This window comes from Castor canadensis, chromosome X, assembly GCF_047511655.1.
Source record: "Castor canadensis chromosome X, mCasCan1.hap1v2, whole genome shotgun sequence".
In the NCBI taxonomy this organism is placed as follows: Eukaryota; Metazoa; Chordata; class Mammalia; order Rodentia; family Castoridae; genus Castor; species Castor canadensis.
The window spans coordinates 70,666,890-70,738,978 of record NC_133405.1 but is presented as its reverse complement, the minus strand read 5'-3'; positions in this window follow the sequence as shown (position 1 = coordinate 70,738,978).

Genomic DNA, 72,089 nt, shown 5'->3' with positions numbered 1-72,089 from the left:
TTCATCTCTACCAGACATCTTCTCTACTTTCCAGCTACCTTCCCATAGTGGCCTCTCTCAGTTAAAAATTACTTTATTAGCTCCTCTACAGTAGGCACATCAAACACTTTCAAGTTGTAAGTTTCTTTCCCTTTCCCTATTCCTCCTGTATGCTTTCTGTCCTTAGCATGTGACCCATGTCCAATAATATTACTGTATTTGTTTTTGGTCTATAATCCACATATGAGGGAGAGCATATGATTTTTGGCCTTCTGAGCCTGGCTAATTTCACTTAAGATGATGTTCTTCAGTTCCATCTTTTTACTTGCAAATGACAAAATTTCGTTATTCTTTATGGCTGAGTAAAATTCCATTTTGTATAAATACCACATTTCCTTAAATCATTCATTGGTATTGGGGCATCTTGGCCTTTTTGGATAGCTTGGCTATTGTGAATAGTGTTGCAATGAACATGGGTTTGCAGGTGCCTTTGTAATAACCCGAGTCACATTCCTTCAGGTGTATCCCTAGGAGTGGTATTGTTGTATCATATGGCAGATCAATGTTTTGTTTTTTAAGAAGCCTCCATATTGTTTTCCAAATTGGTCATATGAGCTTACAAACAACTCTCAGTGCATACATTAATAAATCAGAGATATCTCAAATAAATAACCTAATGATGTACCTCAAGATCTTAGAAAAAAGAGAACAGTGGAACCTTAATGTTAGTACATGGAAAGAAACAATAAATATAAGGGAGAAATTAATGTGATGTAGACTAAATGAACAATACAATAATCAACTCAACAAAGAGCTGTTTCTTTGAAATTATTAGCAAGAATGAGGGGCCAGACATGGTGGAAAATGTGTATATTTCTAACTACCCTGGAAGTGGAAATCAGGAGGACATCAATTTGGCACCAGCCTAAGCAAAAAGTTAGCAAGCCCCAATATCAACATAAAATCAAGCTTTGGTGGTACACGCCTGTAATCCCAGCTGGAAGGTCTATATGTAGAAGGATCATACTACAAGACTTGCCCCAGGAATGAAGTATGAGATACTACCTGAAAAGCAGTGAAAGCAAAAAGAGTGGGGGAATGGCTCAGGTGGTAAAGCAAGGCTTTTACTTGGTCTATTGAGAGGATCATGCTATTTTTTTTCTTTGCTTCTGTTCGCATGCTGTATTACATTTAGTTTTATTTATGTTAAATGATACTTTCATCCCTAGAATGAAATCGACTTGGTCATGGTGTATGATATTTTTGATGTGTTACTGAAGTCTGTTTGTCAGTATTTTGTTAAGAGTCTTTTATATTCATTAAAGATATTGGTTCATTAAAGATACTGGTCTCTTTTTTGGTTGCATCTTTATTGTGTTTTTAAATGAGTGTAATGCCGGCTTCATAGAATGAGTCTGGTAATGTTCCTTCCCTTTCCATTTCCTGGAAAAGTTTAAGAAGTATTACTATTAGTTTCTCTTTAATGTTTTGGTAAAATTTGACCATGAATCCATCAGTTCCTGGGCTATTCTTTGTAGGGAGAATCTTTATTATTGCTTTACTTTCATTGCTTATAATAAGTCTACTTACGTGGTTTATATCTTCTTGTTTCAATTTTGGTTGGTTATACACATGTAGAAATTTACCCATTTCCTCTAGATTTTCCAGTTTATTGAAATATAAGTTTTCAAAGTATTCTCTAATAATCCTCTATATTTCATTAGTTTTTGTGGTTGTAGATTCAAAAGATAAACATATACACAAAATAAGCATGATCAAACTGATATTTAGAACATTTTTGCAATAGTGGAACTACACTATGGAATATGGGAAAGAAGGAAAGGAAAAAAGAATGATAGAACATCAGCAATATTGTAAAGCATAACATCTGTGAAGGTAGAGGATATGAGGATGCATATTGAAAGCTGTTGAAAACTAGGGTGTGTGAGGTTAGGGGTAAGGGAGAATAACAGAACGGGTTGAATGGACCAAAGTAAAGTATACCCATAGCAGAGATACACTGAGAAACGCCTTTGAACATTGACTCAAATACTAATCATGAAAAACAGGATAGAATATAGGTAAAGTATATGGGAGATACAAATGAGAGGGGAAAGGGTGAATGAAGGAGATTAAAGTGAAGGTATATGGTTGGTGGACTTTATATACCTTTATGAAATAAAGCAAAGGAACCTCTTGCAAAGTGGGGCAGGGAGAGGCTTGGGGGAACAGATGATGGGGGGCAATGTAAATATTGTACAATATAAGCCTATTTAAAATTGTCTTTATGAATCCACTCCTGTATAATGAATATGTCATAATAAAAAATATTTAAAAAGGAAACAAACTGCATTACCTCCGCTAACAATAAATAGTAACAAAATTGATAAACCCTTAACCAACTAACCAAAAGCCAGAGGGAGATGACCCAAATTAATAAAATTAGTCCTAAAAGTGTGACTTTACAACAGATAACAATGAAATCCAAAGGATCATTAGAGATTATTTAGAAACATTATATTCTAATAAATTAGAAAGTCTAGATGTTATTTCTGGAAACATATCAAAACTTTGATTCAAGAGGATCTAAATAACTTAAACAGATCTGTAAGGAACAATGAGACTGAAGCAATAATAGCCTCCCCCAAAAGAAAAGCTAAAAAAGGATAGATTCACTCCTGAATTATAGCAAACATTTAAGAAGAAGCAACACTAATGTGCTCAAGCTATTCCATAAAAGATAAATGAAAGGAACATTATGAGACTCATTCTATTTAACCAGTATTACCCTGACACTAAAGCCAGATAAGGACACACACATAGTCAAGAGAAAATTATAGACCAATTTCCTTGATGAACATAGATGCAAAAATTCTTAATAAGGTATTTGCAAACTGAATTCAAACACACATTAAAAAGTTCATTAAACTTGATCACCACAATCAAATTAGTTTCATTCCAGAGATTCAAGGAAGTTTCAACATACACAAGTCAATAAATACAGTACATAAGTAGTATAGGGACAGAAATCACAAGATCACCTAAACAAATTCAGGCAAAGCCTTTGCAAAGGCCAACATATCTACATAACCAAATTCCTGAAGAATCTAGGAATATAAGGAACATACATAAAAGTGGCTATATATAATAAACTATAGCCAACTTCTGTCTAAATGAGGAAAAACTGAAAGCATTTCCATTAAAAATCATGAATAAGATATTGTTATACACCCTTTCCATTTTTGTTTAATATAGAGCTTGATTACTTAACCAGAGCAATAAGGCAAGAAAAACAAATAAAGTAGATGTAGACAAAAATGGAAGAAGTCAAACTGTCTTTATTTTTAGATAATATTATCCTATACTTAAAGAAATCCAAAGATCGCACCAAAAAACTTTCAGACAGGATAAACTCTTTCAACAATGTAGCAGGATTCAAAATCCACACAAAAAATCAAAAAGTTTCCTATAAACTGACAGTGAATTTTCTAAGAAAAACATCAAAAAACAATCTGACTTACAAGAGCCTCAATATGTTAAATACTAGGAGTAAGCCTAACTATACATATATAATTAAAATTGTAAAACACTAAAAAAAGAAATTGAGGAATTCATTAGAAAATACAGAGACTTCCCATGTTCATGGAGACATTAGAACAATGCAATAGAAGAGCCATAAATAATCACATGTGACCACAGCCATCTTATTCTTATAAAACATGAAAAAAAAAACATAGATTGTGAAAAACACAGGCTCCTAAACAAGTAGTGCTGGAAAAACTGGACAGCTACATGTAGAATACAGAAAGTGGATCTCTATCTCACCCAGAACAAAAATTATTTTAAAAAGATCAAAGACCTCAATGTAAAAAATTAAACTTTGAAACTACAAGAGGAAAAAAATAAGGGAAATCACTTCATGATAGAGGCATAATTAAATATTTCCTGAATGGACTCTAATTGCTCAGTAAATAAAAGCAAAAATAGACAAATGGGATTGTATTAAATTTGAAAGCTTCTTCAAAGCATTGGAAACAAGAGACAACCGACATAATGAGAGAATATATTTGCCAGATATTCATCAGATAAAGGATTAATATACAGCATATTTAAGGAACTTCAAAAATGAAATGCCAAAATAACAGTCTCTTTGTCCTTTCTCCCTCACTTCTTCTTCCCTTTTGCTGCCTTCTTCTCAATATCCTCACATCATACTTAGATAGTGAAGAAAGAATGTGTTTTCTCTCAAATTAAAATAAAGTCAAGGGGCCTTACCACTTCTACACAACCTTGTACTTAAGGTACTAGTCAGAGATAACAGACAATACGATGAAATAAAAGATACTACGAGTAGAAATGAAGAAATTAATTTATACATATTTGCCATGATGTGACTTTGCATTTAAAATTTTAAGAAATCCAGAAAAATATTAAAATTAGCAAACAAATTATCAAGATTTCCCAATAAAGGTTTAAATCTCATATTATGTATTAGCAATGAACAATAGAAAAGGAAATTAAGAAGGCCTTTATATAGAATATTATAAAAACATCAACATTAGGAATAAATTTAGCAGAAATAGTTTTAAATGTGTACATTTTCAAATATAAAATAACTTTGAAATAAAATATATTTAAATTAATAAAAATATATCATGCTTATATATAAGAAAACCTAATAACAATGCTCTTCAAATTAATCTATAAATTCACTTCAATCACTATCAAAATCAGAACTAGAATCTTTCAAAATTAATAAGATGAGAGCTATGGCACGGTCCAAGTAGAATAGCACAGGCAAGTGTGAGGCCCTGAGTGTAACCTCAGTACCATATAAAAAATTAAGATAATTAAAAATTCTTTTTTTTATTATTTTATTATTCATATGTGCATACAAGGCTTGGGTCATTTCTCCCCCCTGCCCCCTCCCTCTCCCCCCCACCCCCTAAATACCCAGCAGAAACTATTTTGGCCTTATTTCTAATTTTGTTGTAGAGAGAGTATAAGCAAAAATAGGAAGGAACAAGGGTTTTTGCTGGCTGAGATAAGGATAGCTATACAGGGAGTTGACTCACATTAATTTCTTGTTCATGTGTGTTACCTTCTAGGTTAATTCTTTTTTTTTTCTTCATTTTTCTTTTATTATTCATATGTGCATACAAGGCTTGGTTCATTTCTCCCCCCTGCCCCCACCCCCTCCCTTACCACCCACTCCGCCCCCACCCTCTCCCCCCCCAATACCCAGCAGAAACTATTTTGCCCTTATTTCTAATTTTGTTGTAGAGAGAGTATAAGCAATAATAGGAAGGAACAAGGGTTTTTGCTGGTTGAGATAAGGATAGCCATACAGGGCATTGACTCACATTGATTTCCTGTGCGTGGGTGTTACCTTCTACGTTAATTCTTTTTGATCTAACCTTTTCTCTAGTACCTGTTCCCCTTTTCCTACTGGCCTCAGTTGCTTTAAGGTATCTGCTTTAGTTTCTCTGCGTTAAGGGCAACAAATGCTAGCTAGTTTTTTAGGTGTCTTACCTATCCTCATCCCTTCCTTGTGTGCTCTCGCTTTTATCATGTGCTCATAGTCCAATTCCCTTGTTGTGTTTGCCCTTGATCTAATGTCCACATATGAGGGAGAACATACGATTTTTGGTCTTTTGGGCCAGGCTAACCTCACTCAGAATGATGTTCTCCAATTCCATCCATTTACCAGCGAATGATAACATTTTGTTCTTCTTCATGGCTGCATAAAATTCCATTGTGTATAGATACCACAATTTCTTAATCCATTCGTCAGTGCTGGGACATCTTGGCTGTTTCCATAACTTGGCTATTGTGAATAGTGCTGCAATAAACATGGATGTGCAGGTGCCTCTGGAGTAACCTGTGTCACAGTCTTTTGGGTATATCCACAAGAGCCCAAGAGTGGTATTGCTGGATCAAATGGTAGATCAATGTCCAGCTTTTTAAGTAGCCTCCAAATTTTTTTCCAGAGTGGTTGTACTAGTTTACATTCCCACCAACAGTGTAAGAGGGTTCCTTTTTCCCCTCATCCTCGCCAACACTTGTTGTTAGTAGTGTTGCTAATGATGGCTATTCTAACAGGGGTGAGGTGGAATCTTAGTGTGGTTTTAATTTGCATTTCCTTTATTGCTAGAGATGGTGAGCATTTTTTCATGTGTTTTTTGGCCATTTGAATTTCTTCTTTTGAGAAAGTTCTGTTTAGTTCACTTGCCCATTTCTTTATTGGTTCATTAGTTTTGGGAGAATTTAGTTTTTTAAGTTCCCTATATATTCTGGTTATTAGTCCTTTGTCTGATGTGTAGCTGGCAAATATTTTCACCCACTCTGTGGGTGTTCTCTTCAGTTTAGAGACCATTTCTTTTGATGAGCAGAAGCTTTTTAGTTTTATGAGGTCCCATTTATCTATTCTATCTCTTAGTTGCTGTGCTGCTGGGGTTTCGTTGAGAAAGTTCTTACCTATACCTACTAACTCCAGAGTAGTTCCTATTTTTTCTTGTATCAACTTTAGGGTCTGTGGTCTGATATTAAGATCCTTGATCCATTTTGAGTTAATATTGGTATAGGGTGATATACATGGATCTAGTTTCAGTTTTTTGCAGACTGCTAACCAGTTTTCCCAGCAGTTTTTGTTGAAGAGGCTGCTATTTCTCCATCATATATTTTTAGCTCCTTTGTCAAAGAGAAGTTGGTATAGTTGTGTGGCCTCATATCTGGGTCATCTATTCTGTTCCACTTGTCTTCATGTCTGTTTTTATGCCAATACCATGCTGTTTTTATTGTTATTGCTTTGTAATATAGTTTGAAGTCAGGTATCATGATACCTCCAGCATTGTTAGTTTGACTGAGTATTGCCTTGGCTATTCGTGGCTTCTTGTGTTTACATATAAATTTGATGGTAGATTTTTCAATCTCTTTAATGAATGTCATTGGAATTTTGATAGGAATTGCATTAACATGTAGATTACTTTTGGGAGTATCGACATTTTTACTATGTTGATTCTACCAATCCATGAGCATGGGAGGTCTCTCCACTTTCTATAGTCTTCCTCAATCTCTTTCTTCAGAAGTTTATAGTTTTCCTTGTAGAGGTCATTCACATCTTTTGTTAGGTTTACACCTAGCTAATTGATTTTTTTGAGGCTATTGTAAATGGAATTGTTTTCATACATTCTTTTTCTGTTTGCTCATTGTTAGTGTATAGAAATGTTAATGATTTTTCTGTTGATTTTATATCCTGCTACCTTGCTATAGCTATTGATGATGTCTAGAAGCTTCTAAGTAGAGTTTTTTGGGTTTTTAAGATATAGGATCATGTCATCTGCAAATAGGGATATTTTTACAGTTTCTTTACCTATTTGTATTCCTTTTATTCCTTCTTCTTGCCTAATTGCTCTGGCTAGGAATTCCAGTACTATGTTGAATAGGAGCGGAGATAATGGGCATCCTTGTCTGGTTCCTGATTTTAGATTCTTAAGAAAATCCAAAGGATCCAGAATAGGCAAAACAATCCTTTGAAAGGAAGTATAAAGTTGGGGTATTCAAATTTTCTCATTCCGAAACTGACTCTAAAGCTACGATATGCAGTATTGTATAAAGATGATAAATTATATCAATGAAATAAAATTATAAGACTCAAAAATTCTACAGATTTACAGTCTATTGATTTTTGATAAGGGTGATAAAACTATTCAATTAGAAAAGTACCATCTTCAAAAATGGTACTCATATAGCTGGATAGACATGTTTCAAAAATGTTAGAGCCATCAATTCTACTTTAAGGTACATATCCATGAAAAACGAGAACATACATCCTGAAGAATTTGCATGTTCATTGTTGTTGGGAATGCCCATTTTTATTCATGAAGATTTTACTTTCTCTAAATTTTGCTCTTTTTGACAATAATATGGCTATGTAGACATTCATTCAATTAGTACTGGCGTAGTATACCTTTCTTCATCTCTACATTTACTTCTACATTTAATTTATCTCTATCTTTACCACTTACAAAGGCTGTTTTGTAGACAGAGATAGTTGGGTATGTTTTTTGTACACTATGAAAATCTCTGTGTTCTAATTTTTGTATTTAGACCATCGTGTTCAAGGGGAGTGTTTGTATTAGTATTTTAATTATATTTATATTACATTCTTGAATTAATAATCTCAATAACTATTTTCTCTTCATTTACTTTGCTCATTTCTTTTGTTTCCTCTCTCTTTCTGACTTCCCTGACTTTTATTGAACTTTTTATGATTCCATTGCCAGTCTTAGTTCATTTATACTTCCTTAAAACTAATGATTCTGATGGTATTTACAACATGTATTTTTAAATAATCTAATTTCAAGTTAAAATTACACTATATCACTTCAAATTTAGTATACATGGCTTTTGCCATAGTATTTCAAATTCCTTTCTCCCATCCCTTTTGATATAACTGCCATTAATTGTACTTGTACATATGCTACCAGGATGCAGTAATTTGTTAATGTTATTGTTTTAAACAAAATTTTATGAACAATAAGACTAAATGAAATTTTTATTTTAATTATTCCTTTTAATGATACATTTATTTTATCTTTATGTAGGGTCAAGCATTTTCATTCTTTCTATCTGCTTTATTTATCTATTCATGTATTTTTGTTTATTTAGTTATCATTTTTGCAATGCTGGGGATTCAACCTACTATTGATATAGTAACTCTAGATCTAAGTTTCTTTTCTACTTGTCAGAATTATTTTCTTTATTCCAGGAAAGTCTCTTTCAACAAATCTTAGACTATGGATTTGTTGCCAAGAAAATTTGTCAGTTTTGTTTGTATGAGACTCATTATTTCTCCTTCACTTCAGAGTGATCATTTTCCTGAATATAAGTGTCAGTCATTTCAATATTTAAGTGCATTATAAGTACATTTTAGTGTAATTTTTTTTATAAAGAGATATTTTCTTGGACTCCATCATTATTTCCTCCCATCTTTGTTTATTTTTGTTTGAATGTATTTTTTTAAAATCATATTTGATGTTTTCTGTTGTATCTGTCATTTTGTATTTATTATTAATTTTGAAGAGTTCTTGCTCATTATTACCTCAAATATTTCTTCTACCCTATTCTCTCCTTTTCCTTCTCCTCTTTCTTTCTCCTTATTTTTTATTCTTTCTCAACTCTTCTGCTTTTTAGTAATTTTTAGTAGGCTTCAGCAAGCTATTTTTATATATACATACATATATAATGAACTTTGGTCAAAATCACCCACCATAACCCTCTCCTTTACCCCTCTTACACTATTAACTCCCCCAAATAGCTCCCCTTCTATAACTTCTTTTTCTACTACAACTTCTTCTTTGTTAGGTAACAAATATGATTCCATAACTTGGATATTATAAATAGTGCTGCTAAAAATATTGGTGTGCAGGTATTTTTATTATGTGTTGACTTACATTCCTTTGGATATATGCCCATGTACAGCATGATGAGTTCCTCTTCTCCTTCCTATGCTCCTTCTTATGATATTATGTTTTTATTTTACCTGTTGATATTTTCCTTTGATTATTAAATATTCTTGGTTTCTGGCATCTGTTTCCTCCTTGTTACAGTTTGAGAAGATTCTATTGGATCTTTTTTGCAGTTCACAGATTATTTTATCAACCTCATTAAATGTACTGATGATTCCACTGAATGCATTTGGTCTTGTAATACTGTTTTTGAATTCTGATATATTTTTTTCTTGAATTTTCCATCATTTTGCTTACATTACCCATTTGTTCTTTCTTATATTCAACTTTTCCTATTAGAACCTTTAATAGAGTAACCATAGTAACTTAAAATTCTTTCCATGAAAATTTCAAAATATCTATTAGTTATGAGTTTGGTTATAGTGGTTATTTTATTACTATTCAAATGGTATATTTGGGAATGCCTTTTAACTTGACTTGTAATGTTTTGTTGAAACCAGAACACGTTGTTTCAGGCAATAGAAACTGAGGTAATTAGGCCTTAAGTATAAAGACACTTGTTAATCTATCTAGAAACCAGAGACTTAAACTTCCTCTAATGCTCTTGTTTTTGTTCTATCTTTTGATTTTGAGATTTTCTAACTACTCCTTTTAAGAGAGAATGCCCATGTTGAAGATCTTTTAACTATAATATGATGTTATTATACCAGAGTCCTGTTGATAAAGTGGTAAAAATATGAAGAAAGGGAAACCATTTTGTCCTTAACTAAATTTTAAACTTTTAGGAGGCCTAGTCTCCATTTATGAATATTTCTTCCAAAGTATTGTGGATTTTATCCCCTACTCTTCTACTCCCTTCCCTTGCAGAAGTGTTCCCAATGTACTTCTGTGAAGCACAGACATGTATATCATATTTTTCCATTTAAGTAAGACAGGAAGCTTGAATGAAGTTGTTGAGATAATTTCTTTCTTCCTTCCATGATACAGTTTTAGAAATATTATTAGGAGAACACGCTAGGTATACTTCAAAGTTGTTATTTTTCCCCGTACACTACATCCCTGTAGGAAATTTTTCTAAGATTCTTAATTTAAAAATACCATGCAATTCTGGATGTAATCTCATGAAATATCAGACCACTTTGCAAGCTTGAGACTCTTCAGGTATTTCTCACTCTGATTTTACTCCACGTGAAGGCTCCAGTAATGCATCAAAAATGGCATTTCATTTTCTGTACAACTTTATGGCTCCAATATTTTTAATCCAAATGTGCTCATCTCAGCTACTGTATTACTTTGGATATACCTTTCTTCAGATTTTGAAGTTTTTGCTTGACCTGAAACCTTATTTCTCCTATGGATTTGTGAAAAGTCTTTGCTTTTCAGTGTAGTAATCTCCTTAAAATCATGAAGATGACTTCTATGTTCTTTATATGTTTCAATTGGAACCTGAAGTTTTTAAAATTTCTTCTCACTGTCTCTCAGGTTGCTTAAATATAAAATCAGCACAGTCTTTAATATCAGATATATACATGCTGAAAATTCAGCTCTGCAACTTCCGGTAAACTTATAAAAGTTATCAAGAATTTGTGGTTATAATTATGGTCCAAGAATCATAAAGACAATTGAAATATGGTGTACTTCAGCGAAAATTTCATTATTCTCACCACTTCAGACATGTATAGCTTCATCATCTGCCTCAGGCATCACCTAAAGATACGACTTTTTTTTTTTTTGGCTTCTTAAATAGGTAGTTAGGCATGAAATCATAATCTTGTAGTTATCAGATAGTTGATATTCAGAAAAAATCCATTGTACATTGTCTTGTTTTGCTCTTTTGAGCAATAACTCAATAAGCATTAATAGTTGACACATATTAAGATAACTAAAAGTACACAATTTGTATATGAAAGAAAGAGTTCCATGTCACTCAAAACACTTTGAATTTGAGAAGCACAATGTTCACTGATACTATCTGGTGGATTGGGTATATACAAAAAGGAACTATTTGGAAGTAACTAAGTATTCTATGTTAGCAGAGATACTACTAACTCCACAATGCACAGATTTTACCCTTGTGAATTGGGACACATTCTTCATTTACATCTCATGTAATACAAATATTTTCCATGTATCATGGTTTGCTCTCTCTCTTGCTTCCTCTCTATATATGACATGATGAAAACAATTTGATGAAATGAACTTGATTACATATAAATAAATGCATTAGGCTATTTTGATATATGTTTTCTGTGTTCATGCACATAAGTATATGCATATATTCTATGTCATTGTATGGAGTTTATAAATTTAGGCACTTATAGCTTTAATGTCATTTTCTTATTCCTGATCACAATCCATGGAGGATTTCAAAGTAGGGTATTTTATCTGATCATTTTGACAATAAGTATATTGAAATTTAAATAGTAAACGTCTTTCAAAAAGGATCCAGGTAATATTAAAATCAGGAATATCAAATTTTGAGGAAAAAAATTTCAATATTCCCAATCCCCCTCTCTTCTACTTTCTATGTCTATGAATGTATGTACACTTACTAACATGTCTATAGTGTTTATGTCTTTGTGCTAAGAATTGAAACTGGGACCTCACATATGCTAATTATGCGTTCTGGCACTGAGCTACATACCCAGCTTGGATAGCTTGGATGATGTTTAACTTGAGGACATGCAAACCATAAATAGTCATGTTATTTTGAATTTTGTGGCATCGCTTTTTAATAATGTATCAGTAATTTAAAATAACTATTTATTTTCTAAAAAACCCTCTTAAATAATGATAAAGAAAGTTATTTGGAAAAGGAAATTCTAATATACAGTAAAGTAATCTGAGTCATTCCTGGGAATTTTTTTTTTTTGAGAGTATTGAGAATGAGATTGTTTTCATTATTTCTGTTTCAGAATAACATTTGTTTGCTTTGAGAAAGTGTCTCGCTATGTAGCCCAGGCTGGCCTTGAACCCATGATCCTCTTGCCTTACCCTCCTGTGTGCTAGGATTACCAGGATGCAACAACACACTGAGCCTTGGATTTGTTGCTAATTTTTGTACCTTGAGTTTGTATCTTACAGCTTTGTTGAATCTAGAGAGAATTCTGTGAATTACATGAAATGACTTCTTCTCTTTTGGAAAGGAGTAGTGATACTTTTGACTATATAACCAATAGATAATTAAACCTTCTTATTTCTTGTTTTTCTTTCTAAAATAATCCAAAATTGGTTTAAGTTCTAGTTGTTTTGGACTTTGTGAGGATCTTCATAAGGTGTGTATTTGACTAGTCAAAGTCAGTTATAATGATTCCATACCACTAATTGATCTAGGTTTTGGCATGTAGGATATAAATGTAGGGTAGCTCTGTAAAACTTTCATTGATTGTGGAGGAAAGCACAAAAATGGAGATTTGCCTCTGTCATTTTTCACATTACGGTGTAAGAAAATATTCCTTACTGATGAAGCAAACTGCATTTTTTATATGGAAAACATCAAGGAAATACATTTTTTATTTCATTCAGCACTTGTGGAACACCGATTCTGTTAAATTATGATGTGGGAGATATAATTAAGGAAATATGGCCTATCCTCAAGGATCTCATAATCCAAGTGAAAACTGACAGAATTTATTATTATGGCATGAGAAATACATAAAGGAATAGATACCTATCTCATCTGAGAAACTGATACAAAAAGATCTTTGACTTTTATTGTTTTTTTACAATGCCCAATACCATTTCATTTCTTTTCATTTATTTATTTATTTATTTATTTATTTAAATTTCCTCACGTGTATACATTGTTTGGGCCCCCTCTGCCCCAACATCCTCCCCATCCACCCCCACTTCCAGACAGAACCTCTTCCACTCTCTTGTTCTCCAATTTTGTTGAAGAAAAAACATAAAGGATAATAAGAAAGACAAAGTGTTTTTGCAAGTTTGAGACAAAGATAGCTATATAGGGAGATTCCTAGCATTACTTCCATGCACATGTGTATTGCAACCCACATTGGTTCATCTCTACCAGACCTCTTCACTACTTCCTAGTCACCTTCCCATAGTGGCCTCTGCTAGTTTAAGATTACTATATTCGCTCTTCAACAGTGAGCACATCAACAACAATCAAGGTTTAGTTTTCTTTCCCTTTCCCTATTCCTCCCATGCACATTCTCCCCTTAGTGTGTGAGCCATGTTCAATAATATTATTGCATTCATTTTAGATCTATAATCCACATATGAGGGAGACCATGTGATTTTTTGCCTTCTGAGCCTGGCTTACTTCACTTAAGATGATGTTCTCCAGTTCCACCCATTTATTGTGAATGACAAAATTTCATTCTTCTTTGTGGCTGAATAAAATTCCATTGTGTATAAACACCATATTTCTTAGTCCATTCATCATTAGTGGGGCATTATGGCTTTTTTGATAACTTGGCTATTGTGAATAGTGCTGCAATAAACACGGGTGTGCAGGTGCCTTTGTAATAACCTGAGTTGCATTCCTTCAGGTGTGTCCTAGGAGTTGTATTGCTGGATCTTATGTCAGATTTATGTTTATTCTTTTAAAAAGCTTCCATATTGTTTTCCAAAGTGTACTACCTTACATTCCCATCAGCAGTGTATGAGAGTTCCTTTTTCTCCTCATTCTCACCAACAAATGTTTTTATTGGTGTTCTTGACAGCAGTTATTCTCACAGGAGTGAGGTGGAATTTTAGTGTGGTTTTGATTTGCATTTCCTTTATGGTGAGGGATGGTGAGAATTTTTTCACGTGTTTTTTGGCCATTTGGAATTCTTCCTTTGAAAAAGTTCTGTTTAATTCAGTAGCCCACTTCTTCATTGGTTCATTGATTTTTGGGAAATTTTAGTTTTTTGAGCTCCCTGTATATTCTGGTTGTCAGTCCCTTGTCTGATGTATAACTACAAAAGATTTTCTCCCATTTTGCGGGTGGTCTCTTCAATTTAGAGAAGATTTCTTTTGTTGTGCAGAAGCTTTTTAATTTCATATAGTCATGTACTAACTGCAAGGTTTCACTTCTGATATTAAGGTTCTTAATCCACTTTGAGTTTATATGAGTATAGGATGATAGGCATGGATCTAGTTTCAGTTTTCTGTAGGCAGAAAACCAGCTTTCCCAGGAACATTTGTTGAAGAGACCATCTATTTTTGATCATATGCTTTTGGAATATTTGTTGAAAAAAAAGTGGACATAGCTATATGAATTCACATCCAGGTCATCTACTCTGTTCCACTGGTCTTCATATCTGTTTTTATGCCAGTACTATGCTGTTTTCACTGCTATGGCTCTGTAATACAGTGTGAAGTCTGGTATTTTGATACCTCCAGCGTTGATCATTTTACACAGTATTGTCTTGGCTATTCATGACCTTTTGTGTTTCCAAATGTACTGCAGGGTTGATTTTTCAATCTCTGTGTTGAATGTCATTGGGATTTTGATGGGAATTTCATTGAACGTGTAGATTGCTTTCGGTAGTATAGCTCTTTTCACTACGTTGATTCTCCAATCCATGAGCATGGGAGATCTTTCCACCTTCTGTAATCTTTTTCAATCTTTTTCTTTAGGGGCTTGTACTTCTCCTTGTAGAGGTCATTCATATCCTTTGTTAAGTTTACTCTTAGATATTTGATCTTGTTGAGGATATTGTAAATGGAATTTTTTTTATATTCTTCTCAATTTGTTCATTTTTAGTGTATAGAAAGGCTACTGATTTTTGTAAGTTGACTTTGTATCCTGCTACATTGCTCAATCTCTTTATGGAGATTAGAAGTTTTTTGGGACTTTGAGGTGTAGAATCAAGTCATATGCAAATTGGGAAACTTTGGCAGTTTCTTTACCTACTTGTATTCCTTTTATTTTTTCTTCTTGCCTTATTGCTCTGGCTAAGAACTCCAGGACTATGTTGCATAGGAGTGGAGAGTGGGCATCCTTCTTTCATTCCTGACTTTAGGGGAAATGGTTTAAAATTTTCCCCATTAAATATGATGTTGATTATATGTTAGTCATATACAGCCTTTAAAATGTTGAGGTACATTCCTTCTATGCCAAGTTTTCTTAGAGCTTTTATCATGAAATGGTGTTGAATCTTATCAAAGGCTTCTTTTTCCATCTATTGAGATGATCAAGTGGTTTTTGTCTATACTTCTATTAGTATACTTCCATTAATTTGCTTCTATTAACATTTATTGATTTGCATATGCTGAACCATGCCTACATCCCTGGGATGAAGCTGACTTGTTTGTAATGAATGACCTTTCTGATATGTTGTTGGATTCAGTTTGCCATTATTTTATTGAAGATTTTTGCACCAATGTTCATTAAGGAGATTGTCCTGTAGTTGTCCTTTTTGGATTTATCCTTTTCCAGCTCTGGGATGCGTGTAATACTGGCTTCATACAATGAGTTAGGCAGCCTCCCTTCACTTTCTACTTGATGGAAAATTTAAGGAGTGTTGGTATTAGTTCTTTAAAAGTCTATAAAAATCAGCAGAGAATCTGTCAGGTCCTCGGCTTTTCTTTTTTGGGAGATTATTTATGCTCTAATTTCATTAAGTGTTATACATCTGCTTAGGTGGTTAATGTCCTCTTGGTTCAGTTTTGGATGATCATAATTATCTAGAAAATTGCCCATTTCTTCAAGATTTTCCAATTTTTTGGAATATATGTTTTCAAAGTAATCTCTGATAATTCCTTGGATTTCCTTGTTGATTGTTGTTATCTCCCCTTTTTTGATTCTGATTTTACTAATTTGGGTCTTTTTCCTCCTCATTTTAGTCACATTTGCCAGGGGCTTGTCAATCTTGTTTATTGTTTTAAAGAACCAGCCTTTCATTTCCTTGTTTCTCTGTATGGTTTTTTGGTCTCTATTTCATTAATATTTGCTTTTATTTTCATTATTCCTCTCCTTTTGCTAGTTTTGGGTTTTGCTTGTTCTTTTTCTAGGAGTTTGAGATGTAGCATTAGATCATTTATTTGAGATCTTTCTGTCCTTTTAATATATTCATTCATGGCTATAAACTTTCCTCTTAGAACTGTCATTGCTGTGTCCCATTGGTTTCGTAGCTGGTGTTTGCATTTTCATTAACTTCCAGGAACATTTTGATTTCCTCTTTTATTTCTTCTATGACACACTGATTGTTGAACTATTTGTTATTCAGCCTCCATTTATTTGTGTATTTTTTCCTGTTGTTTTTATTGTTGAGTTCTAGTTTTAATGCATTGTGATCAGATAGAATTCAGGGGATTTTTTTTTTTTCTTATATTTTCTGAGGCTTGTTTTGTGCCTTAAGATATGATCTATTTTGGAGAAAGTTCAAAGGGCTGCTGAGAATGTATATTGTGCTGTTGTTGGATGAAATATTCTATAGACATCAGTTAGGTCTATTTGATTTATGGTGTCGCTTAGTTCTAACATTTCTTTGTTGATTTTTTATCTGGATGACATATCTGTTCATGATAGAGGGGTATTAAAGTCTCCAACTACCACTGTATTAGTGTGTTTATCTGTTTTTAAGTCCTTTAGTGTACGTTTAATAAAATTGGGTTCACTGACATTAGGTGCATATAGGTTGATAATTGCTCTTTCCTTTTGATATATTGCCCCTTTTATTAGTATGAAGTGTCCTTCTTTATGTACTTTGACCAATGTAAGTTTGAAGTCTACTTTATCTGATAAAAATATTGCTACTCTTGCTTGTTTTCAGATGCCATTGGCTTGGTAAATCTTCTTCCAACCTTTCACTCTAAGCCATTTCTGTCAATAAGACGGGTCTCTTGTAAAAAACAGATTTTCAGATCTTCCATTTTAATCAAGTTTGCCAAATGGTGTGTTTTGATGTGGGAGTTGAGTCCATTGATATTCAGAGTTAATATTGATGGTTGGGTGGTTATTCTTGATATTTAGTTGTTTTTGTTGTTTAAGGATTTGACTGTTTACAGCTGAATCAATGCTACTCTGTCATTACTTGTCTGTTCTCTCCTGTGGTTTGAAACTTCCCATCCTCTCCTGATTGTTTTGTTTACTTTCATCTTCTGTGTGCAGAATTCCTTGAAGAACCTTTTGTAGTGGTGGCTTGGTGGTCATATATTGTTTTAGTTTCTGTTTATCTTGGAAGATTTTTATTGCCACATCAATTTTGAATAATAGTTTTTCTGGGTAGAGTATCCTAGGGCTGATGTTATTTTTGTTTAGTGCCCAAAATACCTCACTCCATACCCTTCTTGGTTTTATGGTTTCTTTTGAGAAATCTGCTGTTATTTTGATGGCTTTACCTTTACAAGTTATTTGTTTTTTCTCTCTTACAGCTTTCAGTGTTCTTTCTCTCTTTTCTCTGGTTATTGTTTTAATGACAATATGCTGTGGGTAGGTTCTATTTTACTCAAGTCTGTTTGGCGTTCTGGAGGCTTCCTGTACCTGAATGGTCAAAACTTTTTTTTTTTTTTTTTTTTTTTTTTTGTCTTTTCTTTTTTTTTTTTTTTTTTTTTTTTTTGGTGCTGGGATCGAACCCAGGGCCTCACGCATGCTAGGCAAGTGCTGTACCACTGAGCTACATCCCAGCCCATGGTCAAAACTTTTTTGAGACTTGGTAAATTTTCTGTTATTATTTTGTTGAGTATATTCTGTATCACTTTGGCTTGCAAATGGTTATTGGGCTAGATATGGAAATTTGTGTAATTGGTAAAGGTGGCCCTAAAAGTAGGGGATGGGAAAAGGAATTTGTGGGTGGAGGAAGAGCTATGAGTGCTGCTACCTTTATGGCCCTTGTGTGTAAGTTTGGATGTATTTCTTTTGTATTAGTGGAGGGTGCTTCTGTCAGGGATTGCAGGGGCTTGGATTTGTGTACAGTGGGTACAGTAAGCTAGTCAGTAGTTGGTGAGTGTGTAGGAAGGAGGGTTAGTGTGGTGTCAGTTGGTAGTATAGGAGGGGGAGGTGAAGATAGGGGGACAGAATGGATGAGAAGGGGCAAAAAAATAGTTGGGAAGGATAACAATGGATTGTAGCACAGAAAAAGGATGGAATGTGAGGGTGTAAGTGTAAGGATAAGAAAATAGTGATGGTGAATTTAATAATACCAAAGAAAACACATCAGAAAACAGGAGATACAGAAACAACAAAATGTTGAGTCTTTTAATAAAAGTTCTGGAGTTGTTCTTTAGGTGTCCAATCCTGGTTTTGGACAAGGAATTTATTTAGGTTTTATATTGCTTTCTTGTATTATTTATTCTATTTAATATTTTGTCTATTTCCAATTACTACCTTTCTTTTGTTTGTGTGTTTTTTCATTGGATTGTTTAATCCTTTCACATTTAATGCTACTAATTATATGGTTAAATTTATAGCAATTTTGCTTTCACATCCTACATGTTTTTATTTTTCTGTATTCTATGTATCTTTTCTTACCTTCTTTTGTGATTATTCATCATCTTCTTACATATCATTAAAATCCTTTTATAATTTGATGTGTATTTTTAAATGATAGTTTTAGCATACTAATATAGTAGTGAAATACAAAAACATCAAATCATATAACTGTTTTCTACCTACCATTTTTGTATTAATGTACAAATGAGATGTTTATAATGTCTACATAAAATGCAAGAAAGGAGAGCAAGTATATATTTATAAAGATTATAATGTTTAATTACTTATTTACTGTTTTGGGTTTTCTTAGATTTTTCTGAATTTAAGTACAGTCTGAGAGCATGTATTTACTCCAATATATCTTTGTTTCCACCTTCACCTATTGTGATGTTATTGTCAGACACATTTATAAAAGTTATGCTATCAGTAATGTGATTATATACATATTCTTTTAGGCACTTTATTTTCTAATTCAATGAAGGTTGTTAGAAAGGAAAATAAATATGCGCATTCTATTATCTTTGGTAATTGCCTAACTACTTACATTTGTCATTTTTGCTACTTTTTGAATATGTGTATATTTTAATTACTGTATGCCATCACGTATTTTTCATCTGAAGAACTTCTTTCAGTATTTCTCATGTAGCATATCTGGTACCAAAACATCTTTCAACTTTTGTGTGTATAATAGTGTTCTTATTTTATCTTCATTTTTGAAAGGTAAGTTTACTGGAATTAAGGTTCTTGATTAAGGGAGTTTTTGTTTTATTCTACTTTTATCATTGTAAACATGCCTTTCGACTGTCTTCTGTTATTCTTGGTTTCATATGTCAAGACAGCTGTTAATCATATCATGGTTCATTTTTATGTCACATATCACTTTTCTCTTGCTCCTTTCAGCATGTTCTTTTCATTTTTGTCTTTTAATACTTTTGCCATGTTGCCTCTGGGTTTTGGCTTCATGTTTGACCTACAGCCTTTTCAGGTTCTTTGATATGTAGGCAAATTCTTGAAAAATTTTGGAAATTTGTTGTTATTTAATTTTAGTTTTATTGTATTTTCACTGACAGTAATTGTGTTTGCTCATTCAATATAAAGTGATATTTTTATATATGTGCGTATTGTAGAAGGATACAATCAGAAAAGTTAATGTATCAGTCACTTAAAATTCTTTCCATTTTTTATGATGAACAAACTTGAAATCAATTCCTTTAGCTATTTTGAAATATACAATATATTATTACTAACAACCATTACATGTTTAATTTATTTCTACCAACTGTATATTTGTGCCCATTTATCTACACCTCTCATTTCACTGTTTGTATCACCTGCAGTCTTTGATAACCACCACTCCACTGTCTTATTTTATATGTTTGTCTTTTTTTAGATTTTACATTTCTATTGTTAAGGAAAGGCCCCAAAGACTCACTTGTTGAAAGACAGATCCCCAACTGGTAGCACTTTTCAGAGGGGACTGGATTCTACAGTCACTAACCACACCAAATTGGTGAGTTCCTATCTGAATGACCTATTAGTAAGTGAGGCATGGTTGAAGAAAGTGGGTCACTGGGGGTACCTTTGAAGGCTATATCATGTTTCTGCTCTCTACCTCTCTTTCACTTTCTTCTCTTTCTCTCCCCCATTATTTTAGCAGATTCTTTCCATTATACACTCTCCTTCATGATTTTCTGCCTCAATACAACAACTCAAGAATGGGACCGTGAAACCATGAAATGAAACCTCAGAAACCATTAGCCAACATAAAATTATCCTCAAAATAAATTTTTGAATAAGCCTTTAGTGGGAGTGAGAAAATGTCTGGAAATATGCTACTCATCATGACCAATCTAAGTGGACAGTAAAATACTGCAATTTTTATTTGATTTTTTTACTATTAGTGATGTTGAACATTTTTCATACCTGTATTAATCTTTTAATCTTTTGATATCTCCTTTTGACAATTATATAAGTGCTTTGTGCATTTTAATAAAGTTATTTGTTTTCTTGTCACTGAGTTGGGGGTACATTGTGTCTTGGATACTAGCACCTTAATCAAGGTATGATTCCAAAATACTTTCTTTGAATCTGTGGGTTGTCTCTATCATCTGTTAACTATCCCCTTGATTGTGCAGAAGCTTTTTATCTTATTTTAAATCCCATTCCTCTATTTTGGCTTTCATTATTTGTGATTATCCAATTTCCTGCTCAACTTGTTAATAGCCAAGCTATCTCTGCCCAGACTAAAAATCAGGGAGTTTGGGAATAAATTTTCTTCTAGTAGTTTTACACCTTTACATATTATATTTAAGTCTTCATTTTGATCTGATTATTATGTAAGTGTTGAGACACAGGGACGATTTCCATTTTTGTATGTAGAAATAAAGTCCTTTCTACATAATATATTGATAAAAATGTCCTTTATCTGAAGTGTGTTCTTTTTTGTCAACAATCAATTAATCATAGACTTCTGAGTTTATCTTTGGACTCTTCTTCCATTGGCCATTGTGTTTGTTCTTTTGCAAGTACAATGCTGTTTTGACTGTAATAGCATTGCAATATATTTTGAATCTGGAGATAAGATGCCTCCAGTTTTATTTGTCTTGGTCAACATTGTTTTTGCAAGTCAGGATGCTTTGCTTTTTCATATGACTTAGAGAACTCTGTTTTTCTGTTTCTATAAAGAACAAGATTGCAATTTTGATGTAGATTTCATAGAATATATTGTTTTGAGTAGTATGAGTATTTTAACATTCATTCTATGTACAGGATATATTTTCCATTTCATTTTTATCATCTGTCATTATTGCCTTTGATTTTCATTCTTCTCAGTATATATATATATCTTTCACTTCCTTATATACATTTATTCATAAATATTGTATACAATTATCAATAGGATTCTTTTCTTAATTTCTAATTCAGAAAGATAATTGTTCATATATAGTAATTGTATTGATTTTATGATGCTGATTTTTTATCCTGTACCTGAATTTGTACATTATTTTAAAGTTTCCTGAATTAGTCTTTAAGATTTTCTGTGTATAAGCAAATATTTTTAGCAAAGATAATTTCAATCTATCATTCTTTTTTTAACTTAATGTCTTTAATTCTATTTCTCTTTACTTAGATTTCTATTGCTTTCTTTTGCTACTTTAAGTACTGTAATTTGGCTTGCATTTATTGTATGTGTTGACATAGATGAACTTTTTCTATTCAATTGTTAAATTTGTGCTATTTCTTCTCTGGTGGATTGGATAATATTTACATACTAATGTACTCATACGTCACCTTTTTTTAGTCTTTTATTTTTAAGTAAATATGTATAATGTGCATGATCTGTTCTTTTATTCTATTTTCTAAAACCATCTTTAGGAAGGAATCTCATCAGATGATAGATATCAAAAGATGAGAATAGTTTTCTTCATATTTTTCTATGGTTATAGTGTTATTCTTTAGTGTTGTTATTTAATGGTGAGTTGAGTAGTTATAAAAGAGTTGGCCAACCCTGTCTTTCCTTGAGTTTCTTGAAGACCTTGCTACTTGCTATCTTGTAATTTTTTTCTATACATGTTGACCATTTGTCTCTCTTTTTTTATTATTACTTTATTATTCATATGTGCATACAAAGCTTGGGTCATTTCTCCCCCCTGCCCCCACCTCTTCCCTTACCACCCAATCTACCCCCTTCCCTCATTCCCCCCACCCCCTCAATACCCAGGAGAAACTATTTTGGCCTTATTTCTAATTTTGTTGTAGAGAGAGTATAATTATATAGGAAGGAACAAGGGTTTTTGCTGGTTGAGATAAGGATAGCTATACAGGGAGTTGACACACATTAATTTCCTGTGCATGTGTGTTACCTTCTAGGTTAATTCTTTTTGATATAACCTTTTCTCTAGTTCCTGGTCCCCTTTTCCTACTGGCCTCAGTTGCTTTTAAGGTATCTGCTTTAGTATCTCTGCATTAAAGGCAACAAATGCTAGCTAATTTTTTAGGTGTCTTACCTATACTCACCCCTTCCTTGTGTGTTCTCGCTTTTATCATGTGCTCAAAGTCCAATCCCATTATTGTCTTTGCCCTTGATCTAATGTCCACATATGAGGGAGAACATACGATTTTTGGTCTTTTGGGTCAGGCTAACCTCACTCAGAATGATGTTCTCCAATTCCATCCACTTACTAGTGAAGGATAATATTTCGTTCTTCTTCATGGCTGCATAAAATTCCATTGTGTGTAGATACCATATTTTCTTAATCCATTCATCAGTGGTGGGGCATCTTGGCTGCTTCCATAACTTGGCTATTGTGAATAGTGCCACAATAAACATGGGTGTGCAGGTGCCTCTGGAGTAACCTGTGTCACAGTATTTTGGGTATATACCCAAGAGTGATATTGCTGGATCAAATGGTAGATCAACGTTTAGATTTTTAAGTAGCCTCCAAATATTTTTCTAGAGTGGTTGTACTAGTTTACATTCCCATCAAGAGTGTAAGAGGGTTCCTTTTTCCCTGCATCCTCGCCAACACCTGTTGTTGGTGGTGTTGCTAATGATGGCTATTCTAACAGGGGTGAGGTGGAATCTTAGCGTGGTTTTAATTTGCATTTCCTTTATTGCTAGAGATGGTGAGCATTTTTTCATGTGTTTTTTGGCCATTTGAATTTCTTCTTTTGAGAAAGTTCTGTTTAGTTCACTTGCCCATTTCTTTATTGGTTCATTAGTTTTGAAAGAATTTAGTTTTTTAAGTTCCCTATATATTCTGGTTATTAGTCCTTTGTCTGATGTGTAGCTGGCAAATATTTTCTCCCACTCTGTGGGTGCTCTTTTCAGTTTAGAGACCATTTCTTTTGATGAGCAGAAGCTTTTAGTTTTATGAGGTCCCATTTATCTATGCTGTCTCTTATTTTAATTAATTCTCTCCTTCTGTTTGTTTTGGGATTTGCTTGTTGTTGTTTTTCTAGGAGTTTGAGACATATCATTAGGTCATTGATTTGGGATCTTTCATTCTTTTTAATATATGCACTCATGGCTATAAACTTTCCTTTCAGGACTGCCTTAGCTGTGTCCCATAGGTTCCGGTAAGTTGTGTTTTCATTTTCATTGACTTCCAGGAACGTTTTAATTTCCTCTTTTATTTCATCAATGATCCATTGTTCATTAAGTAATGAGTTATTTAGTTTCCAGCTGTTTGCATGTTTTTTGTCTTTACTTTTGTTGTTGAGTTCTACTTTTACTGCATTGTGATCAGATAGTATGCACAGTATAATTTCTATTTTCTTATATTTGCTGAGACTTGCTTTGCGCCCTATGGTATGATATATTTTGGAGAAGGTTCCATGGGCTGCTGAGAAGAATGTATATTGTGTAGAAGTTGGATGAAATGTTCTGTAGACATCAACTAGGTCCATTTGATCTATTGTATACTTTAGATCTTGGATTTCTTTATTGATTTTTTGTTTGGATGATCTATTGATGACAATGGGGTGATAAGTCTCCCACAACCACTGTGTTGGCATTAATATATGCTTTTAGATTTCAGGGTATGTTTGATGAAATTGGGTCCATTGACATTAGGTGCATATAGGCTGATGATTATTATTTCCTTTTGGTCTATTTCCCCTTTTATTAGTATGGAATGTCCTTCTTTATCTTGTTTGATCAATGTAGGTTTGAAGATTACTTTGTCAGAGATAAGTATTGCTACTCCTGCCTGTTTTGGGGGGCCATTGGCTTGGTAAATCTTCTTCCAGCCTTTCATCCTAAGCTTATGCTTATTTCTGTTGGTGAGGTTGGTCTCCTGTAAGTAACAAATTGTTGGATCTTCCCTTTAGATCCATTTCATCAAGCAGTGCCTTTTGATGGGTTAATTAAGTCCGTTAACATTAAGTGTTTGTCCTGATAGGTATGTAGTGATTCCTGTCATTTAGTTGTCTTAGCTGTTTGAAGTTTTGATTGTGTGTACCTAAGTTGAGGTTACTCTCTACTGTCTTGCTTTTTCTTTTCCTGTGGTTTGGTGCTGCCTGTCTTTTCATGGTTAAGTTGGGTTTCACTTTCTGTGTTCAGAATCCCTTGAAGAATCTTTTGTAGTGGTGGCTTTGTGGTCACATATTGTTTTAGTTTCTGCTTATCATGGAAAACTTTTATTGCTCCTTCCATTTTGAATGATAGTTTTGCAGGGCAGAGTATCCTGGGGTTGAAGTTATTTTCATTCAGTGCCTGGAAGATCTCACCACATGCTCTTCTTGCTTTTAATGTTTCTGTTGAAATGTCTGCTGTGATTTTGATGGGTTTACCTTTGTATGTTACTTGTTTTTTCTGTCTTACAGCCTTCAATATTCTTTCCCTAGTTTCTGAACTTGTTGTTTTAGTGATGATATGTCGTGGGGTAGTTCTATTTTGATCTGGTCTGTTTGGTGTCCTTGAGGCCTCTTGCATCTGTATGGGAATATCTTTCTCTAGATTTGAGAAATTTTCCGTTATTATTTTGTTGAATATATTATGAATTCCCTTCGCTTGCACCTCTTCTCCTTCTTTGAAGCCCATGATTCTCAAGTTTGGTCTTTTGATGGAGTCTGTGAGTTCTTGCATTTTCTTTTCACAGGTCTTGAGTTGTTTAATTAATAGTTCTTTGGTTTTTTCCTTTAATTACCATTTCATATTTAAGTTCTGAGATTCTGTCTTCTGTTTGTTACATTCTGCTGGATTGGCCTTCCATTTTGTTTTGCAGTACTGTTTCATTCTTTTTTCTGAGGTTTTCCATATCCTGGGTGGTTTCCTCTTTAATGTTGTCTGTTTTTGTCCTGAGTTCATTTATCTGTTTATTCACCATGTTCTCTGTTTCACTCTGGTATTTATACAGTGCTTCTATGGTTTCCTTTATTTCTTCTTTTGCTTTTTCAAATTCTCTATTTTTGTTGTCTTGGAATTTTTTGAATGTCTCCTGTACATTTTGGTTAACCCTATCCAGTATCATCTCTATAAAACTCTCATTGAGTACCTGTAGTATGTCTTCTTTTAAATTATTCTCGTGGGCTTTATTGAGTCCTTTGGCATAGTTTATCTTCATTTTGTTGGAGTCTTGATCTGAGTAACTGTTTTCTTCATTCTCTTCTGGTTCCTGTACTAATTTTTTGCTGTGGGGAAACTGGTTTCCCTGTTTTTTCTGTCTTCCCGTCATTGTGTTTGGTGTTGTTACTGTCCCTGTACTGTGTGCAATTAAATATTTTCTAGCTTGTAATAATAACAATGGTAATATTTAGAATGGAAGGGCGAGTGGAGATGGAAAGCAAGACATGAAAGGAAAGGGAAAAACAAATAAACAGACAAGAAGGAGAAAACAGAACAAGGAATCAGACAAGAAAGTTTCAAAGGTATAAACATGGAGCATTAGTGTACTAATCAACAGTAAGCTTGTCCAGGTCTTCCCAAGCCATCTGGGCATGGGCAACTGGTGGCCTGGGGGCCCTCCTTGTTTCTCTGTTTAACGTGCTATCTTGTAATTTTAAAAAGTAATGTTTAATTTTCTTTCTTTTGTAAATGAATGGAGATGAAAAATAGTTCAGCATTTGCTTTCTTTCAGTCTTTTAATTGTTAAATCTGAAGAGAACAGCAGACAAGTAATCAGAGAGTAGCATAGAAATAGTTGCACACATACAAACCCTTACACAACAAAGACAACTAAGTGGCAGAAATCACAACCTATCTCTCAATATTAACACTGCATGTTAATGTCCTTAACTCCCTCATCAAAACACTTCAATTGGCAAACTGGATTCAAAAGAAAAACCTGAGAATATGTTGTTTACATGAAACCTACCTTACAGACAGAAACAAACATTGCCTTAGGGTGAAAGGATGGAAGAATATTTACCAAGCCAATGTTCCCAACAAAACAAACAGGAGTAGCAATACTTTGATAAAGTTACTTCAAACCTAAATTAGTCAGAAGAGACAAAGAAGGTCACTTCATACAAAAAAAAAGAGTCAATAAATCAAGAGGAAATAACAATTATTAACTTATAGGTTCCCAATGTCAGTGCATCCAACTTCATTAAAACTATACTACTGTATGTAAAAACACAGACAGACCCCAACACAGTGGTAGTGAGAGACTTTAGTACTCCTATACAACCAATAGATAGGTTTTCCAGACAAAATTTTAACGAAGAATTTCTAGATTTGAATGACACCATAAATCTTATGGACCTGACAGATGTTTGCAAAATATTCTATCCTACAACAGCACAATATACACTTTTCTCGGCAGCCCATGGAACTTTCTTCAAAATAAGCCATATTTTAAGTCACAAAGCAACACTTAACAAATATAAGAAAATTCAAACAACCCCCTGCATACCACCTGACCACAACACAACAAAACTAGAACTCAACAACAAAAGAAATAGCAGAAAATACTCAAACAGCTGGAGACTGTACACCTTGCTCCCTGATCAGTTGGTCATCAAATAAATAAGGGAGGAAATCACAAAATACTTACACATTAATGAAATGAAAACACAACCTTTCAGAACCTATGGACACAGCAAAGGAAGTGCTAAGGGGAAATTTTATAGCCATGAATGCATATCTTAAAAACATAGATCTCAAGTAAATGACCTAACACTACAGCACAAACTCCTAGCATAACAAGAACAGTCTCAACACAACACTAGCAGAAGGAGAGAAATAATAAAAATAAGTGTCAAAATCAATGAAATTGTTTTCCTGAAACTAAGAAAACCATACAAAGTATCAATGAAACAAAAATCTTGTTCTTTGAAAAAACAAATGGTGAAGGTGGGGGCAGGAGAGAGAAATGGCCCAAACAATGTATGCACTTGTGAATAAATGAAAAATAATAAGAAAAGAAAAAAACAACTGAGGTCAATAACCCTTCACAAATCTGACTAAAATGAGGAGGGAAAAGACACAAATTAATGAAATCAGAAATGAAAAAGGGGAGATTGCAACAAACACCAAAGAAATCCTGGGATTCATTAGGGACAACTTTGAAACTCTACATGCCAATAGATTGGAAAGTCTAGAAGAAATAAACAAATTTTGAGACATATATGACAATACAAAATTAAACATAGAGGATATAAATCACCTAGATAGATGTATAAAAAGCAAAAAAATTGAAGCAGCAATAGTCTCCCTAAAAAAAAAAAAGTCTATAGCCTAATGGATTCACTGCTGAATTCTACCAAACATTTAAAGAATAACTAATGTTAATATTCCTTAAACTTTTCTGTGGCATAAAAAGGGAAGGAACCATGTCAAACTCATCTCATGAAGCCAGTATTACACTTTTCCTAAAACCAGAGAAGGACACAACAAAAAAGAAAATCATATGCCAGATTCTTTAATGAACTTAGATGCAAGTATCCTCAATAAAATAGTAACAAATCTATTTCAACAACAAATCAAAAAGAGCATACACCATGATCAACTCATTTTTTCTCCCAGGGATGCAAATGATTTTCAACATGTGCAAATCATTAAATGTAATACAACATATCAGCAGAAGCAAAAACAAAAACCTCATGATCATTTCAACAGACACAGAAAAAGGCTTCAACAAAATTCAAAATCCTTTCATGATCATAACTCTGATGAAACTAGGACTAGAAGGAATGTGCCTCAACATAGTAAAGGGTACATATAACTAAATGGAGAAAAAATGAAAAAAATGATTCCATTTCCTTTCAAGTCAGGAACAAGACAATGATGTCAACTCTCTCCACTCTTATTCAACATTGTCTTGGTGTGATGGTGTTTTCACTGTAACCTGACTTACATTCTTTCAGGTATATCCCTAGTAGTAGAATTATTGCATTATATAGCAGTTCTAATGTTAGTTTTTGAGGACCCCCCATGCTGTTTTCCATAGTGGTTGTACTAATTATACTCCCATCAACAAAGTAGGAGGGTTTCTTTTTTCACACATCCACACCAATATTTGCTGTTTTTTGTGATCTTCATGATAGTCTTTCTAATAGGGAAGCAGCGGAATCTTAACATGATTTCAAATTTCACTTCTTTTATGGCCAGGAATGTTGAACAATTCTTCATGTGTTTTTAGCCATTTGGATTTCTTCCTTTGAAAAAGCTCTATTCAATTCATTTTCACATTTCTACATTGGGTCATTGATTTTTGGGGGAATTTAGTGTTTAATTCCCTGTCTATTCTAGTTATTAGTCCCTTATCAGTTCTAAAGCTGGCAAAGAATTTCTCACATTCATTGAGCAGCCTCTTCATTTTAAAGACCATTTCTTTTGTTTTGCAGAAACTTTTTACTTGCATGTAGTCCAATTTGTCAATCCTTTCTCTTGGTCTCTGAGCCACTTGAGTTGTACTTAGGAAATCATTGCCTGTGCTTACTAATTTCAGTTTATGCACTGCTCTTTACTGCACTAGCTTCCAAGTTTCAGGTCTTATATTAAGGACCTTAATCCACTATGAGTTGATACTTGTATAGAGTAAAAGACGTGGGTCCAGCTTTAGTTCTCTGTATGCAGACATCCAGTTTTCCCGGCAAAATTTTCTAAAGTGGCTGTCTTTTCTCCATTACATGCTTTGAGGGTTTTGGCAAAAATCAAGCAAGTGTAGCTATGTAGATTCACTTATGAATTCTTCCATTCTGTTCCAGTGTTCTTCATATCTATATTTTTGACACTACCATGCTGTTTTTATTGCTATGGGTCTGTACTATAGTTTCAAGTTGGGTATTGTGACACTTCCAGGAGAGCTTTTTTGTTCAATATTGCCTTGGCTATTTATGATCTTTTGTGCTTCCAAATGAAATTTAGGGTTGATTTTTCAATTGCTATGATGAATGTCATTGGAATTTTGATGGAGATTGCATTGAACATGTAGTTTATTTTGGTAACATAGTCGTTTTCATAATATTTATTCTGCCAATCCATGAGCATAGGAGATCTTTACAAATTTTGTAGACTTCAATTTCCTTCTTCAGTGGTTCATAGTTTTCATTGTAGATATGATGAACTTCCTTTGTTAAGTTTATTCCTAGATATTATGGCTACTGTAAATGTAATTGTTTCCTATTTTCTTTGTCAATCTGTTCATTGCTGTTATATAGAAAGGCTACTGATTTTTGTAAATTGATTTTGTATCCTGCTACATTGCTGAAGATGTTTATGATTTTTAATTGTTTTTTGGTGGAGTTTTTCAGATCTTTTAACTATAAAATCACATCATCTGTAAATAAGGGTACTTTAGCTTCTTTCTTTCTTACATGAATTCTTTTTATGAGTCCTTCCTGTCCTATTCCTGGCTAGGAATTCCAAAAATATGTTTTTTTATATTGACATAATTGCTTTATTCAATAATACTTGTTATGTAACAGCCACTTTCACAGTATACTTCTCAGAGTATTTGGTCTATTGTCACCCTCTCATGCCATTTCCCCACTTCTTCCCTCTTCCCACTGGTAACAAACCTGCCAAGGCAGGACCTGTCACAAACCCCTGTTATACAATTTTGGAAATGAAGAAAAAATTGGCAGTTTTGTTTGTTTAAGATAGCTACTCAGCGAGGTTCCTAGTGACACTTCTATACATACATACTTCTATATATACATGCATCCTATGTATGTATAAAACCTGAATTGGTTCATCTCCCTTATATATCTTTTATCTTAGTCTCTTTTTTATGCTGTTCTCAACAGGTGTAAAAATTCTATATTCAGGAGAGGATCCAAAAATGGTGAATGGGACACAGATGTAGACTGTGTGAGCTCTGTGAATCAGGGACCTTGCTGAGATACTGGAGACATGCTTGGCTGAGGTAAAGCACAAGGGAGAGCTAAAACTTTGGTACCCTGGACCCCTAGCCTGTGGAAGCCTTCTCCATGCCACAATACACTGAAAGAATAGGCAGGCTGCCACTGCCACACCACTACTGTCTGTTGGCCTGCTGGGCCAGCACCCCACAGGCCCACCAAGATGCAGCACACCCAAAGCCTGCTGGACCACCAGGCCACAGCCCCACAGGCCAATCAGGCCACCGCCCCCAGCCTTCCTGCACACTGGCTGCTGCCCACCACTGGAGGATTCAAACATTACCAGACACCAGCTCAAAACCTGCCTAAGAGATGCAGACAAACAAGACTGGATGCTAAAAGAGTAACACCAGAACTACTAAGACTGAAATTCTACTGTTCTGGAACTTGGAATTTTGTTTTCTTTTTTCTCTTTTCATTAAGTGTCTGCTGTCTTGTTCCCTGTCTGCTAGTCCATCATATCTCCCTACTGATTACTTTGGTTCTCCATTGTTTTTCTTCTCCTTCTTTTTCTTTTTCTTTTTTCTCCTTCTTTCTTGGTTTTGTTAGTTTTACTGTTGTAGGTAGGCTAATGCTAAATTACACATAGACCAGGGACAGAAACAGTACCAAGTGGAATGATGGGAAGATGAAAAAAGGATGGAAATCATTCTGCCCCCTAAAATAAATTAGTACATGTTTCAGAGGGAAATGAAGAAAATGGATACTGAGATCCAGACTCCAAAAAAATAAAGACAAACTATAGCAAGGAACCTACCAAAGCCCACAAGAACATTCAGAAAGAAGAAATCCTGCAAGTAATCAATGAGAATTTCATAGAGATGATTCTAGACATGGTCTACCAAAATGTACAGGAGGCATTCAAGAAATTCAAAGACAACAAAAGACAAGAATATGAGAAAAACAAATAAATGAAATCATAGAAGCCCTAAATAAACACCAAAATGAAACAGAGAACACCATAAATAGAGAGATAAATAAATTTAGGTTGAAATTTGATGATATTAAAGGGGCAGTGACTCATGATATGAAAATCCTCAGGAAAAAGAATGAAACAGAAATACAAAACAAAATGGAAGGCCACCCCAGCAGACAAGAAGAACCAGAAGACAGAATCTGCAAACTTGAAGATGAAATGGTGATTAAAGGAAAAACTGAAGAACTATTAGTCAAACAACTCATGACCTGTGAAAGGAATCTTCAAAAACTCATTGACTCCATCAAAAGATGAAACTTGAGAATCATGGGCATTGAAGAAGGAGAAGAGGTGCAAGGAAAAGGAATGAGTAATATATTCAACAAAATAATAACAGAAAATTTCCCAAATCTAGAGAAAACTATGCCCATTCAGGTACAGGAAGTCTCCAGAACACCAAACAGACCTGACCAAAATAGACCTACCCCATGATATATTATTATTGAAACAACAAGCACAGAGACTAGAGAAATAATATTGAAGACTGTAAGAGAAAAAAAATAAATAACATACAAAGGTAAACCCATCAAAATACAGAAGATTTCTCAATGGAAACCTTCAGAGCAAGAAGAGCATGGAGTGAGATCATCCAGGCACTAAATGAAAACAACTTCAATCCTAGAATACTCTACCCAGCAAAACTATCATTCAAAATAGATGGAGAAATAAAATTTTTCCATGATAAGCAGAAACTAAAATAATATATGACCACCAAGCTATCATTACAAAAAATTCTTCGTGGAATTTTGCACACAGAAAGTGAAAGCAAACAAAACCATGAAGGTCAGGCAGTACCAAACCACAGGAGAAGACAACAAAGACAACTAAATGACAGAATTCACCACATACCTATCAATACTAACACTGAATGTTAAGGGAATTAATTGCCTCATCAAAAGACACCATTTGGCAAGCTGGACTGAAAAGGAAGATCCAACAAACTGCTGCCTACAGGAGACCCATCTCATTGACAGAAACAAGCAAAGTCTGATGGTGAAAGGCTGGAAGATCTACCAAGGGAATGGCCCATGAAAATAGGCAGGGGTAGCAATACTTATCTCGGACATGGTAGACTTCAAACTTACATTGACAAAATGAGATAAAGAAGGACACTGCATATAATCAAAATGGCAAATACACCAAAAGGAAATAACAGTTATCAATTTATATGCACCCAATGTCATTGCACCCAATTTCATCAAACATATTGTGAAGGACCTAAAAACATATATAGACTCCAACATAGTGCCAGTGGGAGATTTTAATACTCCCCTGTCACCAATAGGTAGGTCATCCAAACACAAAATCATTAAAGAAATTCTAGAACTAAATCACACCATAGATCAAATGGACCTAGCTGATGTCTACAGAATATTTCATCCAACTTGTATACAATATACATTCTTCTAAGCAGATAATGGAACCTTCTACAAAATTGGTCATATCTTAGGGCACAAAGCAAGCCTCAGTAAATATAACAAAATAGATATAATACAGTGCATTGTATCTGATCACAATGCATTAAAACCAGAACTCAAAAACCAAAACAATAGTAAAATCATGCAAACAATTAGAAGTTGAACAACACATTGCTCAATGGTCATTGATGAAATAAAAGAGGAAATTAAAATGTTCCTGGAAATTAATGAAAATGAAAACATGACCTATCAGAATCTATGGGAAACAGCAAAGGAAGTCCTAAGAGGAAAGTTATAGCCACGAGTGCATATATTAAAAGGTCAGAATGACCTCAAATCAATGATCTAATACTACAGCTCAAACTCCCAGAAAAACAAGAACAAAAAAATCCCAAAACAAGCAGAAGGAGAGAAATAATAAAAATAAGGGCTGAAATCAATGAAATAGAAAAAAAAATACAAGGAATCAATGAAACAAAAAGCTGGTTCTTCAAAAAAAGTAAATAACATTGACAGACCCCTGTCTAACCTGACTAAAATGAGTAAAGACAAAACCCTAATCAGCATAATAAGAAATGCAAAAGGGGAGATAACAATAACCACCATGGATATCCAGGAAATCTTCAGAGACTATTTTGAGAACCCATATTCTAAAAAATTTGAAAATCTTGAAGAAGTGGACAGATCTCTAGATACTTACAACCAACCAAAACTGAACCAAGAGGATATTAATCACCTGAATAGATCTATAACACAAAATGAAGTTGAAGTAGCAATAGTCTCCCATAAAACAAAAGTCCAGGACTTGATGGATTCTCTGCTGAATTCTATCAGACCTTTGAAGAAGAACTAATTCCAATCCTTTGCAAACTGTTCCACAAAATAGAAAGGGAAGGAAAACTGCCTAACTCATTTTATGAAACCAATATTACTCTCATCCAAATACCAGACAAAGACACCTTTGAAAAGGAGAATTATAGGCCAATTTCCTTAATGAACATCAATATAAAAATCCTCAATTTAATAAAATAATGACAAACTGAATCCAGCAACACATCAGAAAGATCATTCACCATGACCAACTTGGCTTCATCACAGGGATGCAGGGGTGGTTCAACATACATAAATCTATAAGTGTAATACAGCACATTAATAGAAGCAAAGACAAAAAACACTTGATCATCTCAATACATGCAGAAAAAGCCTTTGACAAGATCCAACACTACTTCATGATAAAAGCTCTAAGAAAACAAGGAATAGAAGGAATGTACCTTAACATTGTAAAGGCTGTATACAACAAACCTACAGCCAACATCATACTTAACAGTGAAAAACTGAAACCATTTCCACTAAAATCAGAATGAGACAAGGAGGCTCATTATCTGTACTCTTATTAACATAGTACTGGAATTCCTAGAAGGAGCAACTAAGCAAGATGAAGAAATAAAAGGAATACAAATAAGTAAAGAAACTTGTCAAAATGTCCCTATTTGCAGATTATATGATCCTATACCCTAAAGACCCAAAAAAACCTTACTCAAAAACTCCTAGACACCATAAACAGCTATAGCAAGGTGGCAAGATACAAAATCAGCACACAAAAATCATTAGCTTTTCCATATACCAACAACAAACAAACTGAGAAGGAATCTATGGAAACAATTCCATTTACAATAGCCTCAAGAAAAAAAATCAAATATCTAGGAGTAAACTTAACAAAGGATGTGAATAACCTCTACAAGGAGAAATACAAACCCCTGAAGACAGAGACTGAGGAAGACTACAGAAGCTGGAAAGATCTCCTGTGCCTATGGATTGGTAGAGTCACATAGTAAAAATGGCCATACTACCAAAGGAAATCTACATGTTTAATGCCTTTCCCATCAAAATCCCAATGACTTTCAACACAGAGATTGAAAAATCTACCCTAAAGTTCATTTGGAAACACAAGAGATCATGAATAGCCAAGGCAATGCTCAGCCAAAAGAGCAATGCTGAAGGTATCACAATACCTGACTTCAAACTATATTGCAAAGCAATAGCAATAAAAACAGCATGGTACTGGCACAAAAACTGACATGAAGACCAGTGAAACAGAATGGAGGATCTGGATATGAATCCACATAGTTATGCCCACCTTATTGTTGACAAAGTTGCCAAAGATTGACAGCCTCTTCAACAAATGTTGCTGAGAAAAGTGGTTGTCATTCTGCAAGAAACTGAAGCTAGATCCATGTTTATCACCCTGCCCTAGTATCAACTCAAAATTGATCAAAGACCTTAATATCACACCCAAAATTCTGAAGTTAACACAGGAAAGAGTAAGGAATACTCTGGAAGCAATATGTATAGGCAAAGGCTTGCTCAATAGAATCCCAGAAGCTCAGCACCTAAGAGAAAGGATGGACATATGGGACTACATAAAGTTAAACAGCTTCTGCACAACAAAAAATTGGTCTCTATAATGAAGTGACCACCCACTGAGTGGTCCTATATATCAGACAAAGGACAGATAACCAGAATATACAGGGAACTTAAGAAGCTAAACTCTCCCAAAATCAAGAAATGGGCAACTGAACTAAACAGAACTTTCTCAAAAGAAGAAATTCAAATGGCAAAAAAAACACATGAACAAATGCTCACCATCTCTAGCCAAAAAGGAAATGCAATTCAAAATCACACTAAGATTCCACCTCACCCCTGTTAGAATAGCCATCATACAAAACACCATCAACAACAAGTTTTAGAGAGGATGTGGGGAATTAGGAACTCTCATACACTGCTGGTGGGATGTAACCTATTGCAACCACTCTGGAAAAATATTTGGAGGCTTCTTAAAAATCTAAATATAGATTTGCCATATGATCCAGCAATCCCACTCCTGGGGATATACCCAAAGGAATGCAACACAGACTACTCCAAAAGCACCTGAACACCCATGCTTATTGCAGCACTATTCACAATAGCCAAGATATGGAAACAACCAAGATGCTCCACTACTGACAAATGGTTCAAGAAAATGTGGTATTTATACACAATGGAATTTTACTCAGCCATGAAGAAAAATGAAATCTTATCATTTGCAAGTAAATGGATGAAACTAGAGAACATCATTCTGAGCAAGATTAGCCAGGGTCAGAAAACCAAAAATCGTATGTTCTCCCTCATATTTGGACTTTAGATCAAGGGCAAATACAGCAATGTTGTTGGACTTGGGTCAAATGATAAGGGTAGAGCACATATGGGAGGTATGGGGAGAGGTAGAAAACCCAAAACATGAAAACATTTGATGTCCCCACTCCAGAGGAACTAATACAAAATCCTTAAAGCAACAGAAGTCAACACAAGAAGGCAATCAGGAACCAGTTTAAAGATCAGTTAGAAATGAATTAACTTGGTTTGTAACAACAAACATTTGTACATGGAAAGAATGCTAGGAATCTCTCTGTACAGCTTTCCTTAACTCAACTAGCAAAAACGCTTTGTTTTTCTTATTATGCTTATGTCTTCTCTTCATCAAAAGATAAGGTCAGAACAGGTTCTGCTTGGAAGTGAGAGGGGTAGTGGGGAGATGGAGGGGGCAGGGTTCAGGGATGAGAAATGACCCAAATAATGTATTCACATGTGAATAAATTAATATAAAATTCTATATTCATTCTTGTATTGATAGTACATCACCCATATTTACCTTCTTAACTTTCTTCCTTCATACTCCCTCTGTCATATGTGACCTCTCCATTGTGTGAATTATTTTTTTTACAATATTGCTGCATTTGGATTAGGCCTATATTCCACATATGAAAGAAAACATGCAGCTTTTGGCTTTCTGAACCTGGCTAACTTCACTTAAGATGATGTTCTCCAGCTCCATCCATATACTTGCAAACAACAAAATTTCATTCTCTTTTGTGGCTGAATAACATTCCATTCTATAAAAATACCATATTTTCTTAATGCATTCATCAGTAGTGGGGCATCTTGAACATTTACATAGCTTAGCTATTGTTAATAATGCTGCAATAAACATGGGATGAGTAAGTGCTTATATTCAAATAAATTGGAAAATCTAAAATACATAGATAAATTTTTAGACAGGTATGGTCATCCAAAATTGAACCAAGAGGATCTTACTTACCTAAACAGATTTGTAACAGGCAAAGAAATTAAAGCAGCAATAAAGTCTCCCAAAGAAGAAAACTCCAGGATGAGAAGGATTCCTTACTGACTTCTATGAGACCTTTGAAGAGTAACTCTTACTAACACTCCTCACCACTTACCATGAAATAGAAAGGGAAGAAACACTGCCAAACTCATTCTATTAAGTCAGTATTACACTCATCCCTAAACTGGACAGGGACACAACAAAGAAGAGAATTATATGCCAATTTTTTAAATGATCATTGATGCAAATATCCTCAGTAAAGTATTGGCAAACCAAATCTAACAGCATATGGAAAAGATCATACACCATGATCAAATTGGTTTCATCCCAGAGATGCAAGAATGGTTCAACACATGCAAATCATTGATGTAATACAGCTTATTAACAGAAGCAAAGACAAAAACCACAGTATCATCTCAATAGTTGCAGAAAAAGCCTTCAATAAAACTCGGCATTGTTTCATGAGAAAAGCTCTAATGAAAATAGGAATCAAAAGAGTGTACATCAACATAATAAAGTCTATACATGACAATCTTATAGCCAACATCATACTAATTGGGGAAAAACTGAAAACATTCCCTCTGAAGTCAGGAATGAGACAAAGGTGTCAACCATCCCCACTCTTATTCAACATAGGCAATGAAATTATAGCCAGAGCAATAATACAGGAATAAGAAATAAAAAGAATACAGATTGGAAAGGAACTAGTAAAAGTATCCCTGTTTGTGGTTGACATGATCATACAAGTAAAAGACCCAAAGAAAGTTCACCAAAAACTCCCAGACATCAAAAACAGTTTTAGAGTAGCATAATGCAAAAACAACTTGCAAAAATAGGTAGCTGGTAGCCCTTTATGCACCAAAAATGAGCATATTTTGAAAGAATATAGAAAGAAAACTTCATTTGCAATAGCCCACACCCCAAAATAAATTACCTTGTTATAAAATTAACAAAGGAAGTGAAAGACCTCTATAGGGAAAACTTAAGAAAGAAATCAAAGAAGGTTACAGAGGATGCGAAGCTCTCCCATGCACATGGACTGGTAGAATCAATATTGTGAAAATAGCTCTATTACCAAAAGCAATCTACATGTTCAAGGCATTTCTCATATAAATTCCAGTAACAATCATCGCAGATATTGGAAAAACCCCAAAAGTTCATTTGGAAGCACAAAAGATTGCAGATAGTCAAGACAATACTGAGCAAAAAGAGCAATGCTGGAGGAATCACAGTACCTGACTTCAAACTATGCTACAGAGCCATACCAATAAAAACAGCATGGTATTGGCACAAAAAAAGATATGAAGACCATTGGAATAGAATAAAAGACAGAGATATGATTCCACATAGCTATGCCCACCTGAGTTTTGACAAAGGCACCAAAACCATATGATTGGGAAAAGACAGCCTCTTTAAGAAATGTTGCTGGGAAAACAGGATATCTGCCTGCAGAAAACTGAAACTAGATCCATGTCTTTCACTGTGTACAAATATCTATTGAAAGTGGATTAAGGACCTTATTATAAGATTTTTTATTCATTTATTCACATATGCACACATTGTTTGGGCCATTTCTCCCCCCTATCACCCACCCCCTCCTATCCCCCCCACACCCCCTCACTTCCAGGCAAACCTGTTCTACCCTTATTTCTAATTTTATTGAGGAGAAAGCATAAGCAATAATAAGAAAGACAAAGCAGTTTTGAAGTTGAGATAAGGATAGTTATACAGAGAAATTCCATGTACTAATGTATTACATCCCAAGTTGATTCATCTCTAACTGACCTTTTCCCTACTTCCTGATCCCCTGTTCATACTGACCTCTGTCGCTTTAAGGTCTCTGTGTTAGTTCCTCTGCAGTGGGGACATCAAACACTCTCATGATTTGTGTTTATTACCTATACCGATACCTCCCATGTGTACTCTCCCCTTATCATGTGACCCAAGTCCAACCACATTGCTGCATTGCCTTAGATATACAGTCCGCATATGAGGGAGAACATACGATTTCATTCTTCTTCATGGCTAAGTAAAATTCCATTGTGTATAAATACCACATTTCTTTTGTTGTACAGAAGCTTTTTAATTTTATGAAGTCCCATTTGTCTATATGTTCTCTTAGTTGCTGAGGGGCTGGGGTTCTACTGAGGAAATCCTTGCTTATACCTATTACTTCCAGAGTGTTTCCTGCTCTTTCCTGTACCAACTTTAGAATTTCAGGTCTGATATTTAAGTCCTGGTTCCATTTTCAGTTGATACTAGTACAGGGTGATAAATATCAATGAAGTTTCAGTTTTTTGCAGATAGATAATCACTTTTCCCAACAACATTTGTTGAAGAGGCTGTCTTTTCTCCATTATATATTTTTGTTTGGGCTGTAGTATTAGGTCACTGATTCGAAATCATTCTGTCCTTCTAATATATGCACTCATGGCTATCAACTTTCCTATTAGGACTGCTTTTGCTGTTTCTCATACATTCTGGTAGGCCTTGTTTCCATTTTCACTAGCTTCCTGTAACATTTTAATTTCCTCTTTTATTTCATTAATGGCCAATTGATCATTGAGCAATGTGTTGGTCAGCTTCATATTGTTTGCATGTTTTTTACTTGTGTTTTTGGTGTTGATTTCTAGTTTTAATGCATTGTGATTAGATAGAATGCATGGGACTATTTCTATTTTGTTATATTTGCTGAGACTTGCTTTGTTCCCTAAGATATGATCAGTTTTGGACAAGGTTCCACGAGCGGCTGAGAAGAATGTATATTGTGCAGCAGTTGGATGAAATATTCTGTAGACATCAGCTTGGTTCATTTGATCTATGGTGTGACTTATTTCTAGGATTTCTTAATTGATTTTTTTGTTTAGATGACTTATCTATTGGTGATAGGTGGGTATTAAGGTATCCCACTATCACTGTGTTGAAGTTTATATATGTTATTAGGTCCTTCATTTTATGTTTGATGACATTGGGTGCATTGACATTGTGTGCATATAGATTGATAATTGTTATTTCCTTTTGGTGTATTTCCCCTTTTTTTGGTATGGAGTGTCCTTTATCTCATTTGATCAATGTAAATTTGAAGTGTACTTTATTGGAGATAAGTATTGCTACCTCTGCTTGTTTTCAGGGGCCATTGTCTTGGTACATCTTCTTCCAGCCTTTCACTTCAGAAAGTGCTTGTTTCTGTCAATGAGTTGGGTCTCCAGTAGGCAACAAATTGTTAGATCTTCCTTTTTAATACAGTTTGACAATTGTTGTCTTTTGATGGGAAGAATTAAGTGCATTAATGTTCAGTTTTAGTTTTGATAGGTACGTGGTGATCTCTGTCATTTAGTTGTCTTTGTTGTTGAAGGGTTTGATTGTGTGTAGCTGAATCAATGTTACTCTTTTTCTTTTTTTTATTGTTTTATTATTCATATGTGCATACAAGGCTTGGGTCATTTCTCCCCCCTGCCCCCCACCTCCTCTCTTACCACCTACTCTGCCCCCTCCCTCTCCCCCCACCCCCTTGATACCCGGCAAAAACTATTTTGCCCTTATCTCTAATTTTGTTGAAGAGAGAATATAAGCAATAATAGGAAGGAACAAGTGTTTTTGCTGGTTCAGATAAGGATAGCTATACAGGGAGTTGACTCACATTAATTTCCTGTGTGTGTGTGTTACCTTCTAGGTTAATTCTTCTTGATCTAACCTTTTCTCTAGTTCCTGGTCCCTTTTACCTATTGGCCTCAGTTGCTTTTAAGGTATCTGCTTTAGTTTCTTTGCATTAAGGGCGACAAATGCTAGCTAATTTTTTAGGCGTCTTACCTATCCTCACCCCCTCCCTTGTGTGCTCTCACTTTTATCATGTGCTCAAAGTCCAATCCCCTTGTTGTTTTTGCCCTTGATCTTTCTTGCCTTTTCTTCCACTTTGGTTTGGTACTGTCTGCCATTTCATGGTTTTGTGTGCAGAATTCCTTGTAGAATCTTTTGCAGTGGTGGCTTGGTGGTCATATATTGTTTTAGTTTCTGCTTGTCATGGAAGTCTTTTATTCACCATCTATTTTGAATGATAGTTTTGCTGGATAGAGTATCCTAGGATTGAAATTATTTTCATTTAGTGCCTGAACAACCTCACTCCATGCTCTTCTTGCTTTTGAAGGTTTCCATTGAGAAATCTGCTGTATTTTGATGGGTTTACTTTATATATTATTTATTTTTTCTCTCTTACATCCTTCAATATTCTTTCTCTAGTCTCTGTGTTTGTTGTTTCAATAACAATATGTTGTGGGGTAGTTCTATTTTGGTAAAGCCTGTTTAGTGTTCTGGAGAACTGAAATGTTTTCAGTTTTTCACCATTAAGTGTGATGTTGACTGTAGGTTTGTCATATATAGCCTTTATAATGTTGAGATACTTTCTTTCTTTTCCTAGAGAACTATAGGCCAATCTCCTTAATGAACATCTATGCAAAAATACTCAATAAAATAATGGGAAACCTAATCCAACAACACATCAGAAAGATCATTCACAACAACCCAATTGGCTTCTTCCCAGGAATTCAAGGGTGGTTCAACATATGTAAATCTATAAATGTAATACAGCACCTTAATAGAAGCAAAGATGATCAAAACCACTTGATCATTTCAATAGAAGCAGAAAAAGCCTTCAACAAGAACCAACACCACTTCATGATAAAAGCTCTAAGGAAATTATTATTTTAAAATACTAGAAAAATAATGTGAACCAAACTATGAACCAATATCTATAAAGGTTATTATTTTCCACTCTATTATCATTTTTATGTATTTAAAATAAAAACAATTCATTGAGAGTAACTTTGAGGAATATCTACATGAATATAAACATTGAAAGTTTATATTGTGGTGATTTGGGTAAAGACAAAATGATAAACTTCAAAAATATAATATAATATTTATCTGTTTTTTATTTATTACTAAAACTCTTATGTAAGCCAACTTTTTCATTTTATTATATTGTTGTAGAAACACCTATATATCCTTCCAACAGAATTTTAAGTGTAGGTAATGTTATTGTTACATAAGTGTGCAATGTTGTACAGCTTATAACTAGAGTTTATATATTTAGCTTGACTGAAACATTTTGCCCATAAATTAGCTATTTTTCCTTGCCTCCAATCACTGGCAACCAACACTTTAGTTTTTGATCCTATAAATTTGACTATCTTAGATACCTTATATAAGAGGAATCATGTAGGGTTTGAATTTTTATGGCTAATTACTTCAATTAGCACAGGAGGATGTACAAATCACCAAGAGATATATGAAAGAAATGCTCAACACCACGTAGTCATAAGTGAAATGCAAATCAAAGCTACAATGAGGAATCAATTTGTCCCTCTCAGGATTGATAATAAAAACAACAACAAAAGGATAAGAAGTGTTGGTGAATATGTGTAGTTATTCCATCCACACTGATGATGGAAATGCAGAAGGGTGAAGCCACAATTGAAAACAATGAGGAGTCTCTTCAAGTAAGATTTATTTTGATGTTTAATAATTTCTGTTGCTCCTCAGCTTATTAAATCTCCTGTATTAAATATTATATTTAAAATGAGTGATCAGTCACTAGTATAGACCAATATGCTTGAGAAATAAAAAATTGATTTCCCTGTGTTAATGACATTTCATAAAAAGAAAACAATAAAATGAAATCAAACTGTCTTCTGTAAAACATGATTTTCCTCAATTTTTTGTTTTCATATTAACACTAGTTTGTATATGTTTTCCAGTCTTACATCTTAGAAGAAATAATGTTCTTGATGTCCTTCCAAAAGTCTATTAAATCCTTTTATACTTTCCTAAAGGAATACCTTATACATTAAAAAGGTTTCCTGTTCGAATTGTTTTCCAGAGGCAGTACACAGTTTTGTTTACTGAAAAGTCAATATATCACATGTAACTTTAGAACTGTATATAAAGCCCTATGTCCTTGAGCAGGATATGATGGTGGCAGGAGCATGTGGCAGAGGTATTTTTTTCATTTTAGACAGGAAACAGAGAGAGAGAGAGAGAGAGAGAGAGAGAGAGTGTTTACAACAGCCTGGATTCCCTGTTTAACTTTCAAAGTCATTCCCATAGTGACATACTTCCTTCAGCAAGACCCCACTTCCTAAAATTTCCCCCTCCCAAAATAGTGCTGCCAACTGAGAATTGAGGATTCTAAAACATGAGCCTGTGGAGAACATTCCATAGTCAAACTATAAAACCTGGATAAGTTGCTTATTTTCTCCGAGTATAATTTTCAAATATGTTTTCCTTTATTGTTGTGCTGGGCAGGGGTACATTGTGGCACTTACACAGGTTCTTACAATGTATCAAATATATCATACATAAATTCACCCCTTCAACCATTCTCCTTTATCGACTCCCCCATTCCTGGAGTAATTTCAACAGGTATCATTTTTGCATTCACATATATGTGTATGCATTTTTTGCACCATATTCACCCTCCTACCCTTATTTTTCAAAGAATATTTATCTTAAGCTGGGCTTGGTGGTATATATCACAATCCCAATATTCTGGAGGCATAGGCCTTGAAATCACAAGTTCAAGCTCAGTCTGGACTACACAGTGAGTCACTGGCTCAATAAAAACAGACAATATTTATTTCATCCTTGTTTGTGAAGATAAATTCTAATGCATGTAAATAGTATGGTACATAGCAGAGGATTCAAAGCATGATATGGTTATTAATACTCGTGCAAGTTTCATTTGTCAGGTAAGTTATCAGCCCAGTTACATTTAGAAGAAATAGAGTTATCATATTTCAAAAGATGCACCAATATCTTAATTATTTTATGTGTTGTGACTCATACTTGTTGAAATGATTTTATTTCAGATTTCTCCACATTATTATATTGTAAAATGCAACTTATCATGCCACAGATGAAAGTTGTGCCTGTCATGTTTGTGCTACAGACTCAATGATTTGAGAAAAATCAGGATTTCCAAAGTGCATCCTCAAATAATGGTTGCTGGGATACAAATCTGTCATTCAGTATGGTTTTACAAAAATAAATGCATGGGTTCAGGGCATGATTCAAGTGGTAGAGCCCTTGCCTAACCCATGTCATGCACTGAATTCAAACACCAGTACCACCAAAAGAAAAAGAAAGAATTAACACTTGGAGTCTTTACTCCCATTTCTTACATGGGAAGCAGAAAATGTTTCTATTTTGCATTTCTCACTATTTTGTCATGTTATTGTAAAATAAATCCTTGCTAAAATTTAAAAAGAAATAGATGATAGATGTTAAATACTTTCAGATAGCTTCCTCATAGCTAGACTTTTGACAAGAATAGAGTGTAAGTGACTTTTTCTAATATCATATATATCTTTACACACAAAACTGAGTCAAGTTTTTCTTAGTTGAGAAAAGAATATGTAATTAACTTTATTGCTGACAATGGCCATTATCACAAGGTGTAATGTGAAGTAAATGCAGATCTGAAGAACTATACTCAATTACAAAATACATGAATCCTATGCCAAAAGCATAAAGACTGCTGTCAGCCTTTCCAAAGTTGAACTTGCAACAATTCTCCAAGACTCACACTGCTGATGTATCAGGCAAAGTTTGGTCCACAGTGTTTTGGATTAGCAGTAAATCTATTAATCCAACCTAATATCCAAAGCGCTATTGTTACATCTAGGGGGTCATAAATTTGTACCACTCTTTCATCATTCTGGGCCCCAGATGGCCTTAAATGGGCATAAAGAATTATGAGATCTGAGAAGACATTATTATATTCTTAGGTCAAAATTCACAGCACAATTGCTTTTGTTTTTCAGGCTTGAAGGGATGGCTTCCTTGAAGTGCTAATATCCATGGTTGATTCACTGTGCAGACTACTTTCATAGTTCACAGTATTTATTTTAGACAGAAATACTATTGGTGATAGCCAGAAGCCTGCAACAAAGATATCCATTCATATGGCATTCATGCCAGCTATTGCAGCAAAGATAGTGCATACTTTTCCTTCAATTTATATTTATAGTTTTATATAAGTATTATTTTAACACTGGAAAGACAAAATATGAACTTTATCATAAGGCCCCCGGTATAATATCAATGCATCCATAAATCAGAAGTCTTACAAATAGGTCTTTTTAAAGTGGAACATTGAAAAAAGCTAAATGGAACAAAGTTTGAATGTGTGCTTGTTTAAAATCCCTTCCACCATCCCTGGCTGAGAATACAGGTGGCCAAGCACAAGAGTTCCTGCCAATTTCTAAAGTTACACTTTTATCCACTAAACAAGCATCCTGATCCGGGTTACCAAACAGGGCACTCAACAGGGTGCCCTTGGGCATGCATATTGAATATCACTTATTTCTCTGACTGGGCCATCCACTTTGGGAAAGGCTTGATGTCATTCTGTTTTATTCTTTTCCTGTGCTCTCTGGCTTTTGGTAATGAACTTTCCCCAGAGACTTTTCTCAGAAAGGATCTTCATGCAGAACAGTTGATGCACATGCTTCTGTTTTAAAAACCACATGTTCAGCACATTTTGCTTTTGTGAAATGGAATATGGTTTAAGTTTGTTTCAATCAAAAAGAGTTCGGCTGGAAGGACTTATGTCAAAGTGCAAAAGGTTTTGTACACAATAAAAGTATTTTTGTCTTCCTTCCTTTTCCTCTTAGGGTCCAAAGAGGAGAAAATAATAAAACATACTCTTTTTGCCACAACCACAATTGAGATTTTATATGGATGAATTTATAAAGCAACTTGTTAAGAAAACACCATCCTTTTATTTATCTTGGTTTCATCTAATTTATTATAAGAGTCACATCAAGAAAAATATTTCTTGCCTCTACTATGAAACTTAATAGGTATTCACAGTAAACAGTCCAGTGTCAGAATTTAATGGATTTTATTAAAAGCCCGTTCTTGAAGTAGCTGTGCTATTGTATCAGCATAGTATGCAGGGAGTTTTACTTTTAAACACCTCTCCTAAATCAGAATTCATATTCAATGAAGTGTACATCTTAATATGGAAAAACTCTTACCTACAAAATGAATGACAAAATTAAGATTTAATAGTTTATTTCTCAATCCTGTTGTTAAATTGCAGGCAATAGCAACATAACAAAGCACTGACTCTGACATTCCATTGTAATATCTTTGTTACATATGGCTAGTTTAAGGGTGAAAATGTTGGAAATTTATTTCTTAAGGACAACACATATTTATAACTATTGATTCAATAATCCAATAATCCTCATTCATAAATAATCTTGCTACATTTTCTTTTATATATTTATTTATGGCACTGGGTTTTAAACTCACAGCCTCACTCTTGCCAGGCAGGCACTCTTACCACTTGAGCCACTCTGCTAACCCTTTTTTGTGATGGGTTTTTTCAAGATAGGGTCTTGTGAACTATTTGCCCAGGACTGGCTTTGCCTCCTGAGTATCTAGGGTTATAGGTGTGAGCCACCAGTGCTCAGCTACATTTTCAACTTAGCTTTACAATTACAAAGACAGGACTGTAAAATAGGTACATTGTGAGTATGGGGATACTTGTAAGATGCAGAAGGGTGAATGAAAGAAATTAAGGTGAGGGTATATTGTTGATGCACTTCATATACCTATATGAAACAGAACTAAGAAACCTCTTGCAATTGTTTTCAGTGGGGCGAGGAGGGGGTTGAGGGAAAGAGACAATGGGGGCTATGTAATTGATGTACATTATAAGCCTAATTGGAAATGTCACTATGAATTCCCCCTGCATAATGAATATATCCTAAAAAAAAACAACTTCTAATTACTTCTACGTATTTAAAACCACGTAAAAGTACATTGTCTGCATAACCTGTCTAAAATGAAATGAACAAGAATTTCTTGAGTACTCACCCTATTCAAAGTGCAATAGTGCAATCTTTGGGAGGGACAAGCAAAGTGCCAGGAATATTTATTGTCATGAAGCTTATTTTTCAGTCTACTTAAGAAGACATGATGCACATACATAACATCTATAAATAAATTGAAAAGAACCACTGGGAGAGAGCCAATTTTCAAGACACAGAGATTACCAGTTCTAGTATCATCCTTAATCTTGGTTAGATACAAATTTATCAAACATTTGTTGAGTTGCTTTTTATGTTCCAGACACTAGTCCCACAAGTCAGCTTGGGAAAATTTAGTCTTTACTCTGCATCCTTCATGGGTGTGTTATGAGGATACGATGAGACGGTGTGCTCAGTTATAGATGCAATCAGTGAACACCAAAGCAGTAAAGGGGTGAGTCTAGACCACTGACATTTTACTGTACATTTGGTTTATGGGTGAAATTCATACCTTATAAATCCTTTGGAAGGTATCACTATACTCTCCATATTATTATATTATGTTCCTATGTTTTGTATGCTTCAATTGTGAAATTAACCCATTTGAATTTCAGTGGTTTTATTGCATTCATGTTTAATTGCAGTAAAATGAAAATGAAATGAAGTATATAGATGCAATTACTGCCTTTTACTCAAAAGAGACTGAAAAACAATTCATTGAGGGTTGTAATATAAAGCACAAAACAATTTCACTATATATAAGGATTTAAAAGAGAAATAGAATCACTTTAGTCAACTGTTTTTCTCTAATTCACCAACAACTTCATCAAAACCCTAGAAAGTACTTTGTTGTAAATGAAACTTAAAGCTCTAGCAGTGGTCAGTTAAAGCACTAGGAGTATGAGATATTTGGTTGGAATTGATAACTTTCATGAATGCTCTTTCTAGGAACTGCTTTGAATCTTTATTATAGTCTGATGACTGTGATTTCAAACTGTCTTTGTATGGGAAGAAATTGCAGTCACTCCTGGGATACATGGGTGATATGGCTATGACATTTGTCACCATGATCATTTTCCAGAATAAGTGAACCAATTTAGTTGTAAAGAGGTTGCCCCTTCCTTCTGGTTTTATTTTTTCTTTACTCATTTATTCAAATACAACAGTGTTTCTTGGTAACTTGAAATTACTTCCTTGTTAAATAAAGTACAATATAATAACTTCCAGAGCGCCTGCCCTTTTCCCTGCTGCCTCTTAGATCTTCTCTTCTGCAGTCCATGCAGGAGATTCCAGGTTCTATTGTGATACATATAGCAATTTTTAAATTATCTTTATTATCATCTACAGTTGTTCCCAAATGGATAAACTGTGCTCATCTAAGCCAAAGACAGGGCAGGTTGATATAGGTAATAAAATTCAGATTCATTTTTAATACCTTAAGATCATGCTATGAACTTAAAATTGTACATAACAGCTTTCCTACATATGTGGAACTACAATATTTTCTGCTTTTCAAAATGCTAGTATGTAATATGAAGAAAACATACAAAGCATATTACACAGACTATAAGAAAACAAAATAAATGCACATATACAAATTGCAAAGAAACATTGACACTTTCATAAAAGTACAAAGAGTGCATTAAAAATACAACTGTCAAATCATGGTTTTCCTAACCCACAACTCCTGCTGCCTGATGAAGTTCTGGGTCTGTAGAATTTGTGTACTAACCACTGACAAACCACTCACTAATTGGTAAATTCCAGTATGTATACAGCAATTGTTATTTTGTACTTTTATGTATATGTAACATAGGGAAATATCATCTATATCTATAAGAGTCTTATAAAATCTGTAGATTGTTCTAGAAAAAATTTATAAATGCATATGGATAAGTAAAATTTAAAATACATTGAGGAAGTTCATGGAATTAATAACTGGTTGTAGAAGTCATTTCCTGTAACACTGCTTAAATTCCCATATTTTCAATCAAGAGGGATAAGTAAACAGGATTTTCAGGAGCATTTGGCATCATAAACAAAATAAATCATAACAGAAGCCCATCAACTTCATTTTGTGTAGATTAAGTTTTTGGCCTGATATCATTGTGTGTTTTTTCAAGCTTTCATTGCCATTCTTAATTCCTTCAATTTAAATCAAATAATTGAACCAATATGAGGTAAAGTTTATATTTTTTGTAGTTCATAAAATATCATATGTTCAGAAGAGTTTGGGTTTAATACCAAAGTATCAGTTTTTATAAACAATTTATCTGCTTTTATTTTCAGAACAATTTATGTCCCATGATTAATATCAATGAGAAAATAAATTCTCAAGGCCTACAATTTAGTATTTGATCAAAGAATTTCTAACAATGGCTAATCTACTTAGTTCCAAAGAGAGGGAAGGTTTTCATTTTTTATATTTGGGTTACAGATTATGTTGCAAGTTACCATATATCAGTCTACAAACAAAGATGGGATGAAATAGAAAGAGCATTTCCTGCCAAATGAATTCTCAAGACTACATACTGTTTGCCTGGAAGAAATGGTAGAGGCAAAGTATAGAAATTAATATTGATGTAATTAACTGATCTTTCTCTGAGATTAGTCACAACAAGCATTTGGATTTTGTTGGCCCTATCACAGCATTTATACAGATACTTCTGAATTCTACTTTTTACCCAGTTATCCCTTCTTTTCATATATAATTACATAGTTTTATTAAAAATTAACAGTTTAAGTACCTTCTTCAGTAGTATCTATACAACTTAATTTGAAGTGATATAAGTTTCTTCATATTGAGTTTCTTACCACACATGATCACAGAACACACTGTATCTTTTTGTTGCAAGTTACCTCAGATTTACCAGCCTTCAAATATTGACAGGAAGGTTATATAGGGCAGAATGAAGGGGAAGATCCTATATGACTCACCAGTAGAATTCAATTCAAGTGTTCTACTACACAGCAGTGGGATGATACATGAAAACAATGTACTTTCTTTATCAAAAAATGTAGAAGAAAAGATCTTGAACATTTCACAATAAAGAAATGATAAATGTTTGAAAAGAACAAACTTAATGTGAATGGGGCGTAATCTATACATGTATCTAAACATCATGTGGAAACCCATAAATGTACAAATTTTGAATTTAAATTTAATAATAAAATTAATGAAAACAAGAGAAATGGTATTTGTCTATTCCAAATATTTTATACACTTTACATTTAATATCTGCTTTCTTGCAACTATAATATATCATAAGGAGTTTTGTAAATGTGACAATGCACCCTCAGTACAACAATATATAATAAAAAAGAAAAATTTGGAAAAAAAAATAAATGAAAGAATTTAAAAAATGTCTATTGATTTGACTTGTGGCATCCAATCAGCATTTTTGAAGTTTTTAAATGGGCTCCCTTGTAAGATTAATTCAGTTATTCTAATACCCCAGGAACAAGTTTTTTTTTAACTTGCTTCCTCCAAATATCTGTTCTTTCACCACATAAACATCCGTTTACTCTCCTGGTCCTATATATAGTCAAGCATTCTTTTCAGGTTGCACACAATTATGATCTGAGAAATTCTACAATGTGGCAAGGATATCCAATCCCACTTATCCTACCTGCATTTAATTATATAAACCCTCTCATGTATAAACTTTTTCTTAGCATCTTTTAAAATAGTTCATATTAAATATAAAAAGAGGTTTCATTGTGATATGTACATGCATATAATGTACTTTGATCAAATCCTCCTCTAATAATCTGTTTTATCATACTATTTGTCTTTTTTTTAACTTTAATGGGTTTCATTATTCTATTTTCACATAAGCATATAATGGACATCTATCATCTTCACCCCTATTACTGTCTCCTTATGCCCTCTCCCTGCTACTTGTCACCCTTAAATAGGACACCTTTTTCCACTCTTATTCAATATAGTGTTTTAATTCTTACCAAGAAAAATAAGGTAAGAGAAATTTAAAAAGGGATATGTATAGGAAAGGAAGAAATCAAATTATCCCTATTTGCATTTGATATGATGTTATCCTTAAATGATCTAAAGACAGCACCCAGAGCTCTTAAATCTAATGAATACTTTTGGCAAAGTGAGAGCATAACAAATCAACATACAAAAATTAGTTCCTGGGGAGAACAAGAGGAGAGGGCCGAATATGAGTAAATTACTTCATAAACATGTATAAAAATGAATAAGTGACCTTTATCATTGTTTTAACAAAGTAGAGCAGGAAAGAGAAATATTAATAGAGGACTGAATTTGATCAATATACCTTATTTGAATATATGGAAATTTCACAATGAAAACTGAACAATTTAAAAACATTACTAAAATTGTTTTTTTTTCTTTTTTATTATTCACATGTGCATACAACGCTTGGGTCATTTCTCCTCCCTGCCCCCACCTCCTCCCTTACCACCCACTCCGCCCCCTCCCTCTCCCTCCCACCCCCTCGATACCCGGCAGAAACTATTTTGGCCTTATCTCTAATTTTGCTGTAGAGAGAGTATAAGCAATAATATGAAGGAACAAGGGTTTTTGCTAGTTGAGATAGGGATAGCTATACAGGGAGTTGACTCACATTAATTTCCCATGCATGTGTGTTACTTCTAGGTTAATTCTGTTTGATCTAACCTTTTCTCTAGTTCCTGGTCCCCTTCTCCTGTTGGCCTCAGTTGCTTTTAAGGTATCTGCTTTAGTTTCTCTGCTTTGAGGGCAACAAATGTTAGCTAATTTTTTAGGTAAATTGTTTTTTAAAAGTTGTTTTTCTATATGTGAATAACAAATAGGCTGATGAAGATTTCAGGAAAATAACACCATAATGATCTCAAAAATACTAATGAATAAGATAAATTAAAGAGGTGAAATGCTTCTATAAAGAAAATTATAAGACATTGCAGAAGGTAATTGAAGTAAAAAACTAGAAAAAGGAAATTTCTCCCATGTTTGTAGATCAGCAGAAAGAATATTTTAAAAATTATTTTACTACCAAAATTAATCTATAAATTCAATATAATCTCCATTAAAATTACAATGTCTTTCTTCACAGAAATACAAAACTCAATACTGAAATTCATATACCAACACAAAAGACCTTGAATAGCTAAAGCAATCCTGAGCAGCAAATTTAAAGTAAAAGAACAGAAAAATATATTGCATGACAATGAAGCTCAAAAGGAAGCAGAAATAATTGTAATCATATTTAATGAAGCAAATTTCAAATCAATACTAGTCTGAAGAGACAAACAATGTCACATCATATGGGTAAAGGGAATAATCCATCAAGAGGATATAACAATTGTTAACATATACACATTGAACATTGGCAGACCCAAGTTCATAATTTAAACACTAATTAACATAAAAGCATGAAATCAACATACAATACAACAATAGTGGATGACTTTAATATCCACCTGTCATGAATAAATAGGTCATCCAAACCAAAAACAATCAAAGAAATTTCATAATTAAATGACACCCTAGATCAAATGGGCTAAAGAGACATCTATAGAATATGCTACACAGCAACAGAATACACTTTCTCAGTAGTCCACATAACTTTGTTCAAAATGGATTATATTTCAGAACATAAAACAAACCTTAACAAATGTAATAAAACTGAAATAACTTCCAGACTTTTATTAGAGCACAATGGAATAAAACTAGAAATCAATAGCAAGGGAAACTACAGAAAATATACATACACATGAAACCTGAACAATAATGTTTCCAATGATGAGTGATTCATCAAAAAATAAGGGGGAAGTAAGTCAGAAGATTCCTAGAATCAATAAAAAAGAAAATGCAATTTGCGAGAACATTTGGGACAAAGCGAAGACAGTGCTAAGGGGAAAGTTTATAGCCATGAATGCCTACATTAAAAATCAGAATGACATCAAATAGATAACTTAATGATGTATCTAAACTCACAGAAAAACAAAAATAAGTCGTACCCAAAATTAGTATAGAGATAAAAAAGCTTAATGAACTAGAGATTAAAAGAGTACAAATAAAAAAATGAAGAAAGTGTTGGTTCTTTGAAAAGATAAACAATATTGAAAATCTGTTAGCCAAACTCACCAAAAGAAAGAAAAGGCAAAAATTTTAATGGATCAAGAAAATGTGGTATTTATACACAATGGATTTTTACTCAGCTACAAAGAAGAATGAAGTGTTATCATTTGCAAGTAAATGGATGGAACTAGAGAATATCATCATAAGTGAGGTTAGCCAGTCTCAGAAGGCCAAAAAGTTGCATGTTCTCCTTCATATGCGGATTATAGACCAAAAAAATGCAGTAATACTATTGGATATGAGTCACACACTAAGGGGAGATTGTGCATAGGAGGAATAGAGAAAGGAAGCCTAAAACTTGAATGTGGTTGATGTGAAACATGTTGAAGAGTGAATAAAGTAATTTTAAAATAGCAGAGGCCACTATGGGAAGGGGACCAAGAAGTAGTGAAGAGGTCTGGCAGAGATGAACCAATGTGGGTTACAATTCATAAGTGCATGCAAGCAACACTAGGAATCTCTCTGTATAGCTATCTTTATACAAAACTATCAAAAACGCTATGTCTTTCTTATTATCTCCTATGTTTTCCCTTCAACCAAATTGGAGAAGAAGAGGGCGGAACAGGATCTGCCTGGAAATGGGGGATTAAGGGGGTTGGGAGTTGGGGGGAGTTGGCACAAACAATGTATACACATGTAAGTAAATGTAAAAATGATAAAAGGAGAAAGAAAAAAAGAATGTAGCAACATTGAGAAATAATAATAAAATATGCAATTCTTATAAATTTCACATAAAATAGTGATAAAAATACATATCACAGCAAATACCAATAAAATTCAAAGCATCATTAGGGAATATTTTGAAAATTTTTATTACAGTAAATTGGAAAATCTAAAAGGCATGGAAGAATATCTAGATGCATGTGATTTACTAGAACTGAACCAAGAAGATACAAACCTCTTAAAAAATATTGATAGTCAGCAATGAGATTAAAGCCATAGTAAAAAGTCTCCTAGCAAAAAAATTAAAAATTGCAAGACTGGACAGATTCATGGCTGAGTTTAAAGAAGACCTAATAAGTTGAGCATGCTGGCAAACATCTGTGATCCCAGCTACTCAAGAGTTAGAGGTCAGGAGGATTGCAGTTCAAGGCCAGACCAGCCAAAAAGTTACTGAGATCCCCATTTCAATCAATAAGCCAGGTGTGGTTGCTCATGCTTGTAATCCTCGCTATGTTGGAGGCATATATGGGAAGATCACCTTTTGAGTTTTACCTTGAGCTACAACTAAAGATTCTATGTGAAAAATAACTAAGTCAACCCATATAAATGCCATGGTGTACCCTGACCTATCACAAGAAAGGAAAAAAAAACAACTGGGGACATACTTATAAGCACAAGTCACTGAGTTTAATCACCAGAACTTCCAAAAAAAGAAAGAAAAGAAGAGAAAGAGAAGTAGACAAGCCATACTATATCAATGCTCCTCAAACTAGTTCAAAAATCAAAAGAGAAGGAATACTACCAAATTCATTCTATGAAGTTAGCATTATCTTTATACCAAAACCAAATAAGGGAATGAACAAAAAAAGAAAATTATAGGTCAACTACCTTGATGAATATAAATGCAAAAATTACTAACAAAATATTTGCAATCTATATCGAGCAACATGTTAAAAAGACTATGTAATTAAGTTGATTTCATTTCAGGGATGGAAGAACGGTTCAACAAATGGAAATAAATCAATGCAATACAGCTCGTAAACAGAAGCAAGAACAAAAATTATATCATAATCTCAATAGATGCAGAAAAGCCCTCTCACAAAATTTGACATCTTTTCATAATAAAATGACTAGAAGGAACATACCTCAATGTTATAAGGTCTATAAAGTCTATGTTTGACAAATCTATAGCCAGTATTGGTATAAATGGAGAAAAGCTGAAAGCATCTCCTCTAAAGTCAGAAATGAAACAAATGTGCTCTCTCCTTTTTAAAAATTATTATAATTGTGGCAATATCAAAATTCCAATGACATTATTTACAGAGATAGAAAAGTCAATCTTAAACTTCATATGGAAGCACAAAAGACAATAGGTAAAGCAATCTTGAGCCAAAAGAGCAACATTTGCGGTATCACAATACCTGACTTCAAAGTACCCTAGAGAGCTGTGGTAAAAAACAGCATGGCACTAGCCCAAGAACAGATATGAAGAGCAATGTAATGGAAAAGAAGTTCAGGACACAAACCCATACAACCACAGCCATCTGATTATCAACAAAGGTGCCTAAAATAAACTGGATTTCCACCTGCAGAAGACTAAAACTAGATCCCCATCTTTCACCTTGTATTAGCATCAGTTCAAAATGGATTAAAGATCTTAATGTAAGATCTGAAATGGTTAAATTAACCCAGGAATAAACATGGAGCATACCTGACCAAATAGGCATAGTTAATAACTTCATGAATGGAACGCCAAGAGCTCAGCAATTTAGAGAAAGTATTCACAAATGGGACTAAATGAAACTAAAACTGCATATCACCAAACTCAAGAGGCAGCCTGCAGAATGTGAGAAAATCTTTGCAAGCTACACATCTGATAAACGATTAATAGCCAAAGTGTATAGGGAGCTCAAAAAACTAACCTCTCAAGGAATCTACAAACCACTGAATAAATGGGCAAATGAACTTAGGAGAAAATTCTCAAAAGAAGTACCAATGGCCAATAAACATATGAAGAAATGCTCAAAATTCTTGGCCATAAAGGAAATGCAAATCAAAACTATATTAAGATTCTATGTCACCCCAGTCAAAAATGGCTGTTATTAATAGCACAAACAACAAATTCTGGCAAGAATGTGGAGAAAAATGAAAACTTATAAAGGTAACGTAAATTCGTGCACCAACTATGGAGGTTCCTTGAGTAACTAAAAATAGAACTAACATATGATCCTGCTATACCACTCTTGGGCACATATACAAAGGAATGTTAACTATAAACACAATAGATATTCCTGCACACTGATGTTTATAACAGTGATATTCATAATAGCTAAACTAAACAATTAGTATAGATGGCCAACCACTCTAAATAGATAAAGAAAAAGTTGTATATATACAAAATGAAGAATTATTTATCCATAAAGGAGAATGAAATTATGTCATTTTCAGGAAAATGGATGAAACTGGAGATCATCATGTTGAGTGAGATAAGCCAAGCTCAGAAAGAAAAATATCTTAAGTGGAAACCAGACCTAAAATTATAGCAATAATAATAATAATAATAAATAATAATATTGATGAGATTGCAAAAAGAGGAGTGTTTGAGATGAACCATTAGGAGAGGGAAGGAAAAAAGAAGCAGATGGTGAAGGGGCAAATATGACCGAAGCACATTTTATATATATATATATATATATATATATATATATATATATATATATGAAAATAGCATGACTTAACACACTAAAAACTGTTAAATAAGAGGGTTAGTTGTAAAGGGCATTATAAAGACTAATATGTATGTGGTGAATTTAATTAAACTAAATTATATGCATGTATGTATATATCATAATGAAATCCCTATGTGAAATTAATTTATACTTATAAAAGTTTTATAAAAATTTAAATTTAAAAAATTTAAAAACTGTAACATTAGACATATTTCCCATTCTTCTTTTCTCCTCTAAGAAGAGATCATAAAGCTATATCAGCCACTGTCTGCTGTACTTCATGCCTCCTGAATCAGCAGTAAGCCTTCCTGCTCTCTTTTGTTTTCAGAAACCTGAATTTATATAGTGTTCTAAGTCCTATAAGGTATCTGAGGCATGTAATGCAGAATTCACTCAGGTGGGCCCTCCAAAAGCCAGACTGTAGGATGTGTGCCCTAACTCTCTCTCTCTCTCACACCTCAGGAAGAAGTCATGGATTGGGGATTTTCGCTTACATTTTCTCATGGGACTGGAGGAAGGGGTTATGCTAAATGATATTTGTGCTAGTCCCAACTGTCATCCAGTGATAGATATGTAGTGGTGCACAACATAGCATCCTTTTCTTGTCTGTGCTTAGATCCATGCAGAGGCAGGAGGACAATGAGTTCAATCCCTACCTGCAAAAAGTTAATGAGACCCTCTCTCAAAAATTAATAATAATAAAAACAGTAACAAAAGTCTGGAGACCTTTGTTTGAATGATGGTGTTCAAGTGATGGTGCACTTATCTAGGAAGTTGTGGCCCTGGATTCAAGCCCCAGTACTGGAAAAAAAGAAATTGAATGTGTGGAGTGTCCTCCAACTCACATTTTGCCCTAATATTGAATTGTTCTATCTAAAAGAAGTGGAATTCTTCATGTTCACAGCTATAAAACAGAATATTCATAGAAGTTTAAAGGTATTCTCAACTGTGTAACAATAACAAGAACGTCCATTTGACTATCTAGCTAATTTTCTTTGTTTCCTATAGTAAGGTACTTTGAGTTTAGATACATTTTTTTCCTTTTGTAATATCCTTTCCATGTTGATTGGTAAGTCCAGCCATAATAATGTAGTTAACCTAGTGTAATGCAACCACAAATCACAGAAGACAGTTTTATTATTCCAGCAATTATGCATGGATGTGCAGTTGATCTAGCTGGGACATCTGTCACTGTTGTGATAACCAGAGGTGATTTGGATGATCAGGATAGTGAAGCAGGTGACCTTTCCCTACTTCATTGCCCCAAGTACAAATATTTCAAAGCTTTCAGTATTAGAAGAGGATGACCATCCCTGGTAGAGGAAGTCATTCTCTGGTCAGAGGTAGATAACTGCAGTTACGTGGTTAGGAATTCATTTCCCTATTCCTATTTATATACAAGCTTTTGAAGCAAATTATCCATAACTGCTACTTACTCTGCATTCAATCATTCACTCTCTATAGAGCCTAAGGTGAGAATAGAGGGTAAGCGGGAGGTAAGCAGAAAAGAGGGCTTTTCAGAAATATGGGATAATATATTTAGCTGGCTAGTACATATTTTTGATATTCAATTAACCATGAAACTAAAAATCATATAAAACTAAGAAAGTTACTTTAGAAAGAAAATTAAGTTTTATTTTAAGATATATAGTGTTTACTGAAGCAGTCAATTAAATATTTTCATCATGGTTACAGCAAATGCCCAAACTGATTTGACCAATAATGTCAATTTGACCAGGAATCAATCCAACGTGTGCCTATAGACATTGTTTGAATCAAAACATCAAATTATTCAAACAACCGAATAAACATACTAGTTTTTTTTCAATGACTTGAGTAGCTTCTAGACTATATTGAAAAAATTTATCTTTAATTTTGATATTATATATCATAATTTGACCAGACCCCTGCAACTGATTCATGTGGAAATCATCAAGTAGCTTGTAAATTGTCACTTTTGCTTTGGGTAGTTAATTTTGTCATGATTATGAAGGGATGTATCCTACCTAGGTTAGCTATTGAGCAAGTGGAAAAGAGAAATATTCTTGTTGATATGGAGGAATCTATGACTATAAAGAAGAGATAGCATATTAAAACCATCTAAACACTGCTTGAAAAGGTGGGAAAGAAAGGAAGGCTATGGAAATACAATAGAGGGACTCAACTTCTTTGATGAATACTTTACACATCTATGGAATTATCACAGTGAAATCCCACTGTACTGTTAAGGTATGTTAATAAAAAGAAGGCATGTGGGCTAAAATATTTATGATACTTAGACACATCATGAAACTCAAACTCCATAAAGTAAAAATAAATAATAGAAGAAACCTAATCAAGACAATATTTTTATCTTCAAAAGACATAGTTAAGAAAATGAAAAGATAATTCACAGACTATGAGAATATACTAACAAACATACTTTTGATAAAATACTTGTAACTGGGTTATAAAAATAATATTCAAAATTCAACAATAAGAAAATAGATAATGATTATTAATGGGGAAAATATATGAAGATACATTTCACCAGAAAAGAAATAAGGATTAAAAACAAGCATAAGAAAATATGTTCTACATGATTGGCCATTAGGAAAATGAAAGTTGAACCACAAGAAAATGTCACTATATTCCAATCAGAATGGTAAAAATAAAAACAACTTACAATAACAAGTACTAAAAAAGATGCAGAGTAACTAGAATTTCTAAACTTTTCTTAAGGGCATACAAAATAGTATAACCTCTCTGAAAAGTAGTTTAGAAGTTTCTTATGATAGTTTGACAAATTCTTTCTATATGGCCATGCAATTGTACACCACTATATACAGTCAAGTGAATTAAATGCTGACCTTTACATGAATGTCTATATTCCAAAGGTTTATTGACTTTTTTATAATTGACAAAATTGAAATAATAAAAATATTTTCACTGGTGAATAAAAAAGAAAATGTAGTTTATCTATACATTGCAATGTCACTCAAAAATAAAATTATTGAATTATTGATGCACAGCATGGATGAATTTCAAATGCATTTTACTGAATAAAAGGAGCCATACTAAAAAGGCTAAATACTATATGATTCTACATATTTGAATAAGAGAGAAGAGAGTGTTGACTAGGAAGTGGCAGTTTATAGGATCTGACTGAGGCCTAGATTGCTCTCTAATTAAAAATGATTGCCTATAACATGTCTACAAAGGTGTAAGGCAGCATAATATAATTGTTAATAGGCTGGACTTTGAAGTCAGAATCACTCTAGTTTGAGTATACAATGGACCACTTAAAAGTTGTAAAACATTAGGAATATAATTGCATACCACCATTTTGTCATTCATAAAATGAAGACAGACTTAAGAAATATTATGTAAGCTGGACATGGTTTCTCACCTATTTTATCCCATGTACTTTGGAGGTGGGCATTTAAAGGATAATGGATCAAGGCCAGCATGATCTAAAAAATAAGCAAGACCTTAACACAAAAAAAACCATTGAGTATAGTGTTATGCAACTCTACTTGTAGCACAACAGGAAGATCACAATCCAGGCCAGCTCAGGCATAAATGCAAGACCCATCTCAAAAGTAAACAAAGCAGATAAGGCTAGGGGATATAGTTCAAGAGGTAGTGTGCCTGCCTAGCAAGTGTGAGGCTTCAAGTTTAATTCCCAGTACACAATATATATTTACCAATATATATTAACATAAAAATCACTAATGGTGATTTTATTATATTTTTAAATTTTTTATTACCAGGTTGCTGTTTCATGAAGTATATTGTTAAACTTTCCAAACTTGGTACTTCAGATACATCTCACTGCCACATTGAGAAAACATGACTCTCTGGGAAATTCTTTGCCTTAGTAGGTCAATAATTTCTTAAATGATGGGTATCATTACAATTCCAATAGTAGTGGCTAAAGTTGCCCTTGCCTAGGGACTCTAGGGACTCTAACATTCCAGGTCATTCCTTAATATTTTATTAATTTTTCTGCATATGTTTGCTTATAGGAAAATAAGTACCAGTATAGAAAGGCAAGCTATATTTTTCTACAGAATAACCAGGAGGTAATAGTTTGGGAAATGATTGTGATTCTATTGTTTAAACTTTTTGATATAAGATAATTTTGTTTTATATCTTTTAGACATATCCGTGAAATATATTAATTTCATACTTATAAGAACACAAGTCAAATACTTACATTTTTTGTTATGACTGAATAACTTTTATTTAAATTACTACTATACCTAGAATAATTAAAAACGGCAGACAATTTTTTAAATAAATTGGGCAACTGTTCAAAATGATCAGAAAACAACCAAGGCCAAGATTTCAAAGACAAAGGTAAAACACTGAAATAAACCTGACATTCTTGCTCCTTTCCCATTTAGGGAATTTGTTGGTTCTTTGAAAAGCATGGACTAGATGCTAACTAGAAGGTGACAGCTCAAAGCTTTTGCTATTTTAATAGGGCTTAGGAGACAAAAAACTAAGACAAGCAAAGTAGCCAGATCTTAAACTGCAAAATCTTGGAAATAAAAAAAACTTATTAGATGCATTTAACAGCATATTAGGCGAAATAAGACCAGGACAGTATTCAGGAAGATAGGTTACTACAAAATATTTATACTAAGAATCAAAGTGAAAAATACCAAAACAGTGTTAGAGATACATAAGATATGATTATAAAAAGTATTATGTATGTAATTGTAGCACAGGAAGGAAGACAGGATCAGTGAGATTAATATAATACCTGAAATACATTTCTAAATGCATATACAGATTAGAAATTTCAAAATTAAAAAATACATGAAGCCACAAAATCAAAAATGTACTGAAAACAGCAGTCTGCGGAAACACAAAGCAAAGCACACCTAGACAAATCTCAGTTGAACTGATGAAAAGTAAATTAAAAGGGAAAAAAATTGAGGATAGCTAGAAAAATGAACACAATTTTCACAGGTGCAAAAAGCAATAAGATTCATGGCTGACTTTTATGCTAAAACAGTAGAAATCAGAAATGGAATACCATTTTTCCAATTAAAAAAACACAGAAATTCTATATCCAGCAAAAAGATAAATATAATGAAGGCCAAGGTGAAGAAAAAATATTTTAAGAAAAGCAAGAACAGCAACAAAAAATATCTAATGCCCACAGACCTGTATCACAGGGAATAGTAAAAAAAGGGCCCTCAAATTCTAAAAGTGTGGTCCGATTTTAAATCACAGAAGGAAGGAAGTAGTGAAGATTACTGAAAAAGGTAAATGTGTAAATGTAGACATAAATAATTACTTTATAAAAATTAAGATAAGGATGTTTCATCAATTTCACCTGTATAGTATATACATTCATACATGTACTAAAATGCTTATAGCTAAAATTAGTAATGATAGTTTAAATATAGGAAGAATAAATGTAGTTCAAGTTCTTTAAAGACCTTGCCTTGGTGGGAAATGGTAAACGTGCTCATTAATTTCAAGTTGCTTATTGAAATATCTAGAGTAGCCACTAAATGATTAAGCCCAAGCCCAATAATTTATATCTAATAGGTAATTAAAGCAAAATATACAATAATTATAATCATGATTAAGTAAAATGAAGACAAGAAAAGACAAGAAACAAAAGTTAATAGAACAAATAGAAGACAAATAGGGAAAGCCTGGTATAAATCAAATTATATCAGAAATTATATAAATTTCAAACTGTATAACACTCCTTGAAATGTTAAAAGTATACATGTAGAGGCACATTTTAAGTAGTGTTTAATACAGAGTTTGAAGTTAAAGGATGAAAAATTATAGAACATGTAAACATGAGTGAGAAGAAGTCTGGACTAATTACTGGAGAAAAAAAATATTGTCATTCAAGAAGAATTACTGGAGACAAAGAAACACATCTTATAAAGATAAAGGTTTTGATTCAGCCAGGAAGATAAAACATACTGATCACACACATCACAATCTATAAGATAAATGCATAAATTTAAAATAGAAAATCAAATATACTTTTACATATCTTTCTTAGTAACAGATAGAACAAAAGATCAAAACTTAATAGATACAAATGTTTGAAAAACATGACAAGATTTTGAATCATATATGAGCAAAATCTATACCCAACAACTATAAAAAAAACATATCTGGGTATTAAAGAAAATATTAACCTTTAAAATATAGAAACCATACAATATCTTCTTCGACCACAAAATAATTAAACTAAAATTCAATAAGAAAAAGATAATTAGAAAGTTCCCATATCACTGCAAATAAAGGAACATACTTCTGAATAACCTCACAGGTCAAATACTAACAGTAGATATTAGAAAATATTTCACGTTAAATGGCCATGTAATTATGATAAAAATGTCTGCAGTATATCTGAAGTCATGTTTTGAAGAAAACTCCTGCCCTCAAATATGTATTTTAGATAGGAAGAAATAGAGAAAAATCAATAGCCAGAGTCAATTAAACATAAATAAAATAGAAGAAAGGAAATAGTAAAGATAGAAACTAATTAAGAAGAGCAAATGCAAATTATAGACAATCAAGATAGCCAATAAATTCATCTTCTTTTTGGAAAGAGTGATATGATTGATTCGTTACTACCAAAACTTATTAAGTAAAATAAAATATTTATTTTTGCTTTTTTAAGCAAAAATAGTAATAGTCATATTGGCAACTAACACATTAATTTATTTTATATGTGCCAGGTTCTGTACTAAACACTTCTGTTATCTCAGACTTTCTCAACACTAGCCACCTGTTAGAATCATAGTAAAGAATATATATAAAGTGTTCACACTCCATATATATAATTAAATAAAGTCTTTGAGGGGGAGTAGCAGGTAACAGCATTTATGTAAAAGGTCCCTAGATGAGAAGGAACTGAATAAATAACTATACCATTGCATTATTCAATCACTACAGTAACCCTAGGTATTATTACTAGTATCAATACCTTCATTATTCCAACGAGAAAACTGAGATTGAAGGAGGCTAAATAACACACTCAGGATCACACAGCTGGAAAAGATAATTGTTTAGTTCTCTCCACCCTGGAGATCCACACTGTATTAGAATAATGACTCTGTGCTTACCCTACCTTTTCCTCCCACTTGAATTCCCTGAGTGAGAACTAAACCTTCTCAGGAGTTTAGGTCTAATTTTGTTAAATCAAATACCACACATCCAACTTGTCCCTCACAGATCCTTCCGACTATATTTCTATTAAAATGAAGATTACCAGCAGTTTAAAGAAAAATTTCCCTGTTTATATTACCAGGTAAAAATCATTCCCAAGACAATATTGAAGACTTCTATAATATAAGGTGCTTGAAGTCAGAGACTACAATGTTATTTTCTTTAGTGTTCCTAGATGTTATTATAGTTCTTGCCACACAGTAGGTATTTAGAAATGGTAAATCAGTGAAGTGATTGAAGGGGATAGGTGTTCTCCTAAAATTATCAGTGTAACTGTCTGGGTGGCTTCCAACATATTCACTTTTTACCCTTGATAAGAGCCATGGAAGTTATCCTCTGGTTTTTCTCGGAATCATAGTGCCAAGGCACATGTTAGCAATCTCAAACTTAGAAATGTGTTCCAAATATCCTCAATTGACTACTAGTTTCCTATTATGGCTAATATTTATTTGGTAAATACTTTTATGCCAGGTTGTTTTATCCCAATTCAGTCTCAAAACTACCCCATGAGGTAGATAAGATATTGTCACTACCTTTATTTTACAAATAAGAGACTGAGACTACAATTAGCTTAATGATTTGACCATAAGGCATACTGATTAAGGCTGCATTGACTCTCAAATATTGACTAATAGCTAAATCTAACATTTCCTGAGCTTTCATTCATGAGGCAAAATGATAAGCATTTCACGTACATGATCTTGTTTATAGCAAACAACTGTGAGAAGTCAGTGTTGTTATTAGTCCCAGTTTTCACTAATTAAAACAAATTAATCTAAAATTGATTAAATAACCTATCCAAATTCACCTTGATCACTTTTACATACTTCTTTCATGTCACTCACACCTCTTTTACTAACATCATATTACAACTGCCTTCTTTCAGGTTCACCACTCAACCCATTTCCTTCCTAATTTAGTACTTTACACATCATTTTCCATGCCTACAATGCTTTCCTTCCTACCCTACTTAGATTTAATGTTACTCATTTTATCTTAAGTCATAGATTAAACATTTTCTCTGGGAGTATGTCATTGACTCAACCCCAAAAATATAGGACCAACTCACCACAGCTGTTTTACAATCATAACAAGCACTGGTAGTTTTCCTCCAAAAGGTAAAATAGCCTTAAAATTATAAACTTACATGAATTGTGTGCCTTTTTGTTAATTGCATTTCTTCTCTATTGAATAGTAAGCTCCATGAGGATGGGTATCATGTGTTTCTTTATCCTACACCTATTGCCTGGTATATAACAAAGTCCACAAAATAAACATTGAAGAAATAAGTAAAATGATGCCTTAAAACCTGGATTCCTGACTCAAGTGTATACTAACAATTACTCATTATTTACCTCTTCTTTGTAAATTATCTGCTCAACCGATGATTACCTCTCAAGACAATTGGTCTCACACTTTTTTCTCTTAGGAAAAATAAGATTAATTTTCATTTTCGTACATATACTATTATTAAACAGAAAAACATTTCATTCTACTTTAGCAGCATTTGGTTTGAGAATTTGTTTTTCTTCAAAATATCTTTTGGTTTGTGAATTTTAATAATTTCTCATATCAGATTCATCTTTCTAGACTATGGTATCTCACTTTTTACAGTTTTCCCCTCAATGATCCTATTTCTTTGATCTTCTTTTATTGCATTCATATTTTATTTTAGATAGTCTTAATAGAACCATATAACTATATTGACATTTAACATATATTGTCAAGGGTAAAATTTACAAAAATAGTGAAAAAAGGAACAAAAAATAGGAAAACATTGGCCAGAAAATAAATGTTCATTTGGTTAGTTTCTTTCAGAACAGTAGTACAGCATTTACAAAAGTACTCAGCATTTTTTCTTTTGTCCAATTCTTACACGAAATCTCTGCAACCCATCATTTTCAGCATTGAACATAGTTTGGATTTTATAAATTAAGTCTCCAATGCTTCCAAACTTTTCTTATAACACGTTCCAAAAGAGATGCTTAATAAGAATAATTTATAATGAACATAAAAGTACTATTTCCTAAGAGCAAGAAAATCCAGGTCATCACATTCTAAAAATGAAAAGGTCATTTTAGTTGGAATTACTCTTTCCTGGTATTTTAAAGGAAATGTTGATGCTAAGATGACATTGACAAATTGCCACTATTTATTTAAATGGTGTAATGCAATCTACCAGTAGTTCTACAATCTGCATTTTTGAAGCAGTTGACCTGACCAACTATTGCAAACAAATTAGCCTCCTGGGTGCTAGCTGTGTTCTTTTGGCAGTTAAATATTGTAAGCTAACATTATCTGATATATAAACTCTGCTATTTAAGGCATCTTATTGAAAGTTAATGACAAAATTGCAACATACTTGTCATTGTTATGCTTCCTGAAAATTGTTTCTATACATTACATGCTCAAAATATAGTTAAAGTTCAAACAAGCAAAAATTTGTGAGCAACATGATGCCTCCCCCAGATACTAATCACAGAACTATTCATTGCCATAAAAGAGGTTCTTTTGAGGTTCAGATACTAATCCTCTATCTCCATTGTGATATTTTTTCATCTTCCTGATTACTGCATTATAAATGGAATTATTTACTGAAGAAAGTCACTAGGCGAAAAAAATGAAGCTGTGATTTCTAACAATTCTTTACTTCTAAGGATTTTCTAAAATTAGTAAAAAAGACCATTTCTTTATAGTACATTAAAGTGATCTAAATTAATATACATGCATGTATTTTTCCTCCAAAATGACAAAAGATTAGTTATCAAGCAGAACTTGTCCAGTGAAGGGTCAGTTCTATTCAGTTATTACATTTATTTTAGCAATCATTCTTAGATATATGTAGCTGCTCAACCTACATAATTGAAATGGTAAGGTGACACAACTTGTAAATCAAAAATTTAAAGTTCTGGGTTTCAAAATACCTTCCATAAATATGTCTTAACTATGAGATTTTTGTTTAGCATTGCTGTTAAGACTTCTAGGGAAGGATAAATGAAGGGGAAAAGTACATTATGCTGAAATAAAGATTGTTTATTATTTTCACAAATAGTGCTATAAATAAACATGGTATTTGAATATGCATTAATTGTTCATGTTAAGAGATTTACAGAAAATGTATATTGTGACTACCGACAGAATAGAAGTTTTATTTACTTCTGTGAACAGAAATTATCATATGTTATATAGTTTCTTCTGTTGACATGAGGACTAATTATATCTTTCATGGGCTTGAAAGCTATAGGATTTTATCTCTAACCCTCTTCCAAAATTATTCAAATAAACTGTAGCTTATAATACAACTAGACATGTTATTAAACACTCGTACATAAAATTGTATTAGAAATGATGAAAGGAAGTTTCGCGATCTCTACTCAGCAAAAATTTGTAAGTTGCTAAGAGTTGTAAATGTGTATACACATATGTATGTATGCAGCTTAATGCATGGGTATCTTACAATAATAAATACGAATATTGTTTCATTAATTAAATTGTAATATTATATATTATACACATCACAAAGTTTTCTGAAGTTTTTTTTCATTTTATTCTTTTTATTATTGTGCTGTTTAGGGCTACATTCTGGCATTTATAAAAGTTCTTATAATATATCATACATGAATTTACCCCCTCCATCATTCTCCTTCATTGTCCCATTCCCCCATTATTGGAATAGTTTCAACAGATATCATTTTTCCATTTACATATATGTATACAAAATATTTGCACTGTATTCACCCTCCTTTACCATATTCACCCTCCTTCACCAATTTCCTCACCTCCTCCCTCCTCTCACTGATACAAACCCCACACCCTTCAATCAAGATCTGTTCAACCCTCATGTTCTTTGATTTTGTATAAATAAAAAGGAAACAGGAAAAAATTACAGTACTGCTTAAGATAGCTACATAAGGAGTTACCTTGTCGCACTTCCATGTGTACATGTATCATAGCCCAATATGATTCATCTCCTCTATTTTTCTTCTTTCTACCTTACTCTCTTTGTTATGTGCCTTCATCGGCTTTAAATTTTCTATATTCATTTTTTTTATTTGCATATAGTTTTAATTCCATTTCTTTTCTTTTTTTAATTTCTTTTATTCATATGTGCATACAATTTTTGGGTCATTTCTCCTCCCTTCCCCTGCCCCCACCCTTCTCCCGCCAACCCCCTCCCTTTCCCCTCCTACCCCCTTGCTTCCAGGCAGAAATTGCTCTGCCCTTATGTCTAATTTTGTTGAAGAGAGAGTATAAACAATAATAAGATGGACCAAGGGTTTTTGTCAGTTGAGATAAGGATAACTATACAGGGAGGTTCCTCGCATTGTTCCCATGTACATATGTGTTACATTCTAAGTTGATTCTTCTCAAACTAACCTTTTCTCTAGTTTCTGGTCCCCTTCTCCTATTGGCCTCTGTTGCTTTAAAGTTTCTGCATTAGTTCCTTTGCATTGAGGACATCAAATGCTATCATGTTTTTTGTTGTTGTTGTTTCTTACCTATCCTCATACCTCCTTTGTATCTCTCGCCTTATCATGTGACCAAAGTCCAAACCCCTTGCTGTATTTGCCCTTGATCTAAAGTTCACATAAGAGGGAGAACATATGATTTTTGGTCTTCTGAGCCTGGCTAACCTCACTCAGGATGATGTTCTCCCTTTCCATCCATTTACTTGCAAGTGATTAGATTTCATTCTTCTTCATGACTGAGTAGAATTCCATTGTGTATAAATACATTTTCTTAATCCATTCATCAGTAGTGGGGCATCTTGGCTGTTTCCATAACTTGGCTATTGTGAATAGTGCTGCAATAAACATGGGTGTATAAATGCCTCTGGGGTAACCTGTGTCACATTCCTTTGGGTATATCCCTAGGAGTTGAATTGCTGGATCGTATGGCAGATCTATGTTTAGATTTTTAAGGTATGGACAGTACATGAACCTTACCTTCTTAACTTCCTTCTCTTACCTCCCCCTCTTGTATATGATTTCCCCTTAGCGAGACCTGTTTTTCACAGCATTGCTGTATTTGTATTAAGTCTTTATTCTACATATGAGAGAAAACATGCTGCTTTTGGGCTTCTGAGCTTAGGTAACTTCACTTAAGATGATGTTCTCCAGATCCATCAATTTACCTGCAAGTGATAAAATTTAATTCTTTATGGATAAATGAAATCCCATTGTACATAAATTCCACATTTTCTTAATCTACTCATCAGTAGTGAGGAATCTTGGCTGTTGCCATAGCTTAGCTATTGTTAATAATGTTGCAATAAACACAGGTTTGTAGGTGCCTTTATTGTATCCTAATTTACATTTCTTTGTGTGTATCCCTAAGAGTGAAATTGCTCAATCATATAGCAGATCTATTTTTAATTTTTTGAGGAGCCTTCATAATGTTTTCCGTAATGATTGTACTAATTTACATTTCTACCAGCAGTGTATGAGGTCTCCTTTTTCCTCATATTCTCACCAGCATTTCTTGTTTTGTGTTCTTGTTGATAGCCATTCTAACAGGAGTAGGTGGAATCTTAACATGGTTTTGATTTGCATTTCCTTTATGGCCTGGGATGGTGGGCATTTCTTCATGTGTTTTTTTAGCCATTTGGATTTCTTCCTTTGAGAAAGCTCTGTTCAGTTCTTTTGCCAATTTCTTCATTGGGTTGTTGATTTTTTGGAAGTTTGGTTTTTTAAGTTCCTGTATATTTTTGTTATCAATCCCTTGTCAGATGTATAGATGGAAAAGATTTTCTCCCATTTTGTGAACAACCTCTTCAATTTAGAGACCATTTCTTTTTTTATACAGAGGCTTTTTAATTTCATGTAGTCCCATTTATCAATCCTCTTAGTTGCTGAGCTGCTTTAGTTCTACTTAACCAGTCATTGCCTATGTCTATTAATTCCAGTGAATTCCCTGAACTTTCCCACACTAGCTTCAAAGTTTCAAATATTATATTAAGGCCCTTAATCCAATTTGTGTTTATACTTTTATAAGGTGAAGGAAATTGATTTAGTTTAATTGTTTTTAAGGCAGATAACCAGTTTTCCCAGCAACATTCGTTGAAATGGCTGTCTTTTTCCATCATAATTTTTGGCACCTTTGTCAAAAATCAGGTGGGTATAGCTGCTTAGATTCATATCTGGGCCTTTCAATCTGTTCCACTGGGGTTCATATCTGATTTTGTGCCAGTACCATGATGTTGTTATTGTTTTGACCCTATGGTAAACTTGAAGTTGGATATTGTGATACCTCTAGCATTGGTCTTTTTGCTCAGTATTTCCTTGGCTATTTGCATTCTTTTCTGCTTCCAGCTGAACTCTTGAGCTGATTTTTCAATGTTTGTGATGAATGTCATTAGACTTACGTTAGGAATTGCATTGAATATGTGGATTGCTTCCAGTAATACAGACATTTTCACTACATTTATTGTACCAATCCATGAGTATGAGAGATCTTTTCAATTTTTGTCATGTTCTTCAATTTCTTTCTTCAATGGTTTACAGTTTTCCTTGTTCATGATAACCTATGGTTCAGGTTCTAATCTGAATCCTCATTTTATGTTAAAATAACTGAGTCAGAAAAGTAACATGTAGATTGCATCCATTATGATCTTAAATGTGAGGGAGGAAGTATGAGATCATTCACATATCTGAAAACTGTCAATTTCAAGAAGGGACTTGAAGAAAATTGGATTTCTATACAAGGGTATATTCTGGAGATGTATACTTAAAGGAAATGTAGTTTTTGTAGGTTTCTTTTATTCATTAACCAATTATTTATTTACTTATAAAATTTTAACCACCAAAAATTGCTATTAGAATGACCCAAACAATGTATGCACATCTGAATAAACAAAAAATAAAATAAGTGAGTTTATGAATGTCATAAAACAAAAGGTCAATAAATGAAAAAGGATTGTGCTTCCATATATCAAGAATCATTGAGAATTCAAGTAAAAAGCATCACATATCAAATAGAATTAAAGACATAAAATACTTCACATATATTTGATAATATGTGTTCTAGACTTATACAGTACAAACTTTAAAATGAAGCATAGATAAATTAAAGAAGAATGAATAGATGAAGAATTCTGCCATGTTCAACTCATTATTGTGATAGAACATCTTACATGATATATGTGTGCTACTCAAAGTCTATTTGTGGAAGTAGATTTACAGATTTCTTTACATAAAATTCAAAAGAACAAGATAAGACAAAATAATGTTGAAAAAGAAATTAAAATTAAAGGACATTATTGGATTTCAAGTATGACTGTAAATCTACAACAATCACGTAAATGGGGTATTGGCATAAAAATAGACATATAAATAAATAGGAACAAATATAGAGTCATGGAATAATCAACATGAATATGGCAATTTGTACTTCATCAAAATTAAAAACTTATTTAAAGAATGCTAATAAAGAAGTGAAAAGGTATGTTATAGACTACTATGCATTTTTCTAAAGAACTTTACTGATAAAGGACTTAATTAAGAATATACAGTTTAAAAAGCCTTACAAGTAAATAAATGGAATAATAAGCAGCCCAGTAACAAACAAACAAAAGAATTAAACAACCACTTCATCAATGAAGAGATACAAATGACAATTAAGCACATGTAGGTTTCTTAAGACAAGAAGATTTGTAGCTTGTGTATAAATGGCAAATGTAAGTTGAATATAGTGCCTCAAATATGGTCTCCAGATTCAGAGAAACTCTATTCAAAACCCTGCCACTAGCTGTCTGATCTTGCACAAGTTACTGTACTTTCTTGTCTCGTATTTGATACAACCATAAATTGAAATTCATTATTTTTCTTTCATGTGTGGTCTTAAGAGGATTAGATTACATAATCTCTATTAAATTACTAGCATAGACACTGTGACACAATAGTGGTGAGTAGACAGATAGGATAGAAAATATTAATAGATTAGAATGTCATTAAGCCTCAAGAGCATATCTTCTTCAATACTCTATGCAACGATATTTGGATAAGAGGTACTTAATGAGTGGTAACTGCTATTATTATCAACCAAAAAAGCAATCTCAACTTACTATATAATTCACACATAAGAAACTATGTTGCTTAGGAAATAACTGTGACTTTTATCACCTCTTCGATTCTCATAAGAGTACATAGTTATATGACATGTTATCTGCCTTCTAGGAATTTGAAGTCTTTTGCAATGTGAAACCTGAATATACAAAAAAAAACTATAATGTAATAACCCTAAATAAATGTTTTACAGAATTTCAGGTACGAGAATGTACTTTGGAATAGAGTGACCATGGAAAATTAAGTGGTTTCTGAGTATCTCATTTGGAAATCTAAAGGAATAGAGGTTAAAAAGGAGAAAAGGTCAATATAGGCACTACTACT